At 39.2% G+C, this 72,089-nt stretch overlaps 2 non-coding genes and 1 pseudogene across 2 annotated transcripts; 1 reads left to right on the top strand and 2 right to left on the bottom strand.

Moving 5' to 3' along the window:
• Positions 1–17,051: 17,051 nt before the first annotated feature.
• LOC112739875 (small nucleolar RNA R71) lies at positions 17,052–17,159 on the bottom strand. Its single transcript, XR_003170811.1, has one exon. It is a non-coding gene; the product is annotated as a small nucleolar RNA R71 (small nucleolar RNA).
• Positions 17,160–31,728: 14,569 nt separating this feature from the next.
• Positions 31,729–31,830, top strand: LOC112738596 (small nucleolar RNA R71; annotated as a pseudogene).
• Positions 31,831–52,079: 20,249 nt separating this feature from the next.
• LOC112740062 (small nucleolar RNA R71) lies at positions 52,080–52,188 on the bottom strand. The gene has a single exon (XR_003170997.1). It is a non-coding gene; the product is annotated as a small nucleolar RNA R71 (small nucleolar RNA).
• Between the last annotated feature and the right edge of the window lie 19,901 nt (positions 52,189–72,089).

The raw sequence follows: 72,089 nt of genomic DNA, 5'->3' as shown, positions 1-72,089 counted from the left end.
CAGGGTGGCGTATGTGTATTGACTACAGAAGGCTCAATACAGCCACCAGGAAGGATCACTTCCCTTTACCATTCATAGACCAGATGTTAGAAAGGCTAGCAGGTCATGAATACTACTGCTTTTTGGATGGCTATTCAGGTTACAACCAAATTGCAGTAGATCCACAGGATCAAGAGTAAACAACATTCACATGTCTTTCTGGAGTATTTGCCTACAGAAGGATGCCTTTTGGTCTGTGTAATGCACCTACAACCTTTCAGAAGTGCATGCTCTCTATCTTCTCTGATATGGTAGAGAAGTTTCTGGAAGTCTTCATGGATGACTTTTCAGTATTTGGAGACTCATTCAGCTCCTGCCTTAACCATTTAGCACTTGTTCTGAAAAGATGCCAAGAGACCAACCTAGTTTTAAACTGGGAAAAATGTCACTTTATGGTGACTGAAGGGATTGTCCTTGGGCATAAAATTTCAAACAAGGGAATAGAGGTGGATCAAGCTAAAGTTGAATTAATTGAAAAATTACCACCACCTGCCAATGTTAAGGCAATCAGAAGCTTTCTGGGGCATGCAGGATTCTATAGGAGGTTTATAAAGGATTTTTCAAAAATTGCAAAACCTCTGAGCAATCTGCTAGCTGCTGATACGCCATTTGTGTTTGACATAGAGTGTCTGCAGGCGTTTGAGACCCTGAAAGCTAAGCTGGTCACAGCACCAGTTATTTCTACACCAGACTGGACATTACCATTCGAACTAATGTGTGATGCCAGTGACCATACCATTGGTGCAGTACTGGGACAGAGGCATAACAAGCTTCTGCATGTCATTTATTATGCTAGCAGTGTTTTAAATAATGCCCAGAAAAATTACACAACCACAGAAAAAGAATTATTTGCAGTGGTTTATGCCATTGACAAGTTTAGATCATACTTAGTAGGATCAAAAGTGATTGTGTACACTGACCATGCTGCTCTTAAATATCTACTCACAAAGTAGGATTCAAAGCCCAGGCTCATAAGATAGGTGTTGCTTCTGCAAGAGTTTGATATAGAAATAAGAGACAGAAAAGGGACAGAGAATCAAGTAGCTGATCACATGTCCCGGATAGAACCAGTAGCAGGAGCATCCCTCCCTCCTACTGAGATCTCTGAAACCTTTCCGGATGAGCAATTGTTTGCTATTCAAGAAGCTCCATGGTTTGCAGACATTGCAAACTATAAGACTCAAAGTTCTCCTTCTGTAACCTTAGAGAAGAAGCATGAAAAGCTTCTCTCACTGCAGAGTCAACCAAAGCCCCCACTGTCAAACTCTAAGTTTGGTGTTGGGAGGCCACAACCAAACTTTAGGTTTGGTGTTGGGAGGTCCCAACCTTGCTCTGATTATCTGTGAGGCTCCATGAGAGCTCACTGTCAAGCTATTGACATTAAAGAAGCGCTTGTTGGGAGGCAACCCAATGTTATTTAATTATATCTATTTATTTTCCATTACTATTTTATGTTTTCTTTAGGTTGATGATCATGTGAAGTCACAAAAACAAATGGAAAATCAAAATCAGAATGAAAAACAGCATGAAAAATAGCACACCCTGGAGGAAGATCATTCTGGCGTTTAAACGCCAGAAACAAGCATCTGTCTGGCGTTTAACGCCAGAAACAAGCACCAAGCTGGCGTTTAACGCCAGAAACAAGCATCAGTATGGTGTTAAACACCAGAAACAGGCAGCAGTCTGGCGTTAAATGCCAGGATTGCACAGTAAGGGCATTTTGTAAGCCTAATTGGAGCAGGAATGCTAAATCCTTGACCCCACTAGATCTATGGACCCCACAGGATTCCCACCTACCTCACCATTCAAATTCAAACCATTCCCCTCCCAAACCCACCCATTCACACACTTCCATCTCCTCCATCTTCTCCACTTCTTTCTTCTTTTGCTTGAGGACGAGCAAACCTTTTAAGTTTGGTGTGGTAAAAGCATTGCTTTTGTTTTTTCATAATTCAGTGGTAGAGCAATTGACTGCAGATTAAAGAGCTATGAGGAAAGAGCAACAAAGGCAAGGAAGAGACATAGAGGAGTGCAAGAGCACCATTGGTTTTTCAAGAAGAGGAAGACGCCACCCTCATTAAGGTGGACCCATTCCTTAATCTCCTTGTTCTTATTTTCCTGTTTTTCGTTTACTCTGCTTCATGTTTAATTATGTTTGTGTCTTTACTATATGATCACTAGTATCTAAGTGTCTATGTCTTAAAGATATGAATGTCCTATGAATCCATCACCTTTCTTAAATGAAAATTGTTTTCTGAAAAAGAAAAAGAAGTACATGAATTTTGAATTTTAAAATAGTTTAATTATTTTGATGTGGTGGCAATACTCTTTGTTTTCTGAATGAATGCTTGAACAGTGTATATGTCTATTGAATTTGTTGTTTATGAATGTTAAAATTATTGGCTCTTGAAAGAATGAGTAAAAAGGAGAAATGTTATTTGATAATCTGAAAAATAAAAAAAAATGATTCTTAAAGCAAAAAAAAGCAGTGAAGAACAATGCTTGCAGAAAAAAAATGAAAAAAAAAAGAGAGAGCATGAAAAAGCAAGCAGAAAAAGTCAAAAGCTCTTTAAACCAAAAGGCAAGAGCAAAAAGCCAATAGCCCTTAAAACCAAAAGGCAAGGGTAATAAAAAGGATCCAAGGCTTTGAGCATCAGTGGATAGGAGGGCCTAAAGGAATAAAATCCTGGCCTAAGCGGCTAAACCAAGCTGTCCCTAACCATGTTCTTGTGGCGTGAAGGTGTCAAGTGAAAACTTGAGACTGAGCGGTTAAAGTCGAGGTCCAAAGCAAAAACAGAGTGTGCTTAAGAACCCTGGACACCTCTAATTGGGGACTTTAGCAAAGCTGAGTCACAATCTGAAAAGGTTCACCCGGTTATGTGTCTGTGGCATGTATGTATCCGGTACTATATGAATTCTGATTTCCTATAGATCGCAATCATTCTGAACTTCAAAGGATAAAGTGAGATGCCAAAACTGTTTAGAAGCAAAAAGCTAATAGTCCCGCTCATCTAATTAAGACTGATCTTCATAGATGTTTTTGGAATTCATTGTATATTCTCTTCTTTTTATCCTACTTTGTTTTTAGTTGCTTGGGAACAAGCAACAATTTAAGTTTGGTGTTGTGATGAGCGGATAATTTATACGCTTTTTGGCATTGTTTTTAGGTTGTTTTTAATATGTTTTAGTCACTTTTTATTATATTTTATTAGTTTTTAATTAAAAATCACATTTCTGGACTTTACTATGAGTTTGTATATTTTTCTGTGATTTCAGGTATTTTCTGGCTGAAATTGAGGGAGCTGAGCAAAAATCTGATTCAAGCTGAAAAAGGACTGCTGATGCTGTTGGATTCTGACCTCCCTGCACTCAAAGTGGATTTTCTGGAGCTACAGAACTCCAAATGGTACGCTCTTAATTGCGTTAGAAAGTAGACATCCAGGGCTTTCTAGCATTATATAATAGTCTATACTTTTCACGAAGATAGATGACGTAAACTGGTGTTCAACGCCAGTTCCATGTTGCAGTCTGGTGTTCAGCGCCAGAAACAGGTTACAAGTCGGAGTTCAACGCGAGAAACAGGTTACAACCTGGCGTTCAACTCTAGAAACAGCCCAGGCATGTGAGAAGCTTAAGTCTCAGCCCCAGTACACACAAAGTGGGCCCTAGAAGTGGATTTTTGCACTATCCATCTTAGTTTACTCATTTTCTGTAAACCTAGGTTACTAGTTTATTATTTAAACAACTTTTAGAGACTTGTTTGGTATCTCATGACATTTTTAGATCTGAATTTTATACTCTTTGACAGCATGAGTCTCTAAACCCCATTGTTGGGGATGAGGAGCTGTGCAGCGTCCCGATGAATTAATGCAATTATCTCTGTTTTCTATTCAAACACGCTTGTTCCTATCTAAGATGTTCATTCGCGCTTCACTTTGAAGAAGGTGATGATCCGTGACACTCATCACCTTCCTCAATCCAAGAACGTGTGCCTGACAACCACCTCCATTCTATATTAGATTGAATGAGTATCTCTTAGATTCTGTAATCAGAATTTTTGTGGTATAAGCTAGAATTGATGGCGGCATTCATGAGAATCCGGAAAGTCTAAACCTTGTCTGTGGTATTCCGAGTAGGATTCAAGGATTGAATGGCTGTGACGAGCTTCAAACTCTCAATTGTTGGGCGTAGTGACAGACGCAAAAGAATCAATGGATTCTATTCTGACATGATCGAGAACCAACAGATGATTAGCCGTGCTGTGACAGAGCATTTGGACCATTTTTACTGAGAGGATGGGAAGTAGCCATTGACAACGGTGACACCCTAGATACAGCTTGCCATGGAAGGAGCCTTGCGTGTGTGAAGAGGAGTACAAGAGAAAAGCTGAAATAAAGACGACAAAGCATCTCCAAAACTCCAACATATTCTCCATTATTGAGTAACAAGTATTTATTTTATGCCCTTTGACTTTTTACAATTAAAACTAAAAATTATTATTGATATTATATCCTGACTAAGAGTTACAAGATAACCATAGATTGCTTCAAACCAACAATCTCCGTGGGATTCGACCCTTGCTCACATAAGGTATTACTTGGACGACCCAGTGCACTTGCTGGTTAGTGGTACGAGTTGTGAAAAGTGTGATTCACAATTCGTGCACCAGTTACCATGGTGGGTTGTCTCCCACCTAGCACTTTTGTTTATTGTCGTTACGTTGGACTTATGGGGAGCTCCTCTCAATGTGGCTTGTGCTTGAAGCTATCCTTGAACATCCACCAATGCTTGAATCTCCAATAAGCTCCATGCATCAATTTTAATGACTTCAAGCTTTGATGGAGTTCTTCACAAACCATTAGCTCCCAAATTTGATTTTCCTTGTGCGATCTGGGGTCCCACACTTTGTTTTGACACCCGTCTTTAAATTGGTCATCATTATTCCGTCCGGGTGGCATGACCTTAGAATTCTCAAAGAATCTTCCAAACAACTTCCTAGACCCATGAAATTTGGTTCTCCACCAATCATTACTATACAACTTTAAACATGCAACCATCATAAACTTAGAGTGATGTTTTTAACCACTACACAACTCTTTCCTACTCTTAACTCCACAAAGAGCTCTAAGTTGACCATCATTTTCAATCAAACCATATTCAAGTGAGAAAGTAAAGCTTAGGGATAAGAATTTTACCCACTTGAATGTTATGTAGGATGGTGACTTAGGAAGGGGTGGTCCCAATGATCTTGCAAGCTCCACTCCTTTGTGCTCTTCCTTGACTATCTCCACCTCTTTGCAAGCTTCTTCAATTTCAGCCTTTTTCCTTTTATCACTTGGCTTGGAGTTGTCTTCAAGAACTTCATCTTGCCCAACGGAAGGTGATTCAATTTTGGATAGGAATTGATCTATGAATAAATTTGTCTCTTGATCAACCTCTTCATATTCTTCAATTTTGATATACACCATTTCAACTTTTTCCCTTTGGTAGGTCTCTTCTGATTCACTCTCTTCTTCATTGCTCACCAAAGGTATGGGAGGTTGTGCACATTCTTCTATAATGTCAGCTTCATGTCCAATGGAAGAGGCTTCAATTGTAGATAAAAATTCATCCATGATTGAATCCATCTCTTGATAAACCTCTTTCAAGTCTCCAACTATGATATTCCTTGAAGGTTGCGCCTCCTCCTCAACATCAATATCAAGCTTCTTGGAAGAGTGCTTCATGATGCTACATTCCCATGGACTTTCAACGTCTCCTAAATCTTCAGCCACTTCTTCCTTTTCTTCAACAACCATGGCTTTCTCTAGTTGCTCCAATACAAAATAACATCTCTCATTTTCCACCAGAGTTTCCAATCTCTCCTTCATGCTATGATCTTCAATTGATTCTTCACATGTGACTATGGAAGCACCTTGAGTGTTCAAACATTGGTAGGCTAAAGTATGCACTACCTTGGTCAAGTTAGTCACAAACTCTAGGGTGTTCCTATGCATATCCACTTGTCCTTGAAGTAGCAAGGTAAGAGAATCATCTATTGGGGCTTAGGGTGGATAAGAGGGTTCATCAATTTGGAAGAAGGGTTCATGGTAGGAAGGTGGTTCTTCTTGGTAGGGGTATGGAGATGGTGAGTATTAAGGTGGTTCATGGTAGTAATCTTGATAGGTTTGTGGTGGTTCTAAAGGTTCTTGCTCACAATGGTCATAAGAATATGGTATGGGTGATTGGTCATATGGTAGATATGGGTCATAGGGAGGTGCTTGGTATAGAAAGGCTTGTGAGTATGGTTGACGTTCATGTTGAGGATAAGAGTCATAGGCATATGATGGTGGTAATTGATTTTCACAAAAAGTTTCACCATAGCTATTGAATTGACATGCATTAGGATGGTGATTATACTTATAAGTATCCGAAGGCTGTTGCCAATAGGAGTGATCAATTCCTTGAGGCTCCTCCCATCCTTGATGGTTCCATCCTTGATACATGTTGTCATTAAAGTTCACATTTCCTACAACACAATTAGAACCAAACTCATAGCCAACGTGAGAATTCATAGTGGAAGAACAAAATAAAACTAACAAGAACTCGAAAACAAGCAAAAGACAAACCTATTCACAATATTCACATATATACAATAACCGATAACATAACACCATTGCAATTCCCCGGAAACGGCGCCATTTTAATGAACGGATTTTTGATGGTTTAGAATTCACAAATGAATTCTCGTTGTAAAGTATAGTTTCTAAACCAATCAATAATCCTTTCATACAAACATTTGTTTGTCACAAGTACAAACCCATAAAATCTATAAACCGAAGTATTGAACCTCGGGTCGTTCTCCCTAGAAATTGCGATAAAGTGCCTTGTTATTGGTTATGAGGTATGTTTGGGGTTTTTGAGATTTTTGACAAGAAATATAAATGGCAATGAAAATAAACTAACAACTAAAAAAGCTTTTGACAAGGAATGAGAATTAGAAGTTCTATCCTAGTTATCCTCCTCAATTGTAACCACAAAGTGTCTATTGCTACCACTTAGTTAACCTCTAATCATGGAGGAAAGTCAAGTGGATGAATTAACTTGATTCCACAAGTCCTAGCCAACTCCCAAGGGAAAGACTAGCTTTAGTGGTATCTAAATCAATGAGCAACTTCTAATTATCAATCAACAAAGGAATTAGATAACTCAAGCATTACTAATTACTCTACCTAGGCCAAGAGGAATAAAATCTATACTAAAATCCAACCAAGCATTTCATCAAACACTTAGAAGGTACCAAAGAAAAGCATAGGAAATTGACAACAAAAATAAAATCTAACAAGAATTATTGCAAGGAATTAACAACAACAATCAAAAGGAACACAATTATTATGAATTACCTCTAATAGAATTGAAAGAGAATAGAAGGAACAAAAGTAGATCTACAATAAAGCATAGAAACAAAATAGAAGAGATTACAATAAAAGAATAGAGGAATCATGAATGTAACAACAAAGAATTAAGAAGAAGGAGTAGAAGAAAGCATGAACTAAACCCTAGATCTAAGAACTAAACCTAATCCTAATTCTAATCCTAGAGAGAAGTGAGAGCTTCTCTCTCTAAAACTAACTCTAAACTAATCCTAATGTGTAAAAATGAGCAAAAGATGTGTGAATGATGATTTCCCCTTCAATCCACGGTCCTTTTATGCATTTTGGCACCAAAGTTGGTTGTAAACTGGGCCCCATAGCTCTCAGAAATTGCTGGGCACGTTTTCTATTAGAAATCACGTGTGACCATTGACGCGTACGCGTACAGCACGCATGCGCGTCACTTGAAGTTTTTGCGATCCACGTGTGTGCGTACAGTGTGCGTGCGCGTGGATGAATATATCCAAATCTTTGGCCTTTTCATGTGTTCTCCACTTTGCATGCTCTCCTCTTCACTCCCTTGATCCATTCCTAGCCTTTTCAACCTGAAATCACTTAACAAACACATCAAGGCATCTAGTGGAATCAAAGGTGAATCAAGATTAAACAATTAAGGGCCAAAGAAAGCACGTTTTCACACTTAAGCAAAAATTAGGAGACAATCATGAAACCATGCTATTTCATTGAATAAATGTGGGTAAAAGGTTGTAAAATCCTCTAAATCAAGCACAAGATAAACCCTACAAACGGGGTTTATCATTCTTCACCACACTCAAAGTGTTCTTCGTCTTCTTCGTAAATTCTTCAGCTTCTTTTTTTTGTTTTCACCCGTTTTCCAATCTTTTCAGCAACCGATTTTTACCATAATTCATAATAAATTTGCAGCCACCAAAGCCCTATATTTTCCACTTGATTTTAACACAAATTCAACCCCAATTTAAGGTTTAGCATTCATTTTTCCCAGCTTCCCAAGAACATAAGTTCATAGCTTGAATTTCATCAAATTTCATCAAATTTTCATCAAAATTTCAACAAGAATCACTCATATAAACAATCAATTTCAAGCATAACCAAACTATCATAATCACACAGCTCAAACACAATTAATCAAGATTAATTTTACCAAACCCTACCTTGATTTGATGCCTCAAACTTGGTTATGTTTCTAGGTGGTATTTAAGCACTTTTTCCTCCTAAATCACATCAAGAACAACTTTAAATCCACAAACCCTCAACTGGACAAATCTCATTCAGCATGTTAGGAAGGGATTTATCACCTTAAACTTTCTGGAAATTAACATTTCTTGGCCCACAAGTCAAGCTAAGCATTCTTCCTAAGGAAGAACATCAAGAAAACACATGTTTAAGCATGTTTCCTTGAAACCAAAGCAAAAGGGAGATGGTGCAGCCAACTCACCTTGATTCCAGCCTTGATAAGTCATATGGTTATGTAGAGAAAGAAAAGAGGATCATTTTGGTCAGACTGGAATTTTGATTTGAGTTTTAGTTTAGAAGAAATCAAGCTTTGAAAATCAAGTGTTCATGAAGTTTTCTCTCTTTTCTCTCTTTTCAATTTCGGCCAAAGGGAGCAAATGACCAGCCTTGGAGTGTCTTGGGGGTGTAAGGTGAGTTGTGATTGGTTGTCTTGGAGGTGGATGAAAATAATATTAAAATATCTCAGGTGTATAACTACTAAAACTAGATGTATCAGAATACTCGTAAAAACATCTCTAAAAATTCTTTTCTAAGCTACTAGCATAAATGACACTAGTAAAATATTTAATATGATAATAGAACATGTATGATGAGGCATTAGCATTGCTAAAGTCATCAAAGAGTGCTGGTGCTAAGCTGCACCAGTAAACTGTGAACTCGGTTAAACCGATTTCCTGTTTTTAACTAAAATAGACCAGGTAACCTTATAATATTATTCAAGCATCTTCTAATACTAATATAATGATAATATTATACTATTGTCTTTCTTCTCTCATGAATCGAGTCCAGTTTGTCAATGTGAGACTATTTACGAAAACCATAATCAAAACTCCTAACTGATACGGTTCAAAAACTAGGTTCATCGTGATCGCGTTGTCGAGCTTGTGTCAAAAGAAGTTCTTGCTTAATGATGACGTAATTTTGCTGCTTTTTCTTGTTTCAAGAATCAATTTTTGGATTTTTCAAATCACCAATAATGTTTTACTTTTATCATCATTCTTTGAAGAGCCAACATTCTTTAATACATAAATAAAGATGATCATGCAATTAGAAATAGACAGTAAGATAAAATACATGAAAAACAGATAAATGAAAAATAACATAGGCAACAGGGGATTAAAGGAACAAAATCACCTTAATAATGGTGGCTACTACTCCTTCTGGAGGATCTAATGGAGTGCTTGATTTCCTCTATGTCACGTCCCTGTCTCTGTTGTTCTTCCCTTATAACTCTTTGTTCTTCCCTCATGGCCCTTTGATTTTCTCTTATGTCTTGGAGGATGGTGGAATAATCTTGATGTCCCATCCTTAACTGATCCATGCTAGTGCTTAGTTCTCCAAGAGAAGTGTGCAAATGATCCCAATAGCCTTGGGGAGGAAAATGCATCCCTTGAGGCATCTCAGGGATTTCTTGTTGAGGCAGCTCCATATGCTCTTGCTGTGGTCCATGTGCTGGCTCTCTAGTTTGCTCAATCCTTTTCTTAGTGATGGGCTTGTCTTCCTCAATAGGAATGTCTCCTTCTATGACAATTCCAACTGAATTGCATAGAAGACAGATAAGGTGGGGAAATGCCAACCTTGCTAGGGTGGAAGGTTTTTCAGCTTTCTTGTACAATTCTTGAGGTATGACATCATGTACCTCCACCTCACTTCCAATCATGATGCAATGAATCATGATGGCTCTGTCAATGGTTACTTCTGACCGATTGCTAGTAGGGATGATAGAACATTGGATAAATTCAAACCATCCTCTAGCTACGGGCTTGAGGTCAAGCCTTCTCAATTGGATAGGCTTGCCTTGGGTATCCCTCTTCCACTGAGCTCCTTCCACAAAAATGTCTGAAAGGACTTGGTCCAACCTTTGGTCAAAATTGACTCTCCTAGTGTTCGGATGTAAGCCTCCTTGCATCACTGGAAAATAGAGTGCCAACCTTATACTTTCTGGGCTGAAATCCAATATTCGCCCTCGGACTATGGTATGCCAATTTTTGGGACTTGGGTTCACGCTTGTATCATGGTTCTTTGTGACCCATGAATTGGTATAGAACTCTTGTACCATCAATATTCCGACTTCCAGAATAGTATTGGTTAGGACTTCCTAAATTGTGCTTAACAGTAAAAACATGCTTTTTAGGCCCTTAATTGCTAAATTTTATTCACTTTAATTCCATTTGATGCCTTGATGTGTTTGTTGAGTAATTTCAAGTTTACAAGGCTAATATGGATTGAAGAAGTGAGAAAAAAAAAGCATGCAAAAGTAGAGAAATCATGAAAAAATGGAGTTTGGAGCTTTTCAGCAGTGTCTGCACGCACAAGTATGCATGTGTATGCACAAAGTGAGGATCAGCAAGTGTGCATGCGCACAGCCTTATGTGCGTACGCACAAGTGGAAAAATAAAAAAGTATGCGTACGCACAGGTCCCAGCATGTGAAGAAATTCTAATTTTGTCTAAATTCCGAATTGGCATAAATTTTGACTCATCAAGTTTTTGGCGCCGTTGCCGAGGAGTTGCAATGTGTGCATATTGTTGGCTATTGTAAATATGTTGATATGTAAATATCTTGCTTCTTTTTGGTTATTTTCTTGATTTTGTTAGTTGTTAGGAGTTTATTTTAGTTTCTCTTATTAGTTTTTGTTTTTATTTCCTCTTTGCTCTATGAATTCTCACCCCTTTGGCTTGGAGTTTGGTTGTTATGATGTTGTAGGAAATAAGAACCTCAATGATGGATTCCATCATAAATTGTTGGATCAATTGAGTGAGGTGCTATATATGCTTCTAGGCAACCCTTTTGGCAAGAACCTCCTCCACATCCTTATAGCTACTATCCACCTCTTGATGCACACCAGTACAACCCAAACCCTCAACACTATGATCAACCTTACTCACAAGCCATATCACACTATCACCAAACACCTCGATATGAGCCTAACCTATACCCATCATACCATCAACCTTATGTGCCTTATGAACAACCTTATGAACCACATTTAGAACTATCACAATTCCAACACCAATACTCCACACCACCTCAATACTCTCATCAATACCAACCACCTTCAATATATGAGGACCCTCTCCCACATGATGAACCTTCTTTTCTCCCACAACCTTCAACGGAGGAAGCATTCCAATTCTTCCTTCAAGAGCAAGAAGAGTACCAAAAGAGGCAAGACAACATCATGGGTACCTTAGCCGGAGCCTTATCCCATTTAGCCTCACTACACTCTTCCAACAATTCAAGCACTTCCATGGATGAAAGTGAAGGATCAACTTCAATTGAAGCATGTGGAGTGGAAGAGAGCTTGGAGCTACAAGGGAAAGAAGAGGAATTGAAGCATGAATTGCAAGTGGAAGAGGTTGAGATCAAGGAATTAGAAGAAGTGGTTGAAAGACTTGAAGAGGTGGAGAGCATACAAGGAGAACTATCACCTCCTTCATTTAACTGGGTAACATCCTTAACCTTGAGCTTCATTATTCCACTTGAATATAGTTTGATTGAAAATGATAGTAAACTTATGAATATTTGTGGATTGGAAAATAAAGGAAAATTAGGTAGTGATTGGAAACATGATCCTAGGTTCATAGAAGTTGAATCTTTAAAATTTTTCTTGAATGGTTGGTGTAATTCTCAAGTAAGCAGATCTTGGAGGATGTTTGAATGCTTGAGTGAGAGCTCTAGATGCTTGCCACCCAGATGGAATCACATGGATCAACAAGAAGATCGGGTGCACAAGATTTGGGATTCCGGAGGCTATTAGAGATGCAAACATTTGTGGGGATTCAAGGAAGAATTCAAGTACAAGCCACCAGAGCCAAGGCTCTCCCAATTATACAACTTAAGGACTCTAAATAGAAGTGTTAGCTGGGAGATACTCCACCAGGGTAACACCTCTCTAACCCTCTCTTTGTATATAGTTTTAATTCATTACATTTTGTTTCTTGTAGATAGCTTATGTTTAGTTTAATTTCAAGTTTAGCTAGGTTAAATTTTAGTTTAGATCATGTAGTTGGGTAATATTGGATGTTTTGGGGTTGAAACCCTTTTGTTGAGCTCAATTTCTGCACCTGTGCGCACGCACCCAGCTGTGCGTATGCACGCACCCAGCTATGCGTATGCACACACCTTTGCACACCCCCTGTTCAAGGCGCTTGCACGCCTTGTGCGTGGGCACCCCTTTGCATTATGTGCTCTGTGCATGCACACCAGCTTGTGCGCACGCACACAACCCCAATTTTTTGCATTTTGTGCATATGCACCTCTTTGTGCGTGCCCACACCAGCTTATACCCCTCCTGTTCGTAGCGCTCGCACACCTTGTGCATTCGCATCCCCCTTATTTTTGCGTTCTGTGCATACACACGGACCTGTGTGCGTACGCACACACGTCGAGATAGCTAGCAATTTTGACGTTTCATTTTCCCAAAAAATCCCTTCGTGTGCATACGCACACATGTCTGCGCTCGCACACACCAATTTCCCCCTCTTGCTAGGGTTCTGGCTTTATAGAGATGCCTAAACTTGAGCAAAAATCAGATTCAGAGGTTGAAGAAGGACTGCTGATGCTGTTGGATTCTGACATCCATGCACTCAAAGTGGAGTTTCTGGAGCTGCAGAGCTCTAAATGGCGCGCTTTCAATTGAGTTGGAAAGTAGACATCCAGGGCTTTCCAGAAATATATAATAGTCCATACTTTGGCTAAGAATAGATGATGCAAACTAGCGTTCAATGCCAGCTATCTGCCCAATTCTGGAGTTCAGCACCAGAAATGGATCAAAAACCAGAGTTGAACGCCAGAAATGGATCAAAACCTGGCGTTCAACTCCACAAATGGCCTCTGCACGTGGAAATTTAAAGCTCAGCCCAAGCACACACCAAGTGGGCCCCGAAAGTGGATTTATGCATCAATTACTTATTTCTGTAAACCTTAGTGACTAGTTTATTATAAATAGGACCTTTTACTATTGTATTATATTTTTTTGAACCATCTTTGAATCTTTTGATCATTTTTAGATCTCTAGACCTCCATGGGAGGCTGGCCATTTGGCCATGCTTACCCTCTATTCACTTATGTATTTTCAACGGTAAAGTTTCTACACTCCATAGATTAAGGTGTGGAGCTCTGCTGTTCCTCAAAGATTAATGCAAAGTACTACTGTTTTCTATTCAATTCATCTTATTTCGCTTCTAAGATATTCATTCGCACTTCAATCTGAATGTGATGAACGTGACAATCATCATCATTCCCTATGAACGCATGCCTGACAACCACTTCCGTTCTACCTTCGACTGAATGAGTATCTCTTAGATCTCTTAATCAGAATCTTTGTGGTGTAAGCTAGAATGATGGCAGCATTCAAGAGAATCCGGAAGGTCTAAACCTTGTCTGTGGTATTCCGAGTAGGATTCAATGATTGAATGACTGTGACGAGCTTCAAACTCGCGATTGCTGGGCGTAGTGACAGACACAAAAGGATAGTAAATCATATTCCAGCATGATCGAGAACCGACAGATGAATAGCCGTGCCATGACAGGGTGCGTTGATCATTTTCACTGAGAGGATAAGATGAAACCATTGACAAGGGTGATGCCTCCAGACGATTAGCCGTGCCGTGATAGGGCATTTGGATCATTTTCCCGAGAGAAGACCGAAAGTAGCCATTGACAATGGTGATGTATCACATAAAGCCAGCCATGGAAAGGAGTAAGACTGATTGGATGAAGATAGCAGGAAAGCAGAGGTTCAGAGGAACGAAAGCATCTCTATTCGCTTATCTGAAATTCTCACCAGTGATTTACATAAGTATTTCTATCCCTATTTTATTAATTATTTTCGAAAACCATTACTATTTTATCTCCGCCTGACTGAGATTTACAAGGTGACCATAGCTTGCTTCATACCAACAATCTCTGTGGGATTCGACCCTTACTCACGTAAGGTATTACTTGGACGACCCAGTGCACTTGCTGGTTAGTTGTGCGAAGTTGTGAACCATGGTATTGGCATCATGTTTTTGGCGCCATTACCAGGGAAAGAAAGAGCAATGAATTTTACATAATTAAAGTGTAATCACAATTTCTACGCACCAAGTTTTTGGCGCCGTTGCCGGGGATTGTTCGAGTTTGGACAACTGACGGTTCATCTTGTTGCTCAGATTAGGTAATTTTCTTTTTGTTTTCTTTTCAAAAATTTTTCAAAAATATTTCAAATTTTCTCACATGTTTTCGAAAAAAAAAATGTTTTCAAAAATATATTTTTCTTTAGAATTTTTAAGAATGAATTCTAGTGTTTCATGAAGCATGTGAAGCTTGGCTGGCTGTAAAGCCATGTCTAAATTCATTTGGACTGAGGCTTGCAATTTGTTATCAAGAGCAAGCTAGTTGTTGCTAATCCACCTGCTGCTGTTCCTGATTTACATGCTGAAGCTTGGCTGGCCATTGGCCATGTCTAGTGTTTTGGACCGGAGCTTTCATTGAAAGCTTGGCTGGCTAGTGAGCCATGTCTAATTCCTGGACTGAAGCTTTAGACTAACATGGTAAGATTCCTGGAATTCATATTAAAAATTTTGGAATCCTGATTTTTGTTTTTTCAAATAATTTTCGAAAAAAAAATCCAAAAAAAATCATAAAATCATAAAAATAAAAAATATTTTGTGTCTCTTGTTTGCGTCTTGAGTCATGTTATAAGTTTGGTATCAATTGCATGTGCATCTTGCATTTTTCGAAAATTCTCATGCATTCATAGTGTTCTTCATGATCTTCAAGTTGTTCTTGGTAAGTCTTCTTGTTTGATCTTTGCATTTGCATGTTTTGTGTCTTTTCTTGTTTTTCATATGCATTCTTGAATTCTTAGTGTCTAAGCATTAAAGAATTCTAAGTTTGGTGTCTTGCATGTTTTCCTTGCATTAAAAATTTTTCAAAAATATGTTCTTGGTGTTCATCTTGATCTTCATAATGTTTTTGGTGTTCATCTTGACATTCATAGCATTCTTGCATGCATCACATGTTTTGATCTAAAATTCTCATGCATTGCATCATTTTTCTTGTTTTTCTCTCTCATAAAAAAAAAAGATTTCAAAAATCAAATCTTTTTCAAATTTCTTAGTTATTTTCAAAAATTCCAAAAATATTTTTCAAAAATCTTTTTCTTATTTTTATATCAAATTTTCGAAAATAACAATAACAATTAATGTTTTGATTCAAAAATTTCAAGTTTGTTACTTGCTTGTTAAGAAAGATTTAAACTTTAAGTTCTAGAATCATATCTTGTGATTTCTTGTGAATCAAGTCATTAATTGTGATTTTAAAAATCAAATCTTTTTCAAAAACTAATTTCAATCATATCTTTTCAAAAATATCTTCTTATCTTACTTTTTTCAAAAATTTGATTTCAAAATATCTTTTCTAACTTCCTAACTTCTTATCTTTTCAAAATTTGTTTCAACTAACTAACTAACTTTTTGTTTGTTTCTTACCTTTTTCAAAACCACCTAACTAACTCTCTCTCTCTATTTTCGAAAATATCTTCCCCCTTTTTTTTTCAAAAATTTCTTTTTTAATTAACTAATTATTTTATTTTATTTTGAATTTTCGAAAAAAACTACTAACCTTTTTCAAAAACTATTTTCAAAAATCACTAACTCTTTTTCAAAAATTATTTTCGAAATTTTCCCTCTCTCATCTCCCTCTACTTATTTATTCATCTACTAACACTTCATCTCACCCAAAGTCGAACCCTCTCTTCCATCTGTGTTCGAATTTCTTCTTCTTCTCTTCTTCTACTAACAATAAGGGACCTCTTTACTGTGACATAGAGGATTCCTCTTCTTTTCTTTTTCTCTCCTCTTTCTTATGAGCAGGGACAGAGAAAAAGGCATTCTTGTTGAAGCTGATCCAGAACCTGAAAGGACTCTGAAGAGGAAATTAAGAGAAGCTAAATTACAACAATCTAGAGACAACTTGATTGAAAATTTTGAACAAGTAAAGGAGATGGCAGCCGAACCCAACAACAATGCAAGGAGAATGCTTGGTGACTTTACTGCACCAAATTCCAATTTACATGGAAGAAGCATCTCCATTCCTGCCATTGGAGCAAACAACTTTGAGCTGAAACCTCAATTAGTTTCTCTGATGCAGCAGAACTGCAAGTTTCATGGACTTCCATCTAAAGATCTTTTTCAGTTCTTAACTGAATTCTTGCAGATATGTGATACTGTTAAGACTAATGGAGTAGATCCTGAAGTCTACAGGCTCATGCTTTTCCCTTTTGCTGTAAGAGATAGAGCTAGAGTATGGTTGGACTCTCAACCTAAGGATAGCCTGAACTCTTGGGATAAGCTGGTCAAGGCTTTCCTAGCCAAGTTCTTTCCTCCTCAAAAGCTGAGCAAGCTTAGAGTGGATGTTCAAACCTTCAGACAGAAAGAAGGTGAATCCCTCTATGAAGCTTGGGAGAGATACAAAGGACTGACCAAAAAGTGTCCTTCTGACATGCTTTCAGAATGGACCATCCTGGATATATTCTATGATGGTCTGTCTGAGTTATCTAAGATGTCATTGGATACCTCTGCAGGAGGATCCATTCACCTAAAGAAAACGCCTGCAGAAGCTCAAGAACTCATTGACATGGTTGCTAATAACTAGTTCATGTACACTTCTGAGAGGAATCCTGTGAGTAATGGGACGCCTATGAAGAAGGGAGTTCTTGAAATTGATACTCTGAATGCCATATTGGCTCAGAACAAAATATTGACTCAGCAAGTCAATATGATTTCTCAGAGTCTGAATGGAATGCAAGCTGCATCCAACAGTACTCAAGAGGCTTCTTATGCAAAAGAAGCTTATGATCCTGAAAACCCTGCAATGGCAGAGGTGAATTACTTAGGTGAACCTTATGGAAACACCTATAACCCATCATGGAGAAATCATCCAAATTTCTCATGGAAGGATCAAAAGCCTCAACAAGGCTTTAATAATGGTGGACGAAACAGGTTTAGCAATAGCAAGCCTTTTCCATCATCCACTCAGCAACAGACAGAGAACTCTGAACAAAATACTTTTAATTTAGCAAACTTAGTCTCTGATCTATCTAAGGTCACTGTAAGTTTCATGAATGAAACAAGGTCTTCCATTAGAAATTTGGAAGCACAAGTGGGCCAGCTGAGTAAAAGGATCACTGAAATCCCTCCCAGTACTCTCCCAAGCAATACAGAAGAGAATCCAAAAGGAGAGTGCAAGGCCATTGACATAAGCAAAATGGCCGAACCCAAAGAGGGAGAGGAGGACATGAATCCCAAGGAGGAAGACCTCCTGGGACGTCCAGTGATCAATAAGGAGCTTCCCTCTGAGGAACCAAGGGACTCTGAGGCTCATCTAGAGATCATAGAGATTCCATTGAACCTTCTTATGCCATTCATGAGCTCTGATGAGTATTCCTCTTCTGAAGAGAATGAGGATGTTACTGAAGAGCAAACTGCCAAGTTTCTTGGTGCAATCATGAAGCTGAATGCCAAATTATTTGGTATTGAAACTTGGGAAGATGAACATCCCTTGTTCACCAATGAACTAAGTGATTTGGATCAATTGACATTGCCTCAGAAGAGACAGGATCCTGGAAAGTTCATAATACCTTGTACCATAGGCACCATGATCTTTAAGGCTCTGTGTGACCTCGGTTCAGGAATAAACCTCATGCCACTCTCTGTAATATAGAAACTGGGAATCTATGGGGTGCAAGCTGCTAAAATCTCATTAGAGATGGCAGACAATTCAAGAAAACAGGCTTATGGACAAGTAGAGGACGTGTTAGTAAAGGTTGAAGGCCTTTACATCCCTGCTGATTTCATAGTCCTGGATACTGGAAAGGAAGAGGATGAATCCATCATCCTAGGAAGACCTTTCCTGGCCACAGCAAGAGCTGTGATTAATGTGGACAGAGGAGAATTGATCCTTCAAGTAAATAAGGACAACCTTGTGTTTACAACTCAAGGATCTCTCTCTGCATCCATGGAGAGGAAGCATAAAAAGCTTCTCTCAAAGCAGAGTCAACCAAAGCCCCCACAGTCAAACTCTAAGTTTGGTGTTGGGAGGCCACAACCAAACTCTAAGTTTGGTGTTGAACTCCCATATCCAAACTCTAAGTTTGGTGTTGGAGAGTCTCAACAATGCTCTCAACATTTATGAGGCTCCATGAGAGCCCACTGTCAAGCTATTGACATTAAAGAAACGCTTGTTGGGAGGCAACCCAATTTTTATTTATCTAACAATATTTTTCTTAGTTATATGTCTTTATAGGTTCATGATCATGTGGAGTCACAAAATAAACAAAAAAATTAAAAACGGAATCAAAAATAGCAGAAGAAAAATCACACCCTGGAGGAGCATCTGCCTGGTGTTCAACGCCAGAACAGAGCATGGTTCTGGCGCTGAACGCCCAAAATGGGCAGCATCCTGGCGCTGAACGCCCAGAACAAGCATGGTTCTGGCGTTCAACGCCAGAAATGGCCAACAAATGGGCGTTGAACACCCAAAATGGGCTCCAACCTGGCGCTAAACGCCCAGAGTTGTGTGCAAGGGCATTTTACATGCCTAATGGGTGCAGGGATGTAAATCCTTGACACCTCCGGATCTGTGGACCCCACAGGATCCCCACCTACCTCCACTCACTTCTTCTCACCCCTCTTTCACACAATCCCATAAACACTCTTCCCCATAAACCTACCTCATAAACTCCACCTACCTTCAAAATTCAAAACCAATTTCCCACCCAAACCCACCCATATGGCCGAAACCTTCCCCCACCTCCCTCCCCTATATATAGCCCTCCATTCTTCCTCATTTTCACACAACACAACCCTCTCCTCTCTACTTGGCCGAAACACACTTCACCCCTCTTCTCCATATTTTCTTCTTCTTCTTCATCTATTCTTTCTTTTATTGCTCGAGGGTGAGCAATATTCTAAGTTTGGTGTGGTAAAAGCATAAGCTTTTTGTTTTTCCATTACCATTGATGGCACCTAAGACCGGAGAATCCTCTAGAAAGGGGAAAAGGAAGACAAAAGCTTCCACCTCCGAGTCATGGGAGATGGAAAGGTTCATCTCCAAAGCCCATCAAGACCACTTCTATGTGTGGCTAAGAAGAAGGTGATCCCCGAGGTCCCTTTCAAACTCAAAAGAAATGAGTATCCGGAGATCCGACATGAAATTCAAAGAAGAGGTTGGGAAGTTCTAACAAACCCCATCCAACAAGTCGGCATCCTAATGGTTCAAGAGTTCTATGCCAATGCATGGATCACCAAGAACCATGATCAAAGTAAGAACCCGGATCCAAAGAACTATGTTACAATGGTTCGGGGGAAATACTTAGATTTTAGTCCGGAAAATGTGAGGTTGGCGTTTAACTTGCCTATGATGCAAGGAGATGCACGCCCCTACACTAGAAGGGTCAACTTTAATCAAAGGTTGGACCAAGTCCTTATGGACATATGTGTGGAAGGAGCTCAATGGAAGATTGACTCCAAAGGCAAGCCGGTTCAACTAAGAAGATTGGACCTCAAGCCTGTGGCTAGAGGATGGTTGGAGTTCATTCAATGCTCAATCATTCCCACTAGCAACCGATCTAAAGTTACTGTAGATCGGGCCATCATGATTCATAGCATCATGATTGGAGAGGAAATAGAAGTTCATGAAGTCATCTCTAATAAACTCTACAAAATAGCCGAAAAGTCATCCCCCATGGCAAGGCTAGCTTTTCCTCATCTTATCTGCCATCTATGTTACTCAGCTAGAGTTTTCATAGAAGGAGACATTCCTATTAAGGAAGAGAAGCCCATTACTAAGAAAAAGATGGAGCAAGCAAGAGAGCCCATTCATGGAGCTCAAGAGGTGCAAGAAGCTCATCACCATGAGATCCCGGAGATGCCTCAAATGCAATTTCCTCCACAAAACTATTGGGAGCAAATCAACACCTCCCTAGGAGAATTAAGTGCCAACATGGGACAACTAAGGGTGGAACATCAAGAGCACTCCATCATCCTTCATGAAATAAGAGAAGATCAAAAAGCAATGAGGGAGGAGCAACAAAGGCAAGGAAGAGACATAGAAGAGCTCAAGGACATCATTGGTTCCTCAAGAAGAAAACGCCACCATCACTAAGGTGGACTCATTCCTTGTTCTTACACTCTCTGTTTTTCGTTCTCTATGTTATGTGCTTATCTATGTTTGTGTCTTCATTACATGATCATTAGTAGTTAGTAACTTTGTCTTAAAGTTATGAATGTCCTATGAATCCACCACCTCCCTTAAATGAAAAATGTTTTAATTCAAAAGAACAAGAAGTACATGAGTTTCGAATTTATCCTTGAACTTAGTTTAATTATATTGATGTGGTGACAATGCTTCTTATTTTCTGAATGTATGCTTGAACAGTGCATATGTCTTTTGAAGTTGTTGTTTAAGAATGTTAAATATGTTGCCTCTTGAAAGAATGATGACTAGGAGACATGTTATTTGATAATCTGAAAAATCATAAAAATGATTCTTGAAGCAAGAAAAAGCAGCAAAGAACAAAGCTTGCAGAAAAAAAAAGAAAAAAAATAATAGGCGAAAAAAAAATATAGAAAGAAAAAGAAAAAGCAAGCAGAAAAATCCAATAACCTTTAAAACCAAACGACAAGGGCAAATAAAAAGGATCCCAAGGCTTTGAGCATCAGTGGATAGGAGGGCCTAAAGGAGTAAAATCCTGGCCTAAGCGGCTAAACCAAGCTGTCCCTAACCATGTGCTTGTGGCGTGTAGGTGTCAAGTGAAAACTTGAGACTGAGCGGTTAAAGTCAAGGTCCAAAGCAAAAGAAGAGTGTGTTTAAGAACCCTGGACACCTCTAATTGGGGACTTTAGCAAAGCTGAGTCACAATCTGAAAAGGTTCACCCAATTATGTGTCTGTGGCATTTATGTATCCGGTGGTAATACTGGAAAACAAAGTGCTTAGGGCCACGGCCAAGACTCATAAAAAAGCTATGTTCAAGAATCATCATACTGAACTAGGAGAATCAATAACACTATCTGAACTCTGAGTTCCTATAGATGCCAATCATTCTGAACCTCCATGGATAAAGTGAGATGCCAAAACTATTCAAGAGGCAAAAAGCTATAAGTCTCGCTCATATGATTGAAGCTATGTTTCATTGATAGTTTGGAATTTATAGTATATTCTCTTCTTTTTATCCTATTTGATTTTCAGTTGCTTGGGGACAAGCAACAATTTAAGTTTGGTGTTGTGATGAGCGGATAATTTATACGCTTTTTGACATTGTTTTTAGTATATTTTTAGTAGAATATAGTTACTTTTAGGGATGTTTTCATTAGTTTTTATGTTAAATTCACATTTCTGGACTTTACTATGAGTTTGTATGTTTTTCTGTAATTTCAGGTATTTTCTGGATGAAATTGAGGGACTTGAGCAAAAATCAGATTCAGAGGTTGAAGAAGGACTGCAGATGCTGTTGGATTCTGACCTCCATGCACTCAAAGTGGATTTTCTAGAGCTGCAGAACTTGAAATGGCGCGCTTCCAATTGCGTTGGAAAGTATACATCTAGGGCTTTCCAGAAATATATAATAGTCCATACTTTGGCCAAGAATAGATGACGCAAACTGGCGTTCAACGCCAGCTATCTGCCCAATTCTGGAGTTCAGCGCCAGAAATGGATCAAAAACCAGAGTTGAACGCCAGAAATGGATCAAAACCTGGCGTTCAACTCCACAAATGGCCTCTGCACGTGGAAAGTTAAAGCTCAGCCCAAGCACACACCAAGTGGGCCCCGGAAGTGGATTTATGCATCAATTACTTATTTCTGTAAACCCCAGTGACTAGTTTATTATAAATAGGACCTTTTACTATTGTATTATATTTTTTTCGAACCATCTTTGAATCTTTTGATCATTTTTAGATCTCTAGACCTCCATGGGAGGCTGGCCATTCGACCATGCTTACCCTCTATTCACTTATGTATTTTCAATGGTAGCGTTTCTACACTCCATAGATTAAGGTGTGGAGCTCTGCTGTTCCTCAAAGATTAATGCAAAGTACTACTGTTTTCTATTCAATTCATCTTATTTTGCTTCTAAGATATTCATTCGCACTTCAATCTGAATGTGATGAATGTGACAATCATCATCATTCCCTATGAACGCGTGCCTGACAACCACTTCCGTTCTACCTTCGACTGAATGAGTATCTCTTAGATCTCTTAATCAGAATCTTCGTGGTGTAAGCTAGAATGATGGCGGCATTCAAGAGAATCCGGAAGGTCTAAACCTTGTCTGTGGTATTCCGAGTAGGATTCAATGATTGAATGACTGTGACGAGCTTCAAACTCACAATTGCTGGGCGTAGTGACAGACGCAAAAGGATAGTAAATCCTATTCCAGCATGATCGAGAACCGACAGATGAATAGCCGTGCCGTGACAGGGTGCGTTGATCATTTTCACTGAGAGGATAAGATAAAACCATTGACAAGGGTGATGCCTCCAGACGATTAGCCGTGCCGTGACAGGGCATTTGGATCATTTTCCCGAGAGAAGACCGAAAGTAGCCATTGACAATGGTGATGTATCACATAAAGCCAGCCATGGAAAGGAGTAAGACTGATTGGATGAAGATAGCAGGAAAGCAGAGGTTTAGAGGAACGAAAGCATCTCTATTCGCTTATCTGAAATTCTCACCAGTGATTTACATAAGTATTTCTATCCCTATTTTATTAATTATTTTCGAAAACCCCATTACTATTTTATATCCGCCTGACTGAGATTTACAAGGTGACCATAGCTTGCTTCATACCAACAATCTCCGTGGGATTCGACCCTTACTCACGTAAGGTATTACTTGGACGACCCAGTGCACTTGCTGGTTAGTTGTGCGAAGTTGTGAACCATGGTATTGGCATCATGTTTTTGGCGCCATTACCAGGGAAAGAAAGAGCGATGAATTTTACATAATTAAAGTGTAATCACAATTTCTGTGCACCACACACCACGAACTCAAGTGGCACGCCCCAATGGCTCTTGCTTTCTGAATGACAATGGCATGCCATGCCTGGGGTTCAAGTGGCACGCCTAAGTGAGGAATAGTGGATGGCGTGCCACGCCCTCAACACCAAGTGGCACGCCCATGTGTTTGGCCTCCTTCATCCTTTTTGGAAACTTGTACCAGTGTGCCACGCCCATGATCTTGCCTTGGTCCCAACAGCTGGCGTGCCATGCCCAGCATTCAAGTGGCACACCATAGTGAGATTCTTGAACTGGCGTGCCACGCCTTCGATACCAAGTGGCACGCTCAGCCCTTACTTTGGCCACTTTTGTGCATTGGCGTGCCATGCCTGGTCGCTCAAGTGGCACGCCTAAGTGAGATTGAGAGCCTGGCGTGCCACGCCTTTGACCTCAAGTGGCACGCCTAGACTTCATTGGCCTTCAGCCCCTCCTCTGGGATTTAGTACCAGCGTGCCACGCCATGCTGGTCAAGTGGCACGCCCATACAATTGTGGACTTCTCAAGCTAGGTGTGCCACGTCTGGTTCCTCAAATGGCTCGCCCAAGTGACTTTTTGGAGCTGGCATGCTATGCCTTCGATACTAAGTGGCACGCCATAGTGATGTTTCCTCCTGGAGTGGTGAGCTGGCATGCCAGGCCCCTTGGCTCAAGTGGCACACCCACAGTAGGTGATGGGTTAGGCGTGCCACGCTCCTTTAGTGTCCTTCATTATTGTTTCTCTGGAACTTTGTACTAGCGTGGCACGCTAGTTTATTTTTGTGGTGCTTGCTCTAAGTGGCACGCTTATTTCACACGCCCAGCTTCTTTGTTGCTTTCTTCCCATTTTTGATGTCTTTTTCACCTAAAATTCAGCACAACTCATCTCAAAGCAATGTACCATAATATTCATCAAATAATGCATGAATTGCAATGATCAAATGAGATTTATGCTCTTTTATGGTCCTCTTTATTCAAGAAAGAGGGTAGATGATGTAAGTCATCAATATACTCCTTGGAAGTACTGAAAAATGGGGGGTTAAGCAGTTGAGCTATTATTTGAAGCATAGTTAAATTCACTTTTTCCATCTTTTACTTTTTCTTGAGCTATGAGTAGCTAAATTCCCTCTCATTGAGAGATGGAGCTCTGTTTTACTTGATGGATTAATGATAGTGAATTTCTTATTCTCTTCATCGTCTCTTTGATTTGCTAGAAGGAATTTCGTTCTTCATGCTAGTGTTCAATCACCTTGGAAAAGGGGTTGAATGCAAAATGGGTTTCATGGGAGCCTTGGAAAAGGAAACATGAAATCATGCTAGAAATTCCTTCTCATACTTGATTAGGATCTGGGTTTTGGTGTTTGGATATGGTGACATAAAATCCTCCCTCTACATGGACCTATGATGATGTGTGGTATAATCAGGGACCAAGCATATCTCTCTTCATGAGCAATTAGACCAATGAATTGGCTATTGATCAAGATCTGAGAGATTGAGTCACCAAGAGATTGGGGCTTAATCAATCATGATTGCCAAGAGGTCAATGAGTTGCATGATTGAAGAGGATATGAGCTGGAATTAATCCAAAGAGACAACATCTCCTGATCTCAATGAATTTCCCTATTCTTATCTTCCAATTTCTTTATAGCTTTCTTTACATTCTGTAATTTTCCCCCATTCCCATTTATTATTGAGTCATTTAAGTTTCTGCTCTTTAATTTTGTTGCCATTTACAATTCTGCTATTTACTGCTTTCTTTTACTTTTGAGTCATTTATGTTTCTGCACATTTACAATTTTGTAATCACAATCTATTCTGCTTAGCTTAACTAATTCACCAATTGATTAAAGTTGCTCAAATCTACCAATCTCTGTGGATACGATCCCACTCCACTGTGGGTTATTACTTGAAAATAATTTTGGTGCGCTTGCCAAAAGAATGGATTCACAAATTTTATAATAGGGTGTGAATTCGGCTCATCACTTTTATTTTTTTATTTCTTTTTTTTCTTTTTCTATGACAAATGCATATGGTTAAAGAAAATTGATACATGAATGTGCACCTATTTTTCTCAAATTTTCAATAATTACCCAAAACAAGGTTTTTTTCTTTACCAATGCTTCCCAAAATTTTCCGCAGACTTAAATGACACATACACCTCAACCTAAGCTAATCAAAGATGCAATTTAAAGTAATTTATGGTTTTTCACTTAGGGGTATGATGTGGTAACAATTAGAACAAAGGGGATTAAAAAGCTCAAGAGGGGTTAACAAAGGTAGATGTGAGGGTTGGCCATATGGATAAGTGAGTTTAATTCAAACATGGCCTCAATCATGCTAAATACATTCAAGACATCAAACATCGGAAATAAAGAATCAAGCAAAACCAAGATTACAATTATAGAAGGAGATATAACACATAGACACAGTGAACAAAATTAGTTGTTAAAATGTGTAACCACTCATTAAAGCTCAAGACTCACAAGGTATTTTGTTCTTTCTCTCATCTATGTTCCACCAAAATTATTCAAGCAAGTGTGAAAACAATATTCCAAATCAATTCAATAGAACGCCCTAAAACAAAATTCTTGGAAAATCTTTGTTGTTTTTCACCAAAATTATTTCCTATATATGTATGTATGTATGTTGTGATGGATGCAATTTCAAAATCTTTCCTAGTTCTATACCTAATTTTTAACTACGCAAAAATTAACATGAACAATTAGGACAAAATTGAACTAGGTTCTATACTATTCACATCATCCAATCACAACTTCTATCTATAAAATATATACCATGCAAGAGATGTAAAATGCAATAGATATAAACTATAAATAGTCTAAGATATATGTACTAAAAGAAAATGCAATGCAACAATAAAAAATACTCTAAATATCTACAAGAACATAATAAAAGAAAACAAAAATAAAGTGCAAAGTGTTCGAAAAAAAGAGTTTACACCCCAAATGACGAATCCTCCCCACACTTAAGCATTGCACAATCCTCCGTGCACGAACACAATCCGGGGAGAATGTATCTCAAGTTTCTCCACCTTTAGTTGGTGGATGCGGGGGTTCCGGGTTGCTTTATATACAAGTAAACAACAATTGAGGAAAAGATCAAATGAGTGTGGTATGATGAAAGATAATGTGTGTGTTCTGAGTGTGCGCACACTTTAGAACAGACACATTAGCCAGGTAAAGCGGTATCCACACCATTGAAAGAATTATCATATGTCCCTCAATTAGGTAACCTAGGTTGCAAGTGGAAAATGAGCAAAACATAAGGCACAAGCAACCTTAGGTGACTATGAAAGTGAATTGAGTGGTTAAAATATTGGCTATTGTAATTGTGCAAGTTAAAGCGCAAGATTAATATAAAATAGCACACTAAATAACAACCAATTCAATAATGAATGAAAACTCCCTACTAATCACGAAGCATAATGAAAAAGTCACATGAAAGGGTACTTGTTACAAAAAGTGATAAGCTTGATAAGAATCAAGTTAGGTCGCTCAAACAAATGCAAAGCATTAACAAGGAACAAGTACTGGACATGTGATGATTTTTAATATGAAAATCATGATGAACAAGTAATTTCAACTTAAATCACTTAATCCAATGCACTTATATAATTTTCCCTAGTGGTACAATCAAAACATGAGTATCCGAATCCACTAGGTACTTGTATATTAAAGCAAAGTATAAGTGCATTGTAACAAGAGGCAACCCTATCGCTAATAAACAAATACTTGCAACTTATTTAAATAGAAACAACTAGAGTAAAACTAATATAATAACTAAAATAAAAATGAAATGCAATGAAGATTAAATAAAACAAGAGGAAAAACATGGAAGAAGTAAGAAAAGAGAAGGGTGGAGGGGTCGGAAGTGCGTTAGGGCTTAAATGGAAAAGAAATAAAAATTTTGCCAAAAACAGCACTTGTGCGTACGCACAGACATGTGTGCGTATGCACACCAGGTGAAAAGGGGAGGGGTCCGTCCGCACAAGTCGTGCGAACGCTCTGGACAGAAGGGGGTGTAAGAAGTGTGCGCACGCATAAGCCCGTGCGTGCGCACAGAAGATTTTTTTTTGATGAATGGATCATGTGTGCGTGCGCAAACAGGTCCGTGCGCACGCACAGAGCGAAAGGGAGGAAGGGTTGCAGGTGCACAAGCTGTGCCAACGCTCCCACCAGAGGAGCTGCAAGCTCGCATGCGGACGCACACGTCTGTGCAGCCGCATAGAAAGCACAAAAGGGATAGGGCGTGCATATGCACAAGCTGGTGCGCACACACAAGTCCTAGAAAATAGGCCAGCGCACACGGACAGAGTGTGCTGGCGCTGCGACCAGAGGGCATGTTAAGGTGCGTGTGAATGCACAGGCTGGTGCGTCCACACAGGTGGCAAAGAACATAGTTTTGTGCGCACGCACAGCTTGGTGCGTACGCACAGATACCCTGTTTCAGAAAATTATTTTCTTTTCAAAACCAAGGTTCCAACCTTTAGTGCATCAACATATCAACCCGAAAACATTCAAAACATCACAAAATCATGATCTATATGTAATTCAACCTATCTAAACTCAAATTTAAACTAATCCTAAGCTAACTAAGGCAAGCAAATATGCAATAAACTAAGACTATAAATAAAGAAATAGGGTAAGAAAGATGTTACCATGGTGGGGTGTCTCCCACATAGCACTTTAGTTTATTGTCCTTAAGTTGGACTTGTTGAGAAGACTCTTGCTAGGGTGGCTTGTGTTTCCACTCCTCCTTGAATCTCCATCCAAGCTTGCACTCCATAAATCCTCCGGGATCCCATACTCTAGTTTCCCGTCCTCCTTCTTGTTGATCTTCATGCTTCAAGCCGGATGGAAAAGCTCTCAAATGACCCTTGTAGCCACCCAACATTCTCCAAAAATCACCCAATTATGCTTCACACCGTGCTTGAACTCCATGTCTTGGATGGATTCTCTTGAAGAACCTTGGATTCACTTGGCAACCAACACTTCTTTCTCCACCATGTACCAACCCAAGAAGAAGCTTGAGTTGGTAATCCATTTCCAAGATAGCATATTGGTGGGGGCCAATGAAGTTCATAGATGAAATTTCCACCCACTCAATGTACTCTTGGTTGTCAACTCCTTCTTCACCAACCTCTTCCTCCTCTTCTCCATCACTCACATCATAACAAGGAGGTTGTGAGAAGTCTACCTCCATGTCTTTCTCAAGCTCAAGGGGAAGAGGTTCATTAGGGCCCTTAAAGGGATTGATCAAGGAGAACAAAAAATCATCAATGATGGAATCCTCATCTTGATAAATCTCCCCCAATTCTCCCTTTTTCTCCTCCGGTTCAAATACTCCACTTTCCCCCCTTGTTGCACTTCAAGCTCTAACCCTTCTTCTTTCCCTTGTGACTCCATGCTCTCCTCTTCACTACACTCTTTAGTTTATCCTTCACATTCTTCAAGAGAAGTGTCTTGATCAGATGAGCAAAGTAGAACCAAGCGGTTTACCACTTCGGCTATGGTAGCCATGAATTTCCCTTGTGTGCTTCGGAATCCTTCTTGCTCTTGGAGAAAGGCTTGAAGGTCTTGTTGGTCTTGGGCCAAGGGTGGGAAAGCTTCACATTGGGGTGAAAATTGAGGTCATAGTTAGGGAGAGAGGTTGTATATGTGGGAGGTGATTCATGTTGGTAGGTGTTTTGAGGTGGTATGTAAGAAGGTGGATGTTGGTATTGGTATGGTGTTTGAAAATGTGGTGATTGAGGGTTATGTTGGGGGTATGTGTCATAGGCATATGGTGGTGGAGGTGCATAACCATAGTAAAATCCACCATATCCTTGGTTTGGATATGCATATTGGGGATGGTTTGGTTCATTGTAGTATGGAGGAGGTTGCTCCTTCCAAAATTGATGTTCCAATCCCATGATGCAATCCAAAGTAGAAGTTATCAAACCTTACAAAATGATAACAACCATACTCCAAACCAAGAGGGTGATAACACATAGAGAAAATAAGAAATAAAAACTAAAGAAATCAATTAACAAAATCCTAATTATCAACAAAAGCAAACAAGCAACCAAAAAGTATCTATTCACACTATGGACATATTTACAACAACCAAAATATAGCACTCATGACACTAGTTCTCCGGCAACGGCGCCAAAAACTTGATGCGAGCGAAACCGTCGGTTAAGAATTCCTTCTCGGTAAAGGAGAATTAACCTCGTTGTAAGTATAGTTCTCAACCAAAAAGTAATGCTCGATCAAAGTTTACAATTTCTAATCTAAACCAAGAGTCTTTAAACCTCGGGTCGTCATCCCTGGAAACTAATGCCAAAGAGTGCACACAATTTTGGTTTGGAAAACAAGGGGTTTTCAATGATTGAGAGCAAACAAAATAAAGGAATTAAAGAAAAAGGCAAAATTGCAGTTAATAAAGCAATAAAGGAATAAAAAAACTATGTATGAAATATGGACAAGTAATGCTATAAAGTGAGAGAAAAATGGTTCAAAACATAAGTGAAACCTTGACTTGGGATGAGTTATGGAATACCTTCCTTGCCATAACCATAACTATGATAATTATAATGGATTAATCTCACTAAGTCAACCCTCACATTAGAGAGTAAGTTAAATGAGCATAAGTGTTCTTAACCCACAAGTCCTAGCTTGCTTGCTAATTACCTTAGCAACAAATTAGCGTTAGCGGGAACAAGAACAATTAACAATCTAAGGATTATCACTAAATGTTGGACAATATAGCTCTAGTAATCCATACACTCATTTCCAAGTCAAGGGTGAAAGTCTACCTCATAATTAAAATTGGCATTTCATCAAACACATAGAGTGCATAAACATAAAACCTGGCAGAAGTGGGAAAATGGTAAAATCTATGAACCATAAATTATCAAAATCAATAAAAGCAACTCAAAAAAACATATAAAATCCATCAAACATCAATTAAACAACTAGGAATTCAAAATTGCAAAACTATGTGAATATTGACAAGAGAGAGTAAAATATATGAGAGTGTAGAACAAGTAATATAATTGAAAGATAAATTAAAGAAATACTTACAATGCAATTGCTACAATCCAAAATCAAACTTGAAGTATAAAATTCTACAAACCCTAAGAGAGAATTTCCTAATCTACACTACTCCTACTCCTACTATGTAAAACTATGAAAAATAAAATCTACGTCCTAATGCCTTCATATGTGGTGTTGCTCCCTTCATATATCCCTTGATTTCAGCCTCAAGCCTTCATAAATGGGCCAAGGAAGCCGCAAAATCGTGAGTGCACATGCATTTTTAATGATGGCATGCACTGGGACCTGTGCGGACGCACAGACGTGTGCGTCCGCACACTTCGCTGAATTTCCACTTGTGCGTACGCACAGATGATTGTGCACATGCACACTTTGCGATGCTCTAGATTCTCTCTGCTTGGGTTCTTGTGCGTACACACAAGTAGCTGTGCACACGCACGTATGCGGATTTCCATTTTGTGCGTACGCATGCATCCTTGTGCATACGCACGCATGGCTGAGCTCTCCTCATTTGTTTTCTTCATGCTTTCTCCCAATTGCATGCTCCTCTTCCATTCCCACCAAGCCATTCCTTCCTTATTCATCTGAAATCACTCACAAATAACATCAAGGTATCGAATGGAAGGTCAATGGAATAAAATTAGTCAAAATAAGTACAAAAGAGCATGTTTTCATAATCAAGCAAAATTTAGAGAGAAAACACAAAGGTATGCTATTTTGGTGAATAAATGTGAGTTTATGTGATGAAATCCATCTAATTATAGCCAAAATATATCATCAAACATGGATTCATCACACTCCTCTCTTTTGAATTCTTTCTGAAGCATAGAAGTACTCATTTTCAACTACAATCTCTATAACATCTATGGCTTCTTCAATGGTTTTCTTCTTGTTGAGTGAACCCCCTGAAGAATGGTCCACAACTTTCTTTGCTTCATATGATAACCGTTCATAGAATATGTGGAGTTGCACCCATTCATTGAACATAATCGAAGGACACTTCCTTGTTAAGTCTTTGAACCTCTCCCAGGCCTCATAAAGTGTTTCACCATCTTGCTGTCTGAAGGTCTACACATCAGCTCTCAGTCTATTGACTCTTTGTGGAGGATAGAATCTTGCTAGAAATTTGTTTACAACCTCATCCCAAGTTGTTAAGCTTTCCTTGGAAAATGTTTCCAACCATTTTGCTGCCTTATCTCTGAGAGAGAAAGGGAACAAAAGTAGTTTGTAGGTGTCAGGGTGTACTCTATTGGACTTTACAGTGTCACAAATCCTCAGAAATGTAGTGAGACGTTGGTTTGGGTCCTCTTGAGCTCCCCCTCCATATGAATAATTTTTCTGGACAAGTGTAATGAGTTGAGGTTTCAACTCAAAGTTGTTAGCATGGATTATTGGCTTTAGAATGCTGCTGCCATAGTTTTCTGGATTTGGGTTGATGTAGGATCCTAAGACTCTCCTCTCTTGCCCACTATGATTACTAGCATTGACTCCAACATGGTTTTGTACTTCTTCTTCCATAGTAGCTCCCAGATCTTCCTCCACTACTTCCTCTCCGACTATGCCTTTACCTATTGCTTCCCTCTTTACTCTAAGGAAAGTCCTCTCAGGTTCACTATCGAAGGAGGATGAAGTTTCTCCCCTTCTACCTGTTATACATTCAACAAACAGCAAGCAGAGGACAAGTAAAAGAATCACTCTTGTTAAGATTAGTGGTTAGCTTGGTTGATGCAATTAATCAAATAGTTAGAAGGATGAAAATATGAGCAATGAATAACTAAAATGGCCAAAGTAAAAATAAAACAAAATAGAACAGAAGAAAATTAAAGAATTGAAAGAAATAACAAGGTAATTAAAATGCTTAATCTAGCTCCCCAATCAATTTAATCATTGTCAAATTCAAACCAATCCCCGGCAACGGCGCCATAAAACTTGATGACCGGAATTCACTCCCCATATAAAAATGATGAATCCGTTCTTTTGGCAAGCGCACCAAAATTTTCGTCAAGTAATAACCCATAGTAGAGTGGGATCGTATCCACAGAGATTGGTAGATTTGAGCAATTTTAATCAATTGGTGAATTAGTTAAGCTAAACAATATAGAGTGTGGTTACAGAATTGTAAATGAACAGAAAAGTAAATGACTCAAAAGTAAAGATAAGTAGCAAAGTGCAGAAAAGTAAATGGCAATAATGTAAAGTGCAAAAACATAAATGACTTAATTGTAAATGGGAATGGGGATTGACAGAATGTAAAGAAAGCTATAAAGAATGTGGAAGGTAAGGATAAGAGTAATTCATTGAGATCACGAGATGTTGTTCTCTTTGGATTAAATCCAGTTCATCTCATCTTCAATCGTGCAACTCATTGACCTCTTGGCAATCATGATTGGTTGAGCCCCAATCCCTTGGTGACTTAATCTCTCAGATCTTGATCAATAGCCAATTCCTTGGTCTAATTGCTCATGAAGAGAGATATGCTTGATCCCTGATTATACCACGCATCATCATAGGTCCAAGTAGAGGGAGGATTATATGTTACCGTATCCAAACACCAAAAACCAGATCCTACTCAAGTGTGAGAAGGGATTTCTAGCATGGTTTCATAATTCCTTTTCCAAGGTTCCCATGAAACCCATTTTACATTCTACCTCTTTCTCAAGATGATTGAACACTAACATTAAAACAAAATTCCTTCTAGCAAATCAAAGAGAAGATGAAGAGAAGAAGAAATTCACTATCATTAATCCATCAAGTACAACAGAGCTCCCTCTCCCAATGAGAGGGAATTTAGTTACTCATAGCTCAAGATAAAGTACAAGAGAAGGAAGAGAAATGTGAAAAGTAAATCTAACTATACTTCAACAGAGATACTACTCAATAACCCAAAACAACAACCCCTTCTCAATACTTTCAGGGGTTATTTATACTACTCCTAGCACTAGAATAAAGAAAATACAAAAGAGAAAAGAAAATTACAATTTGGAGGGAAAAGAAAACTCAATAAACGTGACCTTCCAGGCTGGCGTGTGATAGGTGTTTAAGTGGCGTGCCACGCCCAGTCTCCAATTTGGCTTGGCGCGCCACGCCCAGCTCTTCAAGTGGCACGCCCCACATGTTGGTGTCCCTGGCGTGCCACGCCTTCGAGCCCAAGTGGCACGCCCAGGCTTTTTTCCTTCTTCTTCTCTTCCCTGGAAAGTTGAACTAGCGTGGCACGCCCAGGGTCTGGTGTGCCACGCCCATTGTGTGCTTGGTTCTTCATTCTGGTCAATTGAACTAGCGTGCCACGCCCAGTGTGTGGCGTGCCACGCCTAGCATTCTTCCTTGGTTTAGTGGCTGGCGTGCCACACCTTCGACACCAAGTGGCACGCCCAGTTTTGCTTTGGTCTTTTGTAGTGTTAGCGTACCACGCCTTGGTCTTCAAGTGGCACGCCCAAGTGAGGATTGAGAGTTGGCATGCTATGCCTTTGACACTGATAAACTCTGATTTTGTGGTTTATCTTGTGCTTATTTTGGGAGATTTTATCTCCTTTTCTCACATTTATTCAATAAAAATAGCATGGTTTTGTAATTCTCCCTTGAATTGTGCTTAAATGTGAAAACATGCTTTTTAGGCCCTAAAATTGGTAATTTTAATTCACTTTAATTCCATTCGATGCCTTGATGTATTTGTTAAGTGATTTTAGGTTCATAGGGCAAGTATTGGATGGAAGAAGTGAGGAGAAAAGCATGCAAGCGGGAGAACAAATGAAGAAAAGAAGGAACCGGAAAGCTGTCAAACCCGACCTCTTCGCACTCAATTGACCATAACTTGAGCTACAAGGGTCCAAATTAGGCGGTTTCAGTTGCGTTGGAAAGCTAACATCCGGAGCTTCGAAATGATATAAAATTTGCCATATGTTACTTCGCGCTAAGGGGCGCGCACGCGCACTTTGCGCGCGCGTGGCCCACTTTAGTGAAATCGCCCCCAGCGATTTCTGAAGCACTTTGGGCCCAACCCAACTCATTTCTGAAGCTATTTCATGCAGAATTCAAGCTTGGGTAAGGGGGGAGCAATTAATTTTTTAGCCAATATGAGCCTTTAGTTAGGTTTCTAGAGAGAGAAGCTCCCTCTTCTCTCTAGAATTAGGTTAGGTTAATCTCTTCTAGATTTAGGTTTAATTACATGTTTTCATCTTCTTTCTTTTATGAATTCTTGCTTCTACTCTTTCATTCTCTTGATTTGTAGTGTTGATTTTCCTTTTATGCTCTCTTTTATGTTCATGCACTCATGATGGATTTGATTTACATTTAATGCAAATTTGATGTTGACGTTCTTTTAATTGTTGATTTGAGTTGTGAATTTACTTGTCTTGCAATTGGTAGTTGTTAGATTTTATCATTCTTGCATATTTACCATGCTTTCCTTTTATGCCTTCCAAGTGTTTGATAAAATGCTTGGTTGGATCTTAGAGTAGAAATTTTGTGCTCTTGGCTTGGGAAGGTAACTTAGGAACTCTTGAGTCACTAATGTCCAAGTGATTGACGATTGGGAGCCATTAACGCTAGATCTCACCAATTGATTAGGTGTAGAACTAGGACTTATGGACTTGGATTGACGTAGCTCACTTGACTTTTCTCTACTATTAGTTAGGGGTTAACTTAGTGGGGTTGATCCTTGCCAATTTTCATGTTGTGGTTAGTGATTAGAATAGAGATCCTTGACCACCCAACCTTGCCAAGACCCTTTTGTTAGTTTATTTCTTTTGCCATTTATATTTCTTGTCCATCATCTCAAAAACCCCAATTAACAAGGCACTTCATTGTAATTCCTAGGGAGAACGACCCGGAGTCTAAATACTTCGGTTATAAATTTATTGGGGTTTGTACTTGTGACAAAACCAATATTTTAATTTGATGTGAGAGTTGTTTGTTGGTTTGGAGCTATACTTGCAACGTAAATACTTTGTGAAATTCCTTACCGACAACAATTTTTGTGTCAAATTAATGGCGCCGTTGCCGGGGAGTTGCAATAGTGTTATGTTATTGGTTATTGTATATATTGTGAATAGCTTTATTTTTGGTTTGTTTGTTGATTTTTGCTAGTTGTAGGATTTAGTTTTCTTTATTTCTTGTTAGCTTTTGTTTTTATTTTCTCTTTCACTATGAATTCTCATTTTGGCTATGAGTGTGATTACAACTATGTTGTAGGAAATGGGAACTTCAATGAAGATGTGCATCAAGGATGGGATAACCAAAGGTGGGAGGAGCCATATACATATGATCAATCCTCATGGCAACAACCTCCACCGATGCACTATGAAGAAGAGCCATTCTATGATGCATGCCAATTCAATGGTTATGGTGAATCCTCTTATGAATTTCAAGAACCACCACACACCCATGAGCCATGTCCTCAACATAGCCCTCAACCATACTCACAAGCCCCTTCTTACCAACAACCATATGAATCATATGAACCACACATAGAGCCACCACCACTCCAACATCAACATTTTCAAGAGCCACCCCCTCCATATTATTACCAAGATGAACCACCTCCAATACATGAAAACTTTCAACCACAAGATGAATCCTACTTTCCACCACAACCTCCCATGGAAGAATATTTATGTCCTTCAATCCAAGAGTCATATGATCCTACTCATGATATCCAAGAAGAACAAGAGCCAAGGGATCGTTTCAAGGAGACATTGGATCAATTTCAAGCAACCATGGAGTGTTTTGTGCAACAAATGGAAAGAATGGGAAATATTGAACCACCACAACCCTACCAAGAAGAACCACCTTCCGACAATAATACCTTTCCCTCAAACAATGAACCCTCTCTTCCACCATCACCCTCCGATGAAGCCTTCATGCTAGAATTAAGGGATCTTGAATCTCATATCTTAAGGTGACACGAGGAGGATGAAAAGAAATTTGAGGAGTTAAGAGCAAAAACGGCTATCATGGTAGAAGCCATTAGCAACATAGTCTCATCCCGCCTAAGCCTATACGATCAAGGCACTTCCATTGTGGAATGTGGAGAAGCAACCAAGGAGCCTAGTGAGGGAGTGAACTTGAAGCTCCAAGGTGAAGAAGAGGAGTTAAAGCAAGACATGCAACAAGAGGAAGAGGTAGGGATTATTGAACAAGAGGAGGAAGTGGTTGAAGACTTAGGAGATGCGGAACCTCCTTGGGAACATAGAGTTGAAGAAAACCCCTCCAAGATGATTGAAATTGATGCCAGGGAGGAATGTGCACAACCTCCAAGGCATATCCCTCATGAAGGATTGGATGGGATAGAGCAAGAATTGAGTCCCCTTGGTGATGAAGATCAAGCATCAAGTCTTAGTGGTGAAGAATCCTTTGAGCATGAAGAACTTTCTCCCAAGGAGATGGAAAGCAATGTGGAGGTAAATCTCTCTTGTCCTCCCATTTGTGATTTGAGTAAGGGAAAATGTTTAGATAAAATTGTTGAACAAAGGATTGAAATTAAGAGATCTTGTGAAGAGGTGGAAGTCCTTAGAAAAAAGAGGATGGGAATTGAATACGCTTTGTCAAGACCCTTGGAATCACATTTACCTAGGTTGCCATCTACAGCTTCATTTGAGTGGATGAAACTCATTTCTATTATCTTTATTATCCCACTCGAATATAGTTTGCTTGAAACGGATGGTCAACTTAGGATGCTTTGTGGGATGAAGCGTAAAAGAAAGATGTTTTGTGGTTGGCGTTGCAAATCAAGGCTCATTATGGTTGAAGCTTCAAGGAGTAAAGGTTGGACTAGTGCTCAATTGGATGGGTCTAGGAGAATAGATTGGTGCTCCTATGAGAATTCATCTCTCTTGCCACCCGGAAAAAATCACCATGATCAACTCAAAGACGGGTGTGAAAACAAAGTGTGGGATCCCGGATCACACAAGGAAGATCAACTTTGGGAGCCTATGGTTTGTGAAGAACCCCATCAAAGCTTGGAGTTATTAACTTTGAATGATGAAGCACAATGGAAGTCCAAGCATTGGTGGATGTTCAAGGATGGATTCAAACACAAGCCACCTTGATAGAAGCTCCCCATAAGTCCAACTTAAGGACAATAAACAAAAGTGCTAGGTGGGAGACAACCCACCATGGTAAACTCTTTCCTTTTTCCCTCTTGTATATATTGGTAAAATTAGTTTAATTTCATGTTTTGAATTGCTTAATTGAGTTTATCTGGGATTCTAGTAGGTTAAATAAGGTTCTATGATGTTGTGGTAGCTGTTTGGAGGTTTGGAATGCTTGGTTTGGTGCAAAAACATAGAAAAATTTTGAAAAAAAATAGAGCACCAACCCGCGCGTACGCGCGCCTCAAGCATTTTCGACCATCCACGCGGACGTGCCATGTACGCTTACGCGTGGATTGAATTTTTTTCCACTTTCCATACATTCACCCGAGAGTTGTGCCTGAAGTGTGCCAACTTGGTGCCCCAGGGCACGCGCACGCGTATCTTGCGCGTCCGCATCGACTCTCTGCCTTGCCATGCACGCGTACGCGCACTGCACGCGTACGCGTCGCTTCCATTTCATCAATCCACGCTTACGTGCACATGACGTGCACGCGTGGATTGCCCTGTTTCACTCACCTTCTTTTCTTCTCATCTTTCCATTTCTTTCCTTCTTCTCTTCTCTTTCCACCCTTCAATCATCATCCAACACTACCAAACATCATATAACACAATTTTCTTTTAGTTAGTTTAATTTTTGTTTAATTTTTGTTTTCCGTTATAAGTGTTGGATTACTAATCTTGTTTACTGTTTACTGCTGCTGCTTGTTGATAGTATGTTAGTTTAACATCATTGTTGTTATTGTCATTGTTGGATTCCTTTGTTGAGGTTGCAATTTATTACTTGGATTTGAATTTTCGTGGTGAACATTTGTGAATACCAAGTGAATGTTACATTGCCTTTATGCTTTTTAACTCTTTTGAATTGCTTGTTTTGGCCACCATGCATTCATCATCTATTGTTAGGCAATTGTATATTATCATTGCATTTTTTTTAGGTGATACTTGTTTATGGTTTACCCTTATTCACATCACCTATTTCATGCATTGAGTTTGTGAAATAGTGAAATTGGATCGAAAGCTTACCTAGCAACATATTTTTGAGCTTTTCAAGCTTTGTGGACCATGCCTGCTATGTGATTGATTTTGACTTCTATACCCTTTTTCCTAAGTTCCATAGCATCCATGTGTTTCACCTCTATGTCACTTAGGTGTTGCAACAACTTCAATATGTGTCATTGTTTAATGTGTGAGCTCTTTATACCATTTTGTTCATCAAATTTACTTGCACATTAATCAATGTCCATGCATTATCCAATTTCACAATTGCTTGATTAATTGCTTGAATGCTTCCATGCCTCTTCACTACTTGTGTGGTTGACTTAACCTACAAGTCTTTTAAGGTATCTCAAGCACACTAGAATGAATGAAGTGCATGTTTTATTTTGTATAATTGTGACATGGTTTCTAAATACTAGAGTGTGAGTTCTAAACCGCATGCAAGATAGGACCCACACACTTATTTTTCATCAATGTCACACCAATTCACTCACTCAATTCTAGTGATTCACCTCATTCCAACAATTCACGCTTCCTAGCATTTGTATATTTTTATCTTACGGTGTTTATTTTGTTTTTCATGATCGATGCACCATAAGCAAAAATGGAAGCGGAAGGAAGAACACGCAGCAACCGGTTGACCTACCAGCTGAAGGTGGCAACTCGGAGAGTCGCCGTACCCCCTTGCTCATCTTTGAGTGCACCAAGGACGGTGCAAACTTTTAAGTGTGGGGAGGTCGTCCGACCACTCGGCATTTTTGGGTGACAAGTTTCTAATCCCAACACTTTTGCATTTCATTTTAGGATTTTTAGTTGTATTTTCTAATTTTGCATATGTATATATTAAGCTTAGTCAAAATCATGATATTTTCCAAGGATTTTATCTATAGGGCACCCCAATTGAAAAAAAAAATTTTTTTAGAACTTGCTTGAATTATATACTTTGTGGAACATGATTTTTGAGCTAAGAACACAAGCATGTGAGATTTGAGCCTAATCGTGTGGTTACATCATACATAACCACTTACTTTCATTCATGTGTGCATTATTCTCTTCCTATGATTGTAATCTTTGATTTGTTTAATTCTTTATGTCCATTATTTTATGTATACATGCATTTATATGATTGAGGCCATTGTTTCAAATAGCTCACTTACCCAAATAAGCCTACCTTTTATCTTCCATTGTTAGCCAAACTTGAGCCTATGCTTAACCCATTTGTTTTTAACTGTAGCACATTACAAGCCTAAGTGAAAAACAATAAATGTCCCTTAATTTGGATCTTTGATTAGCTTAGGCTAGTGAGAGTGTTTATCAATTGATTTTGGGAGAGTTGGGAACATTGGGTAGAGATAAAAGTGTGTTTGTGTTTTTGTTGAAAAATTTTTGGGAATTGGGTACATACTCATGTATTAATCATGTGTAAACCATACGCATTGATGTTCTTGTATACATTTTAGCTTGAAAGAAAAAAAAATGAGAAAAACAAAAAAAAATATATGTATATATAAAAAAAAAGAAAATATATAGACAAAGAAAAGCAATAAAAATGGGACAAAAATGTCCCAAAGCAAGGTTTAATAAAAGTCAATGCTTATGGGTGGTGATCAAAAAGAGAATGCATGAGTGTGTGAAAAAGTGAAGAATGGGTAGTTAGGTTGTTTAGAATTGTATAGGGTGTCATAGGTTAGGTGGGGAGTTTAGGTTAATCAAAGATTCGAAATTCTAGCTCACTTAACCATATGCATCCTACCTTGACCCTAGCCCCACTACAACCTATGGGAAATACCTCATGATATTTGTATGCATGCATAAAGTAATTGTTGATTGTTAGATGAAAAACAAATTTTGGAAAGCATGATTAGGGGAGAATTGAGTGAATCAACCCCATACACTTGAGTGCCTAGAGCGGATACACATCCGATGAGGGTTCGATTGCTCAATTACATGTTTCCACCCATGATCATCTCTTTTCTTGCAAGTTTGTAAAATCTTTTTAATAATTCAATTTAATTGTGGGTTGAGTGATTGCTATTGCCTTAGCCCTTGTGTTTGTATATGTATTCTTGGAAATTGATTTATTTTGACCAAGTGGATGCATTCATGTAGATAGATTGCATATAGATAGATTGCATGTAGTTAGTTTGCATTGAATAAATGTTGATGTCCCTTTGCTTCTTTCTTCATTTTAGCATGAGGACATGCTTAGTTTAAGTGTGGAGAGATTTGATAAACTCCGATTTTGTGGTTTATCTTGTGCTTATTTTGGGGGATTTTATCACCTTTTCTCACATTTATTCAATAAAAATAGCATGGTTTTGTAATTCTCCCTTGAATTGTGCTTAAATGTGAAAACATGCTTTTTAGACCCTAAAATTGGTAATTTTAATTCACTTTAATTCCATTCGATGCCTTGATGTATTTGTTAAGTGATTTTAGGTTCATAGGGCAAGTATTGGATGGAAGAAGTGAGGAGAAAAGCATGCAAGCGGGAGAACAAATGAAGAAATGAAGGAACCGGAAAGCTGTCAAACCCGACCTCTTCGCACTCAATCGACCATAACTTGAGCTACAGAGGTTCAAATTAAGCGATTCCAATTGTGTTGAAAAGCTAACATCCGGAGCTTCGAAATGATATAAAATTTGCCATATGTTACTTCACGCTAAGGGGCGCGCACGCGCACTGATTCTGCCGTGGCCTACTTTAGTGAAATCGCCCCCAGCGATTTCTGAAGCACTTTGGGCCCAACCCAACTCATTTCTGAAGCTATTTCATGCAGAATTCAAGCTTGGGCAAGGGGGAGCAAATAGATTTTTAGCCAATATGAGCCTTTAGTTATGTTTCTAGAGAGAGAAGCTCCCTCTTCTCTCTAGAATTAGGTTAGGTTAATCTCTTCTAGATTTAGGTTTAATTACATGTTTTCATCTTCTTTCTTTTATGAATTCTTGCTTCTACTCTTTCATTCACGCTAAGATGACTTGTCATCAACGTGCCACGCCCCTTTAGTGTCCTTCAGCATTGCTCTCTGGAAAACTATACTGGCGTGCCACGCCCATGTAAAAGATTCAATCATGCTTCTCTGGAAAACTATACTAGCGTGCCATGCCCAGCTCCTGGCGTGCCACGCCCATATAAAGGCTTTGAGGATCCTTTATAGAATTCAATACTGGCGTGCCATACCCAGCTCCTGGCGTGCCATACCCAGCTCCTGGCGTGCCACGCCCATACAATTTCATGGCATTTGTTCCAAGTGGCACGCCAGTTTCACACGGCCAGCTTGTTTTGTTGTTTTCTTCCCTTTTTTGTTGCCCTTTTCACCTGAAATTCAGCACAAACCCATTTCAAAGCAATGTACCATAATATTCATCAAATAGTTCATAAATTGCAATGATCAAATGAGATTATAATATTTTATGGTCCTTTTTAGGCAAGAAAAAGGGTAAATGATGCGAGTCATCAACCCCAATGTTGATACCAGAATTGCATAATTGAGCACCTCTCTTCTCAACAAGCATTGGGAGCCAATTCAATCCACTTTAATAATGGCCAAAAGCCCAATCCAAAGACTTGAAGATTAATTGAAGAAAGTGTATAAATAGCTTAGAGTTTACGTTAGTTGGGGTTTGGAGAGATTGGGAGATGAATCTAGATTCAGAACTCTGCAATCATCTCTCTTTCACTTTCTTTACTTTTCTGCACTTTTCTTCCTCTTTGTGATTTGAATTGAGCTATGATGAACTAAACCCTATTTCATTGGGTTAGGGAGCTCTGTTGTAATTCAATAGATCAACATTAGTTTTCATTTTTCTTCTTCTATCTTTTCTCTTGATCTACCTAGGAAGATTTCGTTCTTCATTCAATCATTCAATTGTCTTGGGAAAGAAATTGAATGTAATTGGGTTCTGTGATAGGCTTGGAAGAGAAATTACAGAATCATGCTTGAAATCTTCCTCACACTGGATTAGGTTGGGGTTTGGATGGATATCGTAACATGTAATCCTACCAACACTGTGATCTATGAATGTGTGTGGTATAATCAGTGACCATACATCATCTCTTCCCATGAGCACGTAAATCAAGGAATTGGGCAATTATTCATACTTAGAGAGATTGGATTGCCAAGGAATTGGGATCCAATCACCTAAGATTGCAAAGGAGATCAATGAATGCATTGATTGAGGAAGAGATGAAAATGAAATTGATCCAGAGAATTATAATATCTCCTGACCCCAATGAGCTTTCCCACTTCTGATCTTACCCATTCTTTTACATTCTATTGTGACATTTATGTTTAACAATTCCCATTCCCATTTAATTACTTGCAATTTAAGTTTCTGCACTTTAGTTTCCTGTAATTTCCCTTCTGCCATTTAATTCTGTTATTTACATTCTACAATTTAAATTCTGTCATTTACATTTCTTGCTTTTTAAGTTTCCCGCCAATTTACATTCTGCAATTCTCCATTCAATTCTGATTCAGTTCAACTAGAACACTCCTTCAATTAAAATTGCTCAACCAATTAATCCCCTGTGGGATTCGACCTCACTATATTGTAGGTTTTTACTTGACGATAATCCGGTGCACTTGCTGGTGGAAATTTGTTAAGAGACAAGTTTTCGTGTATCAAGTTTATGGCGCCGTTTCTGGGGATTGATTTGTATTGACAATGATTAAATTGAAGGATAACTAGATTGAGTATTTTTCTATTCTTTTGTTAATTAAGTTTCAATTTCAGCTGTTTACTTTTATCTTATGAAATTTTAAGTTGTTTCTCTTTATTTATCTTTATTTCTTTACTTTTCAGCAAATTAGTCCACTACTTGTTTGATCAATTGCACTAACCAAGCTAACCTTAATTCTTAGTGAATTTTCTACTTGCTGTTTACCTATGTTTATTGAGTGCATGATGAGAGAACTTTTGCGTGGTCTAGAAATTTGCGGATAAATCCTCGTTGCAAGTATAGTTTCTAAACCTTCAAAAGTCCTTTCATACAAACGTTTTGGTTGTCACAAGTAACAAACCCCTTTTAAAATTGATAACCGATTATTTAAACCTCGGGTCATCTTCTCAAGGAATTGCAGGGAGGTATGTTCTTATTATTGGTTATGAGTTTGTAAATTGGGGGTTTTGAAAGTAAGGAAGCAGTATGTTGAACAAAAAGAATAAAATAAAATAGTAATAATAAAATAAACTCTTGGCAAGGTATTAGAAATTAGAGGTCCTATCCTAGCTATCCTTATCAATGATGATGAAAATTGAATCTTAATTCCACTTTGTTAACCTTTACTAAGGCAAAGGAAGGTCAAGGGATTAATTGGTTTGATCTTCGGATCCTATTTATTTCCTAAGAAAAGATTGGGATTATTGAAGTTCAATTTAATTAACAAAGATAACAATTATCAATCATGTTTGAGTTTGATAACTCCTGAATTACTGATTTCTTAACCAAGACCAAAAAGGAGAAAAGTAAATCTACTGGAATAAAAATGTCTTCAGATGGGAATAACAATAATGTAAATAAAATAAAGCAATAATAAATTGAAATACCTCAATTAGCATTAATTCAAAGAGTAATATGTAACATAGAAGAATTCATAAATAAAATTTGGAAAATAATAAAAAGAACATTGAACCTGGGATTGAGAGTCCCTCCTAAAACTAAGAGAAATCCTAAATCCTAATCCTAAGAGAGAGGAGAGAATCTCTCTCTCTAAAAACTACATCTAAAACTTTGAAAAGTGAATATGAAAGCCTGTTCATGAATGGATGCATTCTCCCACTTTATAGCCTCTAATCTGTGTTTTCTGGGCCACAAACTGGGTCAGAAATAGCCCAGAATTTGCTGGTTGTGAATTCAAACACGCTGCTTTTTCGTCACTGCGACGCGGCCACATGGAGCACGCAGTCGCATCGCCTAGCGTCAGAGAAACCATAGCATATTATATATCAAATCGAAGCCCCGGACGTTGGCTTTCTAATGCAACTAGAACCGCATCGTTTGGATCTCTGTAGCTAAAGTTATAGCCACTTGAGTGCAAAGAGGTCAGGCTGGACAACTTAGCAATTTCTCCAACTTTTTGTATTCATTCCACTTTTGCATGCTTTCTTTCCATCCTCTGAGCCATTCCTGCCCTGTAATCTCTAAAATCACTTAACACACATATCAAGGCATCTAATGGTGATAAGGGTAAATTAATTTTTGGTAATTAAAAGGCTCGGGAAGCAAGTTTCCAATTATAGAATAAAGTTAGGAAGGAAATATAAAACCATGCAAATATTATGAATAAGTGGGTAAAGAGTTGATAAAATCCACTCAATTGAGCACAAGATAAACCATGAAATAGTGGTTTATTAACCTCCCCACACTTAAACATTAGCATGTCCTCATGCTAAGCTCAAGAGAAGCTATAAAGGTGAAGAGGAGTAGTAGAATGTATGAAATGTAACCTATCTATATGAATGCAACTACATGCAAAATAATTCTACCTACTTGGTTAAAAATAAATAAGTTCTCCAAGACAAACATGAATCAGATTTCACTAATTCAAATTATACAATAAAAGACAGGTAAACTTGTAAGAAGATAGCTCATGAAAGCAGGGAACATAGAATCAAGCATTGAACCCTCACTGATAGTGTATATCACTCTAGTCTCTCAAGTGTCTAGGGTCAATCACTCTACTCTTCCCTAGTCATGCTTTCTAAACTTTGTTCTTCATCTAACCAATCAATAAATATTTAGCATATCAATGCAAACATCATGAGGTCTTTTTAGGGTTGTAATGGGGCTGAGGTAAAGGTAAGGGTACATGTATAGCCAAGTGAGCTATAATATGAATCTTTGACTAACCTAAGCTCTTACCTAATATACATATACTCTATATACTTTTAAATTCATGCCTAGCTACCCATAACTCCCACTTTTGTATAATTCTCATACTCATGTACCAAATTTTCTTTAATTTTTATCACATGTGCATTGATCTTTTATTAAACTTAATTATTGGGGTAATTTTGTCCCCTTATTTATTTATTGAATTTTTTTTTGAATCATAAAAGCAAACATAACTTATCAATGCACATGGATTTTTTTATTATTATTATTTTTTTTCTGGTTTTACATGAGTAGGTTCCCAAATTCCCAATATTTAAATAAATTAGAAACATGATACATTCCCTTATTAACCTATGTTCCCACAATTTTTCCACACTTAGTTGATGCACAATCTCTATCTTAAGCTAACCAAAGATTCAATTGGGGTATTTAATTTGTTTTTCTACTTAAGGCTAGTGATGTGGTAAAATTTAGAATAAATGGGATTTAAAAGGCTCAAGGTGGCAAACAAAGGTGATTGAAAGGGTAGGCTTATTTGGGATAAGTGAGTAAAAATTCAAATAATGGCCTCAATCATATGCAAGCATGTAAATATACTAAATAATAGACATATAGACTGGAACAAAATCTAGATTGTAGTTATAGAGAAGAAAACACACAAGAATAAAAATTTATGGTTAATTAATGTAACCATGTAAATAAGCTCAAATCTCACAGGTTGTGTGTTCTTTAGCTCAAAAACCATGTTCCAAATACAACTTCAAACAAATTTTACACAAAAAAATTTTGATTTTAAATTAGTGAAATTTTTTCAAAAATAGGATCTTAAAAAGAAATTTATTACTTTAACCAAGTAGTGACTAAATGCATAAAATCAAACAAATATGCAATTAAATATGCAAATGCAGCAATTAACAAAGAAATTAAAATATTGGTGTTGATAAAAAAATACTAACCCATGGAGATCGGTATCGACCTCCCCATACTTAAAGATTGCACCGTCCTCGGTGCATGCTGAGATGTGCAGGTGGACGGGTTGTTCCAACCGATGCTTTTCTTCAAGGATTATGTAGATGGACTTGTTTGTCTCCCCTTTTAGAAGTTTCTCCCTTTTTCCGTCTTTGGTGGCCAGCCTGAAAGAAGAGAAAAAGAAGAACGGTAACCTAGAAATAAAAATAAGAAGACAAATAAAATATGGTTGGGTTAATGCCAATTGATAAGGGTCTCATTTACATGGAAGCTTCAACATGTACGTGAGAAAATAATAGAAGCCATGGCATACCAGTGGTACAAAATTTGTAACAATGGGGGAGAGTGTGGGTAATGAAAATATCAATATAAGTTCATGTCAATGCAAATGAACTGCAAATATCATAAAAGATTGGCATTGGTAGATAATTAATATCATCCCACAGTGTAAAACAAGTCACTAAAAATAATTCAAGAAAAGATGCAACAGTTGACTAAGAACATTTAACACCAATGGTAAAATAATAAATTTAAAAAATAAAAATATGCACAAAATTAAAATGCAATGAATGAAAATATGCAATAAAATAAAATAAAATATAATGAAGGTGAAAAGAAATGAGAAGTGAAAGAAATAAAGTAAGAAAGAAGGAAGAAAGAATAAGAAAAGATAGAAAACTTAGGATTAGAGAAGAAAAGATAAGATAATTGGCACTAATCTGGATAAGTTGTGCGGCGCAGGCGACGCAGTCGCGTGGGTGATGCGGTCGCGTGGTGCGCGATAAGGTTGGGTGACGCGGACGCGTGGGGCACGCAATCGCGTGACTCGATTTGTGCTAGTGGCGCGAGTGCAGCCTCGCAGTCGCACAACTCTCTGTTCGAAACTTGGTATTGCCAAAATCCAGGGTGACGCGGTCGCGTGATCGACGCGATCGCGTGAGTGGCCATTATGGGGGTATGATGCGGACGCGTGAGCCATGCGTCCGCGTGGTAAGGCTGTGCGTTCAGCACCGATCCAGCATCACTCCAGCTCATCTTTCGGCCATGCACCCTTTTGACGTCGATTTTCAGGTCACGCGGCCGCGTGGGTGACGCGGCCGCGTGGGAGGCCAATGTTCCCACCTTACGCGGACGCATCAGCAATGCTGCCGCGTCGTGTGCGTGCTTTTTTATTAATCTAAAAAAATACAGAATGCAGTGTTAATATGAATGTGATGCAAAAACTCCAGGTTCAATATAATAAAATAAAATAAAACTTGAAAACAAATAAAACTAAATAAAAATGAAAAAAAAGAACGATCATACCATGGTGGGTTGTCTCCCACCTAGCAGTTTTAGTTAGAGCCCTTAAGTTGGACATTTGGTGAGCTCCCTGTTATGGTGGCTTATGCTTGTATTCATCCAGGAATCCCCACCAGTGTTTCTACGTCCAGTCATGTAAAGCCCTTAAGAAGCTTCAAACAGATTCTTAGGCTCCCGGGGTGACAAATGTCAGAGCAGATTCCAGGATCCCAAATCTTGCTTTTACACCCATTTTTGTTGGGGTTTGTATTTTTCCAGCCGGGTGATAAGTAATTTGAATTCTCACTGCAGCTACCAAACAGCTTCCTAGACCCATTCAATTGAGCTCTACACCAACCTTTGCATTTAAACTTAAGGCTTCCAACCATAAAGAACCTTGCAGGACAATTCTTACCACTGACCATCTTCCTCTTACTCTTAATGCCACAAAGAGCTCTAAGTTGACCATCCGTCTCCAGTAGCCCATATTCAAGTGGAATTAGAAAGCTAAGGGATATGAATTTTACCCACTTGAATGTTGTGAAGGATGATGGCAACGTAGGGGGAGGAGTCTCCAGCAACTTTGGCAAAGTGATATCAAGCTCCACTCCCCTATGCTCTTCTTTGACAACTTCCACCTCTTTGCAAACTTCTTTAATTTCAACCTCTTCCTCTTGGTAGCTTTCTTCCAATTCAATCTCTTCTTCATTACTTACCAAGGGCATGGGAGGCTGTGCTTCTTCTTCTATAATCTCCATCTCTTGATCAACCTCTTCCAAGTCTTCAACTATGATATGCTTTGGAGGTTGTACACCCTCCTCAACATCAAATGCAACCGTCTTGGAAGGAGGTTCTATGTCTTGACTTTTTCATGGAGGTTCAGCATCTCCTAAGTCTTCAACCACTTCTTCCTCTGCAACTATTATGACTTTCTCCACTTGTTCCAATACAAAGCCATGTTCCTCATTGTCCACCGAAGTTTCTAGTGTCTCCTTCATGCTTTGCTCTTCTTTTGATTCTCCACATGTAGCCATGGGAGTTCTTTGAGTGCTCAGATATTGGGAAGCTATTATATTTACGAACTCGCCTAAGGCGGTCACGAAATTTAGCACACTCTTATTCATTCTTTCTTGCCTTTGAAGAATAACACAAAGTCTGTCATCCATTGGAGGTCGGGGTGGATATGAGGATTCATTGGTTGGGAGAGAGGGTTCATAATAGGAAGGTGGTTCATCTTGATAATGATATAGAAATGGTGAATATTGAGGTGGTGGTTCTGTGTATGGTTCATTTGGCTCATAAGGTGGTTGGTATGGTGGATACGGGTTAGGATCATATGAAGGTGAATGGTGAAAAGGGGCTTGTGAGTATGGTGGTCTAAAGTCATGTTGAAGAGAGGGTTTATAGGCATATGGTGGTGGTTGTTGATAGTTCATTGGAGGTGGTTGTTGCCATGAGGGTTGATCAGATCCTTGTGGCTCCTCCCATCTTTGATTGTTCCAACCTTGATGCCTGTTCTCATTGTAATTTTCTCTTCCTGCAATATAATTGTAATCAGACTCATAGCCAAAGGGGTGAGAGTTCATAGTAGCAAATAAAAATTGAAAACAAAAATAAAAACAAATTTAAATTAAAAGGTTATTGAAATTTAAATTTTGAATTTGAAAATTAAATTTTTGAAATTTGAAATTTGAAATTTTGAATTTTAAATTTTTGAAAATTGAATTTTGAAATTTGATTTTTTAAAATAAGATAAGATAAGATAAAAATTTTAAAATCAAAATCTGAATTTTTTTTATGGAAAATTTGAAAATTCAATAAAAATAAAGAGAAAAGATATTTTTGAATTAAATGAGGAAAGAGAAAAACAATAAAATGACACCAAACTTAAAATTTTTAGATCAAAACGAAGAAAACAACTAAGAACAACTTGAAGGTCAAGATGAACACGAAGAACAAATTTTTGAAAAAATTTTTTAATAACTAAATAAAAACTAATAATCTCTTAATTTATGAAAAAGCAAAAATAAAAACAAAAATAAAAACAAATAAACAAGCAAAAGAAAATATTTACAATAACCAATAATAAGGCACACGTTTGCAATTCCCCGGCAACGGCGCCATTTTGATAAGAGAACTTTTGCGTGGTCTAGAAATTTGCGGATAAATCCTCGTTGCAAGTATAGTTTCTAAACCTTCAAAAGTCCTTTCATACAAACGTTTTGGTTGTCACAAGTAACAAACCCCTTTTAAAATTGATAACCGAGTATTTAAACCTCGGGTCGTCTTCTCAAGGAATTGCAGGGAGGTATGTTCTTATTATTGGTTATGAGTTTGTAAATTGGGGGTTTTGAAAGTAAGGAAGCAGTATGTTGAACAAAAAGAATAAAATAAAATAGTAATAATAAAATAAACTCTTGGCAAGGTATTAGAAATTAGAGGTCCTATCCTAGCTATCCATATCAATGATGATGAAAATTGAATCTTAATTCCACTTTGTTAAACTTTACTAAGGCAAAGGAAGGTCAAGGGATTAATTGGTTTGATCTTCGGATCCTATTTATTTCCTAAGAAAAGATTGGGATTATTGAAGTTCAATTTAATTAACAAAGGTAACAATTATCAATCATGTTTGAGTTTGATAACTCCTGAGTTACTGATTTCTTAACCAAGACCAAAAAGGAGAAAAGTAAATCTACTGGAATAAAAATGTCTTCAGATGGGAATAACAATAATGTAAATAAAAGAAAGCAATAATAAAGTGAAATACCTCAATTAGCATTAATTCAAAGAGTAATCTGTAACATAGAAGAATTCATAAATAAAATTTGGAAAATAATAAAAAGAACATTGAACCTGGAATTGAGAGTCACTCCTAAAACGAAGAGAAATCCTAAATCCTAATCGTAAGAGAGAGTAGAGAACCTCTCTCTCTAAAAACTACATCTAAAACTATGAAAATTGAATATGAAAGCCTGTTCATGAATGGATGCATTCTCCCACTTTATAGCCTCTAATCTGTGTTTTCTGGGCTGCAAACTGGGTCAGAAATAGCCCAGAATTCGCTGGTTGTGAATTCAAACACGCTGCTTTTTCGTCACTGTGATGCGACCGCATGGAGCACGCGGTCGCATCGCCTAGCATCAGGGAAACTATGATATATTATATATCAAATCGAAGCCCCGGACGTTAGCTTTCCAACGCAACTGGAACCGCATCATTTGGACTTCTGTAGCTAAAGTTATAGCAGTTTGAGTGCGAAGAGGTCAGGCTGGACAGCTTAGCAATTTCTCCAACTTCTTATATTCCTTGCACTTTTGCATGCTTCCTTTCCATCCTCTGAGCCATTCCTGCCCTGTAATCTCTGAAATCACTTAACACACATATCAAGGCATCTAATGGTAATAAGGGAAAATTAATTTTTGGTAATTAAAAGGCTCGGGAAGCAAGTTTCCAATTATAGAATAAAGTTAGGAAGGAAATATAAAACCATGCAAATATTATGAATAAGTGGGTAAAGAGTTGATAAAATCCACTCAATTGAGCACAAGATAAACCATGAAATAGTGGTTTATCAGTGCATGATATGTAGAAGAGGAGAAACTTCAACCTTATTTGATAGTGAACCTGAGAGGACCTTCCTTAGATTAAGGAGGGAATCAAGAGGGAAAAAAGCTATTGGTGTAGAGGATGAAGAAGAGGACTTAGCTATAAATATGGAGGATGATATGGAGAACCATCATGAGGAAGAAGTGCATAATCGAGGCAGAGAGGGTGCAGCCAACCATGCTGGGCATGAGAGAAGGGTGCTAGGCTCCTATATTAACCCCAATCCTGAGAATTGTGGGAGCAGCATTCTCAAACCAAACATTCATGCCAATAACTTCGAGTTGATGCCACAGCTTATTACTCTCGTCCAAAACACTGCTCATTTGGAGGAAGTGCACAAGAGGATCCTAATCAACGTTTGACCACCTTTCTGAGAATTTGTGATACTGTAAAGTCAAATGATGTTCATCCAGACACTTAAAGATTACTTTTGTTCCCTTTCTCTCTAAAGGACAAGGCATCTAAGTGGTTAGAATCCTTTCCTATGGAAAGCTTGACAACATGGGAAGATATGGTAAACAAATTCTTGGCAAGATTCTATCCTCCACAAAGAGTTAACCGTTTGAGAGCTGAAGTGCAGAAATTTAAGCAATAAGATGGTGAAACTCTATATGAAGCATGGGAGAGATATAAAGAACTAACAAGGAAATGCCCTCCTGAAATGTTCAATGAGTGGGTGCAGCTACATATTTTCTATGAGGGTCTGTCACATGAGTCAAAGAAAGCATTAGATCACTCTTTTGGAGGCTCACTCAACAAGAAAAAGACAATTGAAGAGGCTATAGATGTCATTAAAATAGTGGTCAATAACGAATATTTCTATGCCTCTGACAGAAGCAACAACAGAGGAGTGATGGAGCTAAATCACATGGATGCAATACTAGCTCAAAACAAGATGATCACTAAGCAACTGGCAGACCTTACTAAACAAATGGAGAGGAATCAAGCTGTAGCAATCCATATTCAGCCACCAGCACAAGAAGAGTTGAATACAGAGGAAGGGAGTGATTGGGAACAAGCCAATTACATTGGAAATGCCTCAAGACAAGCACATGATCCATACTCCAATACCTATAACCCTGGCTGGAAGAACCACCCAAATTTTGGGTGGGGAAACCAAGAAAACCAGAGCCAAGATCATAGACCTCACAACTCCAACCATTACAACAACTTCACTTACCAACAACCCCATCAAAGATCATACCAAAACCTATACAAAACTTCTCACAAACCTTCATATCAACCACAAAACAACCATTCTCAACCCCCCAATTCCACCCAACCATCACCATCTGAGGACAGGTTATCTAGGATTGAAGCCATGCTTGAAAATCTTTGTAAGGAGTCTGAAGACATGAAAAATTTCAAGGAGGAGGTGAGATCTAACCTACAAAACCAAGATGCTGCCATTTAGAAACTTGAAGCACAAATTGGATACCTGTCCAAGCAAGCCCCTAGCCATAACCCCCGTAGTGCCACCAAGACAAACTCAAGGGAGGAATGTAAGGCCATCACACTTAGGAGTGGAAAGGAACTGAAAGAAGCCTCAAGGGAAACTCAAGAGAGGGAAGCAAATGGAAGCCTAAGCGACAAGGAAGAAGAACAAACACATGCTCCCAATCCACCAAAAGAAGTCCTAAGGCCATATGTCCCAAAAGCTCCTTACCCTCAACGATTAAGGAAGAATGAAAAAGACAGTTGATGGGAAAATTTGTGAAAAAATGAATTTCCAAAACACCTAAAACTCACCGGCAAGTATACCGGGTCACATCAAGTAGTAAAACTCACGTGAGTGAGGTCGATCCCACGAGGATTGATGGATCAAGCAACTTTAGTGGGTGATTAGTTTAGTCAAGCTAACATTGAAGTGAATTGTGTGAAATTGTAACCAACAGAAAGTAAAGGACAATGAATTTAAAGTTGCAGAATGTAAATTGGCAAGTAACTTAAAGAGCAAGAAATATAAATTGCAAGAATCTTAAATTGCAAGAAATGTAAATTGCATGAAATTAAAGGGGAGTGGGTGCTGGAAATTAAAAGAAAGCAGTAGATCAAGTAACTGGAAAGTTAAATTGCAAGAAGAATAAAGGAAATTGGGTACTGGGATTCATGAAATCAAACACGGAAGTGTAAATAACAATGAAACAGAGAAGTAAAAGATGCAGCAGGTTCACCAGATTTGGAAAATCACTTTAAAATCAAGAGCAGCTTGGCTCAATTTCAAAATCTCAATAAGAAATTGAAGATCTCAGGGGCTCAATGAGACTAGAAAACAAGTCTAGATCTCAAGTCCTTCCTTGATCCAATAAAGAACAATTTGCAAAAGAAATGAAGATGAAAGCAGTAAACAGAGTGTTGATTCAAATTCTTAATTCACTGAAATTTTGTAGAAGAAGAAATAGAGATGATTCTCAAGGTGAGAATGAAACAGAATTCCTTCAATTCTCAACCCAAGATTCAAAACAAAGAGAAAAACTAAAGAGAGAGAGTTCTCTATTCCTAATGCTCCCTCGTGGTTCCAGCCTTTAATGCTCTCTATTAGAGCCCACCTTTTTGAAATGAAATTAATGCCTTTATATAGGCTTTTACAAAATGAAAATGAAAAAAATGAAAATAATATTTACAAAATGAAATTCCTAATCTAGCTTATCTGTGTGCCTTTGAGTCATGTGGGCTTTGCTTGCTTTGGAGTAGAATTGGGTTGAAGATGGATCCGGATGGCATTGGTCTTGAGAAGAAATCCGCTTGCAATTTGGACTTTGGAACATTCACGTTTGAGTCAACGTTTGAGGCAAACGTTGACTCAAACGTCTTCATGAAGGCATTATGCAGAATGGCCATTTTGCTGTCACTCACGTTTGGGTTCATGTTTGAGGTCAAAAGTGAGCTCAAACGTGATATCCTCCAAGGCATTCTTTGGCCAACGTTTGACCTCACGTTTGAGGCAAACGTTGGCGCAAACGTGGGCTCCCCTCCAGGGCATCCATCTAGCAACATTTGGTCCTTAAAGATGCCTTTCACTCATGCCTCAATTTCGTGCTAAATATGCATTGCCATATATCGTTGGAAAGCTCTAAATGTCAGCTTTCTAACCCAACTAGAATCATCTTAATTGGACTTCTACAACTCAAGTTATGCTCCTTTGAAGAGGACAAGGTCGCTGGTGTTGCTGTCACTCACGTTTGACCCCACGTTTGAGGTCAAACGTGAACGCAAACGTTGGGAACATTGCCAGTTTTGGAGGCTCGAACGTGCTTTTCACCCCATACTATTATACATTGTTGGAAAGCTCTGAATGTCTACTTTCCAATGCCATTGGAAGTGCATCAATTGGAGTTCCACAGCTCGAGTTATACTCCGTCGAAGGTGCAGAGGTCAGTTGGCCTCACTGCAGGTTGCCACCATGTTCGTTTATGCACATTTTGGGGCAATTTTCTCCCTCAATTTTAGTGTCCACCATCCAGTGCTGTATATGCTTGGAAAGCTCTTGATTCCTACTTTCCATTGCTTTTTGAATCACCTCATTTGAAGCTCTGTAGCTCAAGTTATTCTTGTTGGAAGTATACCCCTTTAGGCTGTGGGGAGCAACATTTCCCAAGGTATTCCTTAGCCAACGTTTGACCTCACGTTTGAGGCAAACGTTGGCGCAAACGTTGAGCTCCTGGGTGGCTGTGCTGATGAAGCTTCCTTGATTTGGTCATGGGCCACACTTTTAAAAGCGTGGCCTAAGGCTCCAAAGTGTGCTCCAACTTCAAAGTGTGACCCAAAGCTCTTTTTTTCTCTTTTTTAGCTTATTTTGTGCTTCTTTGCTTCTTTTTCTTCTTATTTCCTACAAAGTTTATCAAATCAAAAGATCAAAGAAATATACCATTTAAGCACCAAAGAATGCAATATTTAAGCACTAATTATCAATTTCTTACATGAAAAAGCATAGAAAAACATGACATGGTAACATGTCATCACAACACCAAACATAAACCTTGCTTGTCCCCAAGCAAGAAAAGAATCATGCATTAAAGATTGACAATCCAAGGTAAGAAGAGTAGCAACTCAATTTTCATGGTAAGCTAGTTTTCTAAGCATGCTACAATCACAAAAGAGATGTAAATGATTGATGCTTCCATCTAGCTCAATTTATGAAATCTTTTTCTTATATTTCTTCCTTGAAACAAGCTTTTGATTTTCTTATTAGCTTCTCCTTTTGGGTGCTTTGCCCCATGAGTTAATAACAAAGCTACGATTCTAAATGCTTTGTTTTCAAGTATTACCACTTGATACATAAGCACCACAAGCATTTGAATTAAAGGACTTCATTAAGCTCATTTGTTTCTTTTCTTCACTCTCTAATCATTGATGCTCAGAACCTTGAGCTTTGAGGGAGTTCTTTTGCACTTGAGCCTAGCCTTGACTTCTAAGTGTTTTGTTTTCAAGCATTTGGCTTGATACATAAACACCACAAGTACTTAACAAATAAATTGCCATTGGTACTCAGAGCCTTCAGCTTTCTCATTCTTTCCCTTTTTCTTTTCTTGCCCTTTTTTGCTTTTTCTTTCAAGATTTTCATGATTTTTAAAAGATTTCACAAAACGTGCTAGATGAAAACTTCAATTAAATAAAATCTAATGCAATTAAGCAACAATCAAATATACTAGCTTTCCAATACTTTTATGCACATGCTAAGTTCTTCTTTAATGCCTTGTTTGTTTATGATCATGATGCTTTATTGCTTTTGAACTCACAAAAATCAAGTTGGTAGTCATAATGCCACAGCACCATGTTGCAATTTAGAAATCAAACTATGCCTTTTCATACACACATGCATACAGAGAGGGTAAAGACAATCATGCAGTTTATAGTGCTTGAAACAAATGAGAGGAAAAGGAACTTTACAACCTTGTAGTTCATCTTCTCTATTGTTGTCATTTTCCTCCCATTCTCCTCCTTCCCATACCAACTCAGAATGCTTGCTCATCCTCAAGCAACTATTAGAACCGTGGCTATGGGGCTAAGATGGATTATGAATGTCTTACACAATGAAATGTTAGTAACACATGTGTTTCAAGCAAGCAAAATTAAAGATATGAGGGCACAGAGAAACAGAGAAATTATTTTTGCAAATATAAGTTGGTGTGCATGATACATTGCATAAAAGTATAAGTGGCACACCAAACTTAGTGTGACACTTTCTCTTGGAATTGATGCAAGCATCCAGTAAAGATTGGAAGCAAATTTTTGTTGCATAGCAACACCAAACTTAGAATGCAACCATATGTCAATTTATTGAAATTTAAACAAAGCAAAGAAAGAAAACAAAGCAGAGAAAAAAATGTTACCTACGGTTGGGTTACCTCCCAACAAGTGCTCTTTTAGTGTCACTAGCTTGACATGTTATTCTTCACTTTCTTTCTCTTCTTCCAGTTTGTTAAGAGGAATGACTTTAAGGGGGGAGAAGATTCAGCTACTGTCCCATGTCTTGGCCTTTCCTCAGCAAGCTTCCTGTTGCAGATGACTTGATTGATCTTGCTTGCTGGATTAGGGACAGGATTGGTGCTCTTGCTAGTTGCCTTCACTTCTTTGATTTCAAGACATGATTGCTGTGTGATTATTGGAGTTTTATTTTCATCAAGAGTCTTTTGAATTGGTGGTTCCATGAACTCTTCCTTCATGTACTTCTCTGCCTCACTTGAGTGTAACTTTTCTAGAATGACTTCCTCACTTTCATGCTCCTCCACTCCTTTCTTTGCACCCAACATTTGACTTAATAGTTCTTTTATGGAGGAGGTTTGTTGTTCTTCCCAAGATTTCTTCATCTCTTCTTCATATTTTTCAATCACAGATTCAAGTGAAGTTTGTGAGGGTTGTGAATGTTCCTTTGTTACCTCAAGTGCAGTTTCATTTTCAACCACCTCATTCTTTATTGGAAGTTCACTTGATGCAGTAGCCTCCTCATCTTGCTCTTCCACTTTCTCCCTTGCACTTAACATTTGGTTTATCATCACTTTTATATCTTTGAATGAATTCTCTTGCTCGTTCCAGGATATTTGTGCCTCTCTCTCATATTTTTCACACATGGTCTCAAGCTTTGAGAGGCTTTGGTTCATAGAAGTTTGTGTGGGTGGTGAGTTTTGATAGGGGCTTTCTATTGAAGCATGGTCAAGTGATGGCATCTTTGGATGAATATCATATGGAGCATTAGAATTCTCTTCCCAGCCACCATTAGAATCATGACCAGCATCATTTTGTGGTGGAAGAAAATATCCCATATGGTTTTCTTGCTCATCTTGTGTCTCTGAAGCAAATCTCCATGGATTGGAGTGCTTAGAATTTGTATTTTCTTGGTGATATTCCCAGCCACCATTAGAGATTGGTGATGGTGGGTGATATCCCATAAAATTTTGTTTGACCATAAGATGAGTTGAACTCCATTTGTATTTTGTAAACATCAATGAAAATTGAAAATCATGTGACAGAGAAAGAACTTCTTAGTGACGCAATAGCTCAAACACCTTGCTATCAATTTAAAACGGAGAACAAAAACAAAGAAAATGCTTGATCTAGACTTCTCACCCACTTAATCATTGTTGATCTAAATCAATCCCCGGCAACAACGCCAAAAACTTGATGGGAAAATTTGTGGAAAAACGAATTTCCAAAACACCTAAAACTCACCGGCAAGTATACCGGGTCGCATCAAGTAGTAAAACTCACGTGAGTGAGGTCGATCCCACGAGGATTGATGGATCAAGCAACTTTAGTGGGTGATTAGTTTAGTCAAGCTAACATTGAAGTGAATTGTGTGAAATTGTAACCAACAGAAAGTAAAGGACAATGAATTTAAAGTTGCAGAATGTAAATTGGCAAGTAACTTAAAGAGAAAGAAATGTAAATTGCAAGAATCTTAAATTGCAAGAAATGTAAATTGCATGAAATTAAAGGGGAGTGGGTGCTGGAAATTAAAAGAAAGCAGTAGATCAAGTAACTAGAAAGTTAAATTGCAAGAAGAATAAAGGAAATTGGGTACTGGGATTCATGAAATCAAACACGGAAGTGTAAGTAACAATGAAACAGAGAAGTAAAAGATGCAGCAGGTTCACCAGATTTGGAAAATCACTTTAAAATCAAGAGCAGCATGGCTCAATTTCAAAATCTCAATGAGAAATTGAAGATCTCAGGGGCTCAATGAGACTAGAAAACAAGTCTAGATCTCAAGTCCTTCCTTGATCTAATAAAGAACAATTTGCAAAAGAAATGAAGATGAAAGCAGTAAACAGAGTGTTGATTCAAATCCTTAATTCACTGAAATTTTGTAGAAGAAGAAATAGAGATGATTCTCAAGGTGAGAATGAAACAGAATTCCTTCAATTCTCAACCCAAGATTCAAAACAAAGAGAAAAACTAAAGAGAGAGAGTTCTCTATTCCTAATGCTCCCTCGTGGTTCCAGCCTTTAATGCTCTCTATTAGAGCCTACCTTTTTGAAATGAAATTAATGCCTTTATATAGGCTTTTACAAAATGAAAATGAAAAAAATGAAAATAATATTTACAAAATGAAATTTCTAATCTAGCTTCTCTGTGTGCCTTTGAGTCATGTGGGCTTTGCTTGCTTTAGAGTGGAATTGGGTTGAAGATGGATCCGGATGGCATTGGTCTTGAGAAGAAATCCGCTTGCAATTTGGACTTTGGAACATTCACGTTTGAGTCAACGTTTGAGGCAAACGTTGACTCAAACGTCTTCGTGAAGGCATTATGCAAAATGGCCATTTTGCTGTCACTCACGTCTGGGTTCACGTTTGAGGTCAAACGTGAGCTCAAACGTGATCTCCTCCAAGGCATTCTTTGGCCAACATTTGACCTCACGTTTGAGGCAAACGTGGGCTCCCCTCCAGGGCATCCATCTAGCAACATTTGGTCCTTAAAGATGCCTTTCACTCATGCCTCAATTTCGTGCCAAATATGGATTGCAATATATCGTTGGAAAGCTCTAAATGTCAGCTTTCTAACCCAACTGGAATCATCTTAATTGGACATCTACAACTCAAGTTATGCTCCTTTGAAGGAGACAAGGTCGCTGGTGTTGCTGTCACTCACGTTTGACCCCACGTTTGAGGTCAAACGTGAACGCAAACGTTGGGAACATTGCCCGTTTTGGAGGCTCGAACGTGCTTTTCACCCCATACTATTATACATTGTTAGAAAGCTCTAAATGTATACTTTTCAATGCCATTAGAAGCGCATCAATTGGAGCTCCACAGCTCGAGTTATACTCCGTCGAAGGTGCAGAGGTCAGTTGGCCTCACTGCAGGTTGCCACCATGTTCGTTTATGCACATTTTGGGGCAGTTTTCTCCCTCAATTTTAGTGTCCACCATGCAGTGCCATATATGCTTGGAAAGCTCTTGATTCCTACTTTCCATTTTTTTTTGAATCACCTCGTTTGAAGCTCTGTAGCTCAAGTTATTCTTGTTGGAAGTATACCCCTTCAGGCTGTGGGGAGCAACATTTCCCAAGGTATTCCTTAGCCAACGTTTGACCTCACGTTTGAGGCAAACGTTGGTGCAAACGTTGAGCTCCTGGGTGGCTGTGCTGATGAAGCTTCCTTGATTTGGTCATGGGCCACGCTTTTAAAAGCGTGGCCTAAGGCTCCAAAGTGTGCTCCAACTTCAAAGTGTGCCCCAAAGCTCTTTTTTTCTCTTTTTTAGCTTATTTTGTGCTTCTTTGCTTCTTTTTCTTCTTATTTTCTACAAAGTTTATCAAATCAAAAGATCAAAGAAATATACCATTTAAGCACCAAATAATGCAATATTTAAGCACTAATTATCAATTTCTTACATGAAAAAGCATAGAAAAACATGACATGGTGACATGTCATCAACAGTCAATTCTCCAGATTTTGTAGCTTTTCAAGAGACTGCAGATCAATATTTCCTTTGCTGAAGCATTAGAGCAAATGCCACTTTATTCTAACTTTCTAAAGGAGTTAATGACCAAGAAGAGAAGTTGGAGGAATGATGAAACTGTGGTATTAACTGAAGAATGTAGTGCCATCATCCAACATAAACTACCTCAGAAATTGAAGGACCCAGGGAGCTTCCAAATTCCTTGAATCATAGGAGAGATCACAATGGAGAAGGCCTTATGTGATTTGGGAGCTAGCATAAATTTGATGTCCCTGGTAATGATGGAAAGAATGAAGATTGAGGAAGCCAGACCAATAAGAATGGCTCTACAATTGGCAGACCGATCATTCAAATTCCCTCATGGAGTAGTAGAAGATTTGTTAGTGAAGGTGGGAGATTTCAGCTTCCCGGCTGACTGATAAACCCCAATTTTGTGGTTTATATTGTGTAGAATTTGTGGGGTTTTGTCAATATTTCTCACACTTATTCACAAGAATTGCATTGTTTTGTGTTCTCTTACTGATTTTGCTTCATGATGAAAAACATGCTTATTTTGCCTTAGAATTGCTATATTTTAATCCTCTTTTATTGCCATTCGATGCCGTGATGTATTTGTTGAGCGATTTCAGGAATTATAGGGCAAGAATGGCCTAGAAGAGAGAAAGAAAGGATGCATAAGAGGAAGGAACATGAAGATTTGGATTTTGGGAACTTCACAAAGGGCGCGCATGCGCACGCGTGCATGAGGATAGCTGGAAGCGGCACGCAAGGATGGACGCATCCGCGCGGATCAGAGAAATCCCATCGACGCGCACGTGTACATGGCCCGCACGCATGGATCACAAAAGCAATCGGACCGCACGCACGCATGGCGCGCACGCGCGGGAAGCTGCACGTGACCTCATTAAAAGAAATCATGCCTGGTGATTTTTGAGGCTCCTCAGGTCCAAATTCAAGTTGTTTCTGCATGGAAAAGACCCAAGGATGCTAGGGAGAAAGGGGAGATCAATCATTTTGCACTTAGACAATATTTTAGTTAGTTTTTAGTTCTTGTTCTTCTAGAGAGAGAAACCCTTGTTCCTCTCTAGATCTAGTTTTAATTTGATCTTCCCTTGTTGAATTCTGAATTGGATCTTGTTAATTACTAGTTTTGATTGTTTAATTTGAATTCCTTTGTATAATTTTGCTTAGATCTTGTGTTAGTTTTATGAATTCTTGTCAATTGTCACTTTATACCCATTGCATGAATGTTGTGAATCTTGGCTTGTTAATGTTACATTGATGATTTTCATGATTAATTGTGTTGTTTGAAGGATTGTATGTTGATAATTGTTAGTAGGTACTTGTTAGTTTCAATTTAATTGCAATTTGAACATGTCTTTTATTAATGCTTACCATGTGTTTGATGAATTGTTTACCTTGATTATGGAGTAGTTCTCTTTACTCTTGGCCTAGGCTAAGGGAATTGGGTAAACTTGAGTCATTGGGTCTAATGGATTTGATTATTTGGGAACCCTTAGTGGTCAATTTGATAACCATTGACACTAACCTACCACTAACTCAATTAGTAGTGAGGTTAGACCTTATGGGTTGATGTTGACCAAACCATTTAACGTACTTCAAGTATAGAAGTAGACTTAATGAATCTGGTTCCTCAAAATTGTCAAGATATGGTTATTAGACAAGGATAGTGACCCCAATTTCCATTTCTAGCCAAGGGTTGCTTTTATTATTCATATTTGAAAACCCAAATTCTAATTGTCTTGTCTTATTCATAGTTATTCTTTAGTTTTAGAGTAGAATTATATTGAATGTTATCTTGTTAGTTTGGAATTGCTTACATCTTGCTTAGTTATTTGAATAGTTTCTTGCATTTCAAGATTACTTGCTTGTTAAGATTCTTATTTTAATTTCTTGCTCATGACTTACAACCCCGGAATTCTAACCAATGTTGAAACACATGTTTGCCCATTCCTTGTGAGACGACCCAAGGTTTCAATACTTCGGTTATTTTTATTGGGGTTGAACTTGTGACAACCAAATCCCTTTCTAAATTTGATCTCGGGGATTATTGTTGGGTAGAGCTATACTACCAATGGGATTTTATTGAAACATTCTATTCCGACGTGATCCTTGAGCGACATCAAATTTTTGGCGCCGTTGCCGGGGAATGGTTGCAACATATGCCTTGATATTAATTATGTGAATATGTGAATATTGTAGATAGTTTACTTTCTTTCAATACTTAGCTTTAGTTTAGATTTCTTTTGTTTGTGTGCTACGACTCCCAAGTTTGATGACTCGGTCTCAACCGAATTCTAGCTTAGCCGAGTTTGACCCTGAGTTTGTTACACACTTGGCAAGCTAGACGGCGGTTGGACTATACGGCTAGTACTTTGGCCTCTCTTGAGGAACATACCGAATCACTAAGCGGTACCGAGAGTGACTTGGAGTCTGCTACTTCCTATTCTTTTGTTGGCACTACTAATGCATCTTTGCATCCTACAGGTGAACCATATATGGCGGAGCCACGACAGATCACTATGCATGAGCAAGGAGCTCTGGATATTATATTCCAACCTTTGCAAGCAAGGTATCCTAACCTTGATCCAAATTTTGAGTTGAAGAGTAGCTTGATACATCTACTTCCTAAATATCATGGGTTGCCGGGTCAAGACCCCATCCGACATCTAAGAGATTTTCAAGTTGCTTGTTCTACGGCTCGAAGGCATGGAGCCGATGAGTTGGCTATTATAGTTTTTGCCTTTCCTTTCTCTCTTGAAGGGCAAGCAAAGACATGGTTTTATTCGCTACTGGATGAAATTGTGACCAATTGGGATTTCTTGAGAAGAGAGTCTCTAGATAAGTTCTTCCCACTAGAGAAGACCGATTATGTCCAGAAGGAGATCTCGGGTATAATGCAAAGAGACCAAGAGAGTTTGTATGAGTATTGGACTCGGTTCAAGAGGCTATTGAAATCTTGTCCACATCATGGATTGAACACTCACTTGCTCATTAGCTACTTCACCGGAGGTCTTTGTGTGGAAGATAGAAGATTGCTCACCGCTTCTAGTGGTGGTTCTCTTTCAAAAAACAAGACGGAGGGAGAAGCTTGGAAGTTGATAAATGATGTTGCCGAGGCTACACAACATGTAAGGGTGAGAAGTAATCCTCTCAAGGGTGTGGTAGAACCATCCCCTTCCGAAAGCAAGCTTAACCAAAGCACTTGGGGATATGACCACCATCCTCACGCAAATACAAAAAGGATCAAAAAGAATACTACTCTATCTAAGCCATCCAATACCCACCTCCAGTTGCTCAACTTGAAGGCCCTCCTAGGATTTGTGGTTTGTGCTCTAGCACCACACATTACACCGATCAATGGCATCAAATTCAAGAGGAGCATGCCCTTGTTGTAGCCAATGTGAATTACAACAACCGTCCACCCTATCCTTCTCAAAGCCAAAACAACTACTCTCATGGTAGTAAGCAAAATCAAGGGTGGAGGGATAATGCACAAGGGAGCAATCAAAACCAAAGATGGAACAACTCTTCTTCTCATTACAATAACAACCAATCTTCATCTCAATACCAACACAACAACAACAACCACCAAGCCAACCAAAATCACCACAACCAAAACTAAAACAACTACACCAAGTACCAAGCACCACACCATAGACAACAATCCAACCAAACCTCTCCATCTTCCAACAATCAAGTTGATGAGCTTAGAGCCGCCATGGAGAAACAGGACAAGAGCAACAAGGCTCAATTTGATGCCTTGGACGCTCAATTGGCTAACCTCACCAACATGCTTTCAAAAATGGCCATGTCAAACCAACCCTCAACCTCTAACAACAACACCAACCAACCCTTAAACTCTTCTAATCTTCCATCCCAACCCCAACCCAATCCCAAGGGCGGTCTCAACTCCATCACTCTACGGTCGGGGACTACATTGGAGGAGATACCTCCAAGGGTCATGGAACACATTCATGAGGAAGAAGTGGTTGTTGAAGCTCCACATGAAGAAGAGGAGGTAGACAAAAGGCATGAGGAAGAAGGAGTAAGCCTCAAGGAACCCAAGAGGAAAGCTATAGTGGATGAGTCTATTCCTATTCCATTCCCATCCATGGTGAAGAAAGCAAAGTAAACGCCGGAATTTGATTTGAACATGCTTCAAGTGTTCAAGAAGGTTGAGGTAACCATACCACTTCTTGATGCTATTCAACAAATTCCAAAGTATACAAAATTTTTGAAAGACCTGTGTACACATGGTATGAAAAATCGTGATCGTTCATTCCTTGGTAACAACGTCAAAAACTTAATACACACGTTCATAATCTTAGTTCTTTGTCACAACTTCGCACAACTAACCAGCAAGTGCACTGGGTCATCCAAGTAATAAACCTTAGGTGAGTAAGGGTCGATCCCACGGAGATTGTTGGCTTGAAGCAAGCTATGGTCACCTTGTAAATCTCAGTCAGGTGGATTCAAATGGTTATGGATATTTGATAATTAAAATATAATTAAAATATAAAACAGGATAGAGACACTTATGTAATTCATTGGTGAGAATTTCAGATAACCATATAGAGATGCTTTTGTTCCTTCTGAATCTCTGCTTTCCTGCTGTCTTCATCCAATCATTCCTACTCCTTTCCATGGCAAGCTATGTGTTGGGCATCACCGTTGTCAATGGCTACATCCCGTCCTCTCAATGAAAATGGTCCAAAATGCACTGTCACCGCACGGCTAATCATCTGTCAGTCCTCGATCATACTGGAATAGGATTCAGTAATCCTTTTGCGCCTGTCACTACGCCTAGCACTCGTGAGTTTGAAGCTCGTCACAGCCATCCCTTCCCAGATCCTACTCGGAATACCACAGACAAGGTTTAGACTTTTTGGATCTCAAGAATGGTGATGCCAAGGCATTTTGGCAAGTTTCACTGACCTTTTCTTTACTATTTTAGGGTAGTTTCATGCATTTTCTTAGGAAATAAGCAAGTTTTGGGTAGAATTACACTTACATCTTGATTCAAGCAAACATTGTGAATTTTATATGATTTCATGAGAATTATGCATGAATTTAATGACAAATTGGATGATGCATGACTCATAACTTGGATTAGAGCTTTGATGCACTTTATTTGCTTGATTTCAGGACAAAGGAAGCAAGGAAAGGCCACGTTAGTAGCCACGTTAGTCTAACTAACATGACCACTAACGTGGAATGGGAGCTAGCTTGCAACGTTAATGAGAAAAGTAATCGCCAATAACGTCTTCGAAGCCATCATAGTCCACATTAATTACCACGTTAACTACATTAACGTGGTAGTTAACGTGGAAGAAAAGGAAGCTCCAAGCGTTAGTGGTAAAAGTTAGTGCCACTAACGCTCCAAAAGGGCAATTGGCCGCGTTAAGAGTCACGTTAACTCAGTTAACGTGAACTCTAACGTGGAAGAGGAAGATAATTCCAACGTTAGTGATACTCACCTTTGTCACTAACGTTGGACTAAGCCTATATTGGCTATGTTAAGAGCCACGTTAACTTAGTTAACGTGAACTCTAACCTGGAAGGAGCAAGGAATCGCCAACGTTAGTGACACTCACTTTTGTCACTAACATTGGACTAAGCCACTATGAGCCACGTTAGTTACCACGTTAAGTGCATTAACGTGGAAGCTAACGTAGAGGAAAGAATTGATGAGCCAACGTTAGTGACACTCACCTTTGTCACTAACATTGGAGATGGCAATCACCACCACGTTAAGACAATTAAAGTGGGGCACTAACATGAGAAGGGGCGTTTGGAGCGTTAGTGACAAAGGTAAGTGTTCATACCCTGGATCGAGCTACTCGACCTGGGATGATTGGCGATAAAGCGACCAATCTCTTCAGGTCAGGCTACCCGACCTCTTCTCAAAGAGGTCAGCCAAATCAACAAAAGAGCCTAGTAAAGGGCCCAGATAGAGGAACGCGACCCAAATCCAAAGGCAATCCAAGCCTATAGAGATAAAGGCGGTTCCCTTGAAGATAAGCTGACTTCACCCAAAATAAAGATAAGATAAGATAAGATAACTAACTTATCTTATCAGAAAGGTCAGCACCATCTACTATAAATACACTGGAGCACCCAGGTATAACTCATACTCTGATTCTACATAAAACCTGTTTAATACCCATGCTAACTTAAGCATCGGAGTCTCTTGCAGGTACCCCTCACCTTCCGGTGGCCAAGGATCAGCAGTGTTGTAAGTCCAACAAGTCGGATACAACAGCTCCGGCCACCATCAGACGGCCGGACAGGCTATCTCCGACCAGTACAGAAGATCTCGTCCGAGATCGACCACCAATTTCAGGTAACCCTCGAAACATTGGCGCCATTGCCGGGGAACCTGGAAGTCATCCCAACACCATGGCGGACGGCCATGACAACGACCACGATTCAGATCTAGAAAACAGAATGCCGCACAAGAACGCAGACACTACATTGAAGGATGCTCCGAAATCCAACAGGGGATAAAAACTCATCAAATCCCGGGGCAATAGAAGTACTTCAAGACCGCTTAAAGCAACTTGAAAAAGAAACCCAACAACAACGAGAGGTCGGAAAGGATCTACAAAGAGAGGTACGGCGGCGTCGAGAATTGGAAGATAAACTACTGCAACTAGAAGCCGATCTCAAATCAAAAGCTCCTCGGACCGCTCCTGAGGAAAATTCACGCAAAGAACAAGATCCATTCACCAGGGAAATCATGAAAACCAAAATTCCAAAAGACTTCAAACTCCCGGATATGATTTTGTATGATGGCACCACAGATCCCAACCATCATCTCAGCAATTTCAGAAGCAGAATGTACCTCACCGACGCCTCAGATGCTGTTCGCTGTAAAGCCTTTCCAACAACTCTCACGAAGACAACAATCAGATGGTTTGACAACCTACCTCCCAAGTCCATCTCAAACTTTGACGACCTGGCCAAAAAGTTCCTGGCTAGATTTTCCATCCAGAAAGACAAGGCCAAGCACGCTCCCAGTTTACTAGGGATCAAGCAAGGAGATCGGGAGAACCTCCGCAACTACATGGAAAGATTCAACAAAACATGCATGGACATACAAAGCTTACCAACAGAGGCCGCCATCATGGGACTCCTCAACGGCCTACGAGAGGGACCTTTTAGCCAATCTATATCAAAGAAGTACCCTACCTCCTTAGACGAAGTCCAAGAGCGAGCAGAAAAATATATCAACATGGAAGAAAATGCTCGGTTGGGAGAAACCTCAAAATCTGGGACCCCTACCGAGATAAAGACAAGGAATCCAAAAGGAAAGAAGATCGATAAGGGGAGAAAATCAAAAAATACCATAATTACACTCCTCTCAGGGCATCCCTGGTCGACGTATATAAAGAAGTCTGCCATATAGAGAAAATCCCCCCAGCGCGGCCACTCAAAGGCAAAAGGGGAGAAGGAAACCGGAAGGAATACTATGAATACCATCGAGTCCGAGGGCACTCCACCAACGAGTGCTTCGACTTAAAAAATATCATAGAAAAATTGGTGAGAGAAGGAAAATTAGATCGATTTCTGGCCACCCGAGATGATGATCAAAGAAAGAGACGAAGGGATGAAGATGCCGAACGAACTGAACGATCACCTCAGACACCAGAAAGACATGTCCACATGATACACGGTAGATTCGCTGGAGGTGGGATCTCTAAATCATCTCGCAAGAGATATCTCAAAGAAGTATATCATGTCGAGGGAAAGGAGGAAGCACCCGACATCCACGCAATAACGTTCACTAAAGAAAACGCATCCGACATCATCTCAGGACATGATGATCCCATGGTCATCACTATCATATTGGCAAACGCCAATCTACACCGCACATTAATAGACCAAGGGAGTTCTGCCGACATCTTATTCAAAATAGCCTTCGACAAACTCAGCTTAGAAGAAAAGGAACTTAAAGCATATCCGAACAGTCTGTTTGGACTAGGAGATACCCCGGTTCAACCACTGGGATACGTATCACTACATACAACTTTCAAAAAAGGAAACCAATCCAGGACCCTCAAAATATACTACATCGTGGTCAATGTAAGTTCAGCCTACAATGCTCTCAAAGGTCGGACAACACTCAATCAACTCGGTGCAATAGTCTCGACCCCACATCTATGCATGAAATTTCCAACCACAGAAGGGATAGCTACAAAAAAAGCGGATCAAAAGATGGCGCGCCGCTGTTATAACGAAAGTCTAAACTTCAGAGGCAGAGGAGAAGAGTTTCATACAATTGAGCTTGGCAGAGTTCAGCGACGAGAAGAACTCCGTCCGCAGCCAGAAGGCGAGATAGAGAAGGTTCAGATCGGAGACACCTCGGACAAAACAACTAATATCGGAACGATCCTAAGAGGAGACTCAAAAGAATTACTGATACAATTCTTACGCGATAATGTCGATCTCTTCGCATGGAAAGCCGCAGACATGCTAAGCATAGACCCCAAGCTAATGTGCCACAAGTTGGAGGTCTATCCAGGATCTCGGCCGGTGCAGCAGAGACGAAGAAAACTTGGGCCAGAGCGATCCCAAGCTGTGGAAGAGCAGGTACAGGCACTACTGGAGGCAGGATTCATAAGAGAAGTCAAGTACCCACTATGGCTAGCCAACGTCGTCTTGGTGAAAAAATCAAATGGGAAGTGGCGAATGTGTACCGATTACACCGATCTCAACAAAGCCTGCCAAAAAGATCCTTACCCACTCCCAAGTATCGACGCTCTGGTAGATGCTTCCTCCGAGTATAGATACCTCTCGTTTATGGACGCATACTCGGGATACAACCAAATCCCCATGTATCCACCAGATCAAGAAAAAACCTCGTTTTTAACGCCGAAAGCAAATTACTGCTACATCGTGATGCCCTTCGGTCTCAAGAACGCGGGAGCTACTTATCAAAGGCTGATGAATAAAGTCTTCTCAGACCACATTGGAAAAATCATGAAAGTCTATGTAGACGACATGTTGATAAAGACACAGAGCGAAGATACATTATTGTCTGACCTGGCTCAAGTGTTCGACACTATAAGGAAGCACGACATGCGACTCAATCCTACAAAATGCACCTTTGCGGTAGAAGCAGGCAGATTCCTAGGTTTCATGCTCACACATAGAGGAATTGAAGGAAACCCAGATAAATGCCAAGCCATACTCAACATGAAGAGCCCCACCTGTGTCAAAGAAGTGCAGCAACTCAACGGGAGATTGGCCGCCCTATCCAGATTTTTAGCAGGGGTAGCGATAAGATCTCTCCCCTTCTATGCTACTTTAAGGAAGGGAAAGCAGTTCGAATGGACGACAGAATGTGAACAAGCCTTCCAAGACTTCAAGGAGTTCTTAGGACGGCCGCCTATCTTATCTCGACCACGAGAAGGAGAACCACTCATATTATATCTCGCAGTAGGAAGCCAGGCAATAGCCTCAGCACTAGTCAGAGAAGACGAAAGTGGGCAACAACCCGTCTACTTCATTAGTAAAGCACTACAGGAATCCGAGTTGAACTACCAGAAAATAGAAAAATTTGCCGTACTTCCAGGCTCATACCATTAGGGTTCGAAACAACCAGCCCATAAAATAAATATTACAGAAAACAGATCTGGCAAGCAGAATTTTACAATGGGCAGTCGAGCTATCCGAGTTCGACCTCCAATATGAAGCTCGGACGGCCATCAAATCACAATATCTGGCCGACTTCATCGCAGAATTCACAGATGCCCTGGAAATTCCCACAGAATGGAATCTCTATGTGGACGGTTCTTCAAATAAGACTGGAAGTGGCGCAGGTGTGATAATAGAAAGCAACCAAGGAACCCAAGTTGAGCTCTCCCTCAAGTTCGGGTTTTCGGCTTCAAACAACCAGGCGGAATATGAAGCGTTATTAGCTGGTTTGAAGCTGGCTAAAGAGGTTGGAGCTCAAAAACTCAACATCTACAGTGATTCACAAGTAGTCACCTCACAGATAACGGGGAGCTATCAAGCTAAATATCCCACCATGAAAAAGTATTTGGATAAAACCAAGGCACAGCTCGGACAACTCGGGGAATATAAGATCTGCCACATACCCCGCGAGCAAAATGCCTGAGCTGACGCACTCTCGAAACTAGCCAGCACCAAACCAGGGGGCAACAATAGAAGCCTCATCCAGGAAATGTTACAGAACCCGTCAATCTCGGAAGAGGGAAAAGTCCTAGCCATAACAAGCCAGGACCAAGGATGGATGACCCCCATAATCAACTACCTCAAAGCAGGAGCACTCCCCACGGACAAAAAAGAGGCGAAGAGGTTAAAACGGGAGGCTCAGTACTACACCATCATAAACAATACCCTATATAAAAGAGGGATCTCAATACCACTACTAAAATGTGTGCCGACCTCCAACACAAGGGAAGTTTTAGAAGAAGTACACAGTGGTATTTGTGGCAATCATCTGGGGCAGAAGCTCTCACCAAAAAGGTACTGCGGGTGGGATTCTACTGGCCAACCCTACAGAAAGAGGCTACAGAATTTGTAAAGACATGTCCACCATGTCAGAAACATGCCAACTTCCACATCACACCGCCAGAAGAGCTCATCAGTGTAACCTCGCCTTGGCCATTTGCAAAATGGGGACTTGATCTTCTCGGACCCTTTCCCCAGGGATCAGGACAAGTGAAATTCCTCATAGTCGGAGTAGACTATTTTACAAAATGGATTGAGGTAGAGCCCCTAGCCAATGCCACCGCTCAAAGAAGCCAAAAATTCCTATACAGGAACATTGTCACGAGGTTTGGGGTTCTATACTCCATCACCACAGACAATGGCACTCAATTCACAGACGCAGGCTTCAGGAGACTAGCAGCCGACTTGAATATAAAGCACCAGTTCACCTCCGTCGAACACCCTCAAGCCAATGGACAGGCAGAAGCCGCCAACAAAGTCATATTGGCTGGGTTGAAATGGAGACTACAAGATGCAAAGGGAGCTTGGGCCGAAGAACTTCCACAAGTCCTATGGGCATATCGAACAACGCCACACTCCACCACAAATGAATCACCCTTTCGACTAGCATATGGAGTGAAGGCAATGATCCCAGTAGAGATCGAGGAAGGGTCATCCAGAGTAGTCCACTACAATGAGGAAGCAAACTCCCAACTTCAAAGGGAAGAGCTCGACCTACTACCTGAAATCCAAGAAAGAGCTCGGATCAGGGAAGAAGCACTAAAGCGTCGAATGGCTTCCAGATATAATCAAAGGGTAGTGCCGGGAGGTTTCACGGAGAATGATCTCATACTAATCCGAAATGATATTGGAACAACTCGACCAGGAGAAGAAAAGTTGGCAGCAAACTGGAAAGGACCCTACCGAGTTGTAAAAGTACTTGGGAAGGGCTACTACAGACTGTCCGAACTCGATGGACGAGAGCTTCCCAGATCATGGCACGCCTGCAACCTAAGAAGGTACTACAGCTAGAAAAAGTAAAAATTCTCACTATAGGATGCACTCTTTTTCCTGAAAAGGTTTTTTAATGAGGCACCAAGTTGAGACTCAAACACTATTCAACATAAAGGGATGAGAAATTCCCACATATTTGCACTTTCCTTTGAATAAAATATATATTAGATATTCT

The sequence above is a fragment of the Arachis hypogaea genome, chromosome 13 (assembly GCF_003086295.3).
Source record: "Arachis hypogaea cultivar Tifrunner chromosome 13, arahy.Tifrunner.gnm2.J5K5, whole genome shotgun sequence".
NCBI classification, from domain to species: Eukaryota; Viridiplantae; Streptophyta; class Magnoliopsida; order Fabales; family Fabaceae; genus Arachis; species Arachis hypogaea.
The sequence above is the reverse complement of the archived record's forward strand: the minus strand, read 5'-3'. Positions and strand labels throughout refer to the sequence as shown.